General features: G+C 51.7%; 1 protein-coding gene across 1 annotated transcript; it reads right to left on the reverse strand.

Moving 5' to 3' along the window:
• Positions 1-13,935: 13,935 nt before the first annotated feature.
• LOC124789129 (uncharacterized protein DDB_G0285291-like) lies at positions 13,936-51,699 on the reverse strand. Its single transcript, XM_047256419.1, has 2 exons — positions 51,034-51,699; positions 13,936-14,445 (listed from the first exon to the last, which is right to left on the reverse strand). Exons 1-2 carry the CDS (start codon positions 51,697-51,699, stop codon positions 13,936-13,938), a joined length of 1,176 nt encoding a protein of 391 aa, XP_047112375.1.
• Between the last annotated feature and the right edge of the window lie 20,390 nt (positions 51,700-72,089).

The following is a 72,089-nucleotide window of genomic DNA, read 5'->3' on the forward strand; positions in this document are numbered from 1 at the left end:
CGGAGCAGATGACATAAGCAGAATGTCGGTGGCGGCAGATGTAAAGAACAGCCTGGTAGAGGGCAAAGAGCTCAGCTGTGAAGACCGAACAATGGCCATGGAGCCGGTATTTGAAACTTTGTGCCCCGACAATAAAAGAACACCCCACCCCGTCATTGGTCTTTGAGCCATCTGTATAAATGAAGGTCATATTGATGAACTTCGAACGAAGTTCAACAAAACGGGAGTGGTAGACTGAATCGGAGGTAACCTCTTTTGGGAGCGAGCTGAGGTCAAGGTGAACGCGGACCTGAGCCTGGAGCCAAGGTGGCGTGTGGCTCTCGCCCACTCGAAAGATTGCAGGGAGGGAAAAATTAAGGTGTTGAAGGAGGCGACGAAAGCGAACTCCAGGGGGTAGCAGGGCAGAGACATACAACCCGTATTGACGGTCGAGAGAGTCGTCAAAAAAGGAACGATAAGACGGGTTGTCGGGCATTGACAGTAGCCGACAGGCATACCGACAAAGCAGTATATCGCGCCGGTAGGTGAGTGGCAAGTCACCAGCGTTAGCATGAAGACTCTCTACGGGACTAGTATAAAACGCTCCGGTCGCAAGTCGTAAACCCCGATGTTGTATGGAGTCGAGGCGGCGTAAGATGGATGGCCATGCAGAGGAGTATACGAAGCTCCCATAATCCAGCTTGGAGCGGACGATCGACCGATATAGACGAAGCAGGACGGTTCGATCCGCTCCCCAAGACATACCACTGAGAACACGGAGGACATGTAAAGAACGGGTACAACGGGCAGCCAAATATGACACATGTGGAGACCAGCTAAGTTTCCTGTCAAATGTAAGACCTAAAAATTTTGTTGTCTCCACGATTGGGAGAGCAACGGGACCGAGTCGTAAGGACGGTGGGAGAAACTCTTTGTAGCGCCAGAAGTTAATACAGACCGTCTTCTCGGCAGAAAAACGGAAGCCATTGGCGACACTCCAGGAATAAAGACGGTCAAGAGAACGCTGAGGACAGCGCTCCAGGACACGTGTACACTGCGCGCTGCAATAGATGGTAAAATCGTCCACGAAAAGGGAGCCTGATACATCAGCTGGGAGGCAATCCATTATTGGATTGATCGCGATGGCGAAGAGAGCGACGCTCAAAACTGAGCCATGTGGCACCCCATTCTCCTGGCGAAAGGTGTCTGACAGGACAGAACCCACACGTACCCTGAACTGTCGATCCATTAAAAAGGAACGAATAAAAAGAGGGAGGCGACCGCGAAGGTCCCATGTATGCATGGTGCGGAGAATGCCCGCCCTCCAACAGGTGTCGTAAGCCTTCTCCAAATCAAAGAACACAGCTGCGGTCGGGCGCTTCCGCAAGAAGTTATTCATAATGAAGGTCGACAAGGTATCCAGATGGTCAACAGCAGAGCGGCGCCTACGAAATTCACATTGTACATTGGTAAGTAGGCGTCGAGACTCGAGCAGCCAAACCAATCGAGAGTTAACCATTCGCTCCATCACTTTACAGACACAGCTGGTAAGCGAGATGGGTCGATAACTGGAAGGCAAGTGCTTGTCCTACCCCGGTTTAGGAATCGGGACAACAATAGACTCGCGCCAGCATGCGGGAACATGTCCCTCAGTCCAGATGCGATTGTAAGTATGAAGAAGAAAACCTTTACCCGCAGGAGAAAGGTTCTTCAGCATCTGAATATGAATAGAATCAGGCCCTGGAGCGGAGGACCGTGATCGGCCAAGTGCGTTTTCGAGTTCCCGCACGGTGAATGGGGCATTATAACTTTGACGATTCGAGGAGCGGAAGTTAGGTGGCCTAGCCTCCTCTGCCTGTTTGCGGGGGAGGAAGGCAGGGTGGTAATGAGCGGAGCTCGAAACCTCGGCGAAAAAGCGGCCGAAGGCATTGGAGACATCCTCAGGGGCCACAAGGACGTCATTCGCGACCGTCAAGCCAGAAACTGGTGAGTGGACCTTAGTGCCAGATAGCCGGCGCAGGCTACCTCACACAACAGAAGAAGGAGTAAAACTGTTGAAGGTGCTTGTGAAAGCATCCCAGCTGGCTTTCTTGCTTTCTTTAATAATACGACGACACTGTGCATGTAATCGTTTATAATTGATACAATTCGCCACTGTAGGGTGGCGTTTAAAGGTGCGTAAAGCACGTCGACGAGCACGTAAAGCGTCTCTACATGCTGCGGTCCACCAGGGGCCCGGTACGCGACGTGGGTTGGTTGGTTGGTTGGTTTGGGGGATTAAAGGGACCAGACTGCTATGGTCATCGGTCCCTTTTCCAAAGACAAAGAACACCCACAGAGAATAAAAACGAGGAACAGAAGAGATCACAGACGATACAGAACAAGAGATACTGAGACAAAGACAAGACAAAACAAACTAAAACCACACAGAGTGTGACGGTGGTTGGCCGACCATAGACATAAAAAAGGAAAGGCCAACCACTTCGAAACACATTAAAAAATCAGTGTAAAACCATAGGCCAAAGGCCAGAATCAACACAAAACAATAAAATAAAACAGAAACACTCAGAGTAAATGAGAAAATTCCCCTGCCCGAATAAAACATAAAACTAAGTCAGCCATAGTGGAGTCGTCTGTTAAAAGGACAGGGAGCGTAGCAGGCAGCGCAAATGTCTGCCTGACCACAGCTAAAAGGGGGCAGGCCAGCAAAATGTGGGCCACTGTCAAAGCTGCCCCACAGCGACATAGAGGAGGGTCCTCCCGGCGCAGTAAATAACTGTGTGTCGGCCGGGAGTGGCCAATGCGGAGCCGGCAAAGAACCACTGAGTCCCTGCGAGTGGCTCGCAGGGATGACCGCCACACAGCCGTCGTCTCCTTGACAGCACAGAGTTTATTGCGCATTGTCAGTTCGCGCCATTCATCGTCCCATAGCGCCAAGATGTTGCGGCGGAAGACTGCCCGTAAATGAGTCTCTGGGAGGCCAACGTCCAGAGATGGCTTACTGGTGGCCTCTTTCGCCAGGCGGTCAACATGTTCGTTACCCGGGATACCGACATGACCGGGGGTCCACACAAAGACCACAGAGCGGCCGCAACAGGCGAGAGTATGCAGAGACTCGTGGATAGCCATCACCAGACGAGAACGAGGGAAACACTGGTCGAGAGCTCGTAAACCGCTCAGGGAATCGCTACAGATAACGAAGGACTCACCTGAGCAGGAGCGGATATACTCTAGGGCACGAAAGATGGCGACCAGTTCAGCAGTGTAAACGCTGCAGCCATCCGGCAAGGAACGTTGTTCGGAATGGTCCCCTAGAGTGAGCGCATATCCGACACGACCAGCAACCATCGAACCGTCAGTGTAAACAACACCAGAGCCCTGATACGTGGCCAGGATGGAATAAAAGCGGCGGCGGAAGGCCTCTGGAGGGATTGAGTCCTTAGGGCCCTGTGCCAAGTCGAGCCGAAGGCTAGGGCGACGAACACACCATGGGGGTGTATGCAAAGTAGCCCGGAAAGGAGGTGGAACAGTGAAACCCTGGAGCCCAGAGAGAAGTTCTTTGACGCGGACCGCTATTGTACAACCAGACCGGGGCCGACGTTCTGGCATACGGACGACCGACCACGGCAACAGGAGACGATAGTTTGGATGCCCGGGCGAGCTTAGAACATGGGCAGCATAAGCGGCCAGCAAACGTAGGCGTCGGAACCACGGTGGAGGTACACCTGCCTCCACTAGTACGCTGGCTACAGGGCTGGTGCGGAAAGCACCAGTGGCAAGGCGTATCCCGCCGTGGAGAATTGGGTCCAGCACCCGTAACGCAGATGGGGATGCTGAGCCATAAGCCAGGCTCCCATAATCCAGACGGGACTGGATTAACGCCTGGTAGAGCCGCAACAGGGTAGAGCGGTCGGCGCCCCAGCGGGTGTGGCTCAAGCATCTCAGAGCGTTTAGACGCCGCCAACACGTCTGTTTAAGCTGCCGGATATGAGGCAGCCAAGTCAACCGGGCATCGAAAACCACCCCCAAAAACCTGTGGGTCTGCACCACAGCAAGGAGTTCGTCGGCAAGATAAAGCCGCGGCTCAGGATGGACTGTTCGGCGCCGGCAGAAATGCATAACGTGGGTCTTGGCTGCCGAAAACTGAAACCCATGCGCTACAGCCCAAGACTGCGCCTTCCAGATAGCGCCCTGTAGCTGACGTTCAACAGCTGCAATGCCAGTAGAGCTGTAATAAAGGCAGAAGTCGTCAGCATACAGGGAAGCGGAGACAGAATTTCCCACGGCCGCAGCAAGCCCGTTAATGGCTATTAAAAACAGACAGACACTTAAAACAGAGCCCTGTGGCACACCGTTCTCCTGGACGTGGGAGGAACTATACGAGGCCGCGACTTGCACGTGGAAGGTACGACACGACAGAAAATTGCGGATAAAAATCGGCAGAGGACCCCGAAGGCCCCATCCATGAAGCGTAGAAAGAATGTGATGACGCCATGTCGTATCGTATGCCTTCCGCATGTCGAAAAAGACAGCGACCAGGTGCTGACGGCGGGCAAAAGCAGTACGGATGGCCGACTCCAGGCTCACCAGATTGTCGGTGGCGGAGCGGCCTCTACGGAACCCACCCTGAGATGGAGCCAGAAGGCCCCGAGACTCCAGTACCCAATGCAAGCGCCGGCTCACTATCCGTTCAAGCAACTTACAAAAAACGTTGGTGAGGCTAATGGGACGGTAGCTGTCCACCTCCAGAGGGGTCTTCCCAGGTTTCAAAACGGGGATGACAATGCCTTCCCGCCATTGCGACGGAAACTCCCCCTCAACCCAAAGACGGTTGTAAAGATCGAGAAGGCGCCGCTGGCAGGCCACTGAAAGGTGTTTCAGCATCTGACAGTGGATGCCATCTGGCCCAGGAGCGGTATCAGGGCAAGCAGCTAGGGCACTGCGAAATTCCCACTCTCTGAATGGAGCATTGTAAGATTCCGGGTGGTTGGTGCGAAAAGAAAGGCTCCGACGTTCCATCCGCTCTTTAATGGAGCGGAAGGCCTGGGGGTAATTCGCAGAAGCGGAACTCATAGCAAAATGCTCTGCTAAGCGATTTGCAATGACGTCGGAGTCAGTACAAACGGCCCCATTCAGTGAGAGCGCAGGGACGCTGGCAGGGGTCCGATAGCCGTAGACGCGTCGAATCTTGGCCCAGACCTGCGAGGGAGTGACATGGAGGCCAATGGTGGACACATACCGCTCCCAGCACTCCTTCTTGCCTTGGCGGATAAGGAGGCGGGCCCGTGCACGCAGCCGTTTGAAGGCGATAAGGTGGTCGAGGGAGGGGTGTCGCTTGTGACGCTGGAGCGCCCGCCGGCGATCTTTAATCGCTTCAGCGATCTCAGGCGACCACCAAGGCACAGCCTTCCGCCGAGGGGACCCACAGGAATGGGGAATGGCAGATTCGGCGGCAGTAACGATGCCGGTGGTGACCGATTCAACCACCGCATCAATGTCATCGGTAGGGAGAGGCTCAAAAGCGGCAGTGGAGGAGAACAAGTCCCAGTCAGCCTTATTCATAGCCCATCTGCTAGGGCGCCCAGAAGAGTGGCGCTGTGGTAGTGACAAAAAGATCGGAAAATGGTCACTACCACACAGGTCGTCATGCACACTCCATTGGACAGACGGTAAGAGGCTATGGCTACAGATTGAAAGGTCAATAGCGGAGTAGGTGTCATGCGCCACACTGAAGTGTGTGAAGGCACCATCATTTAACAGCGAGAGATCGAGCTGCGACAATAAATGCTCAATGATGGCGCCTCGACCTGTTGCCACTGACCCACCCCACAGAGGGTTATGAGCGTTGAAGTCGCCCAATAGCAAGAAAGGTGGCGGCAATTGGGCGACCAGTGCAGCCAGGACATGCTGCGAGACATCACCATCCGGCGGAATGTAAAGACTGCAGACGGTAACAGCCTGTGGCGTCCACACGCGTACAGCGACAGCCTCTAAAGGCGTCTGGAGAGGGACAGACTCGCTGTGCAGAGTGTGAAGGACATAAATGCAGACGCCACCAGACACCCTTTCATAAGCTGCTCGGTTCTTGTAATAACCCCGATAGCCACGGAGGGCGGGGGTTCGCATCGCCGGAAACCAAGTTTCCTGGAGAGCAATGCAGAAGAAAGGGCGAAGGCTGAGAAGTTGGCGGAGCTCAGCTAAATGGTGGAAAAAACCGCCGCAGTTCCACTGGAGGATGGTATTGTCCATGGCTGAGAAAGGCGCGAAAGGACTGGGAAGGCAATTTACGCCGCTTGTTCACTCACTGCCACCGATTCAGTACCCGGACGAGAGGCATCCATGGCGTCTGAGGGACCAGCGAGATCAAGGTCCTCAGCGGACGCTAGAATCTCGACTTCATCCTCAGACGCAGAGCGCGAAGGGTGCGGTGGGGTTGGTGCCACCGCAAGATCTTTAGCCTTAGAGGTCTTTCTCTTGGACTTCTCTCGCTGAACCTTGGGTTTCACCGGCTGGGAAGGCTTCACCGATTCAGTCTCCGGGACAGAGGAGGATCGTGAAGCCCTACGCCCGGCTGCTGGTGAGGACTTATGCCACTGGTGGCCGTCATCCTTCCCGCTGGGGGAACCCTGGGAAGGGAGCGTCCCAAGGGAACTCTTACGGGCGAGAGTAGCCGAAGAAGTTAGACGCTTCTCCGGCTGAGAAGCGGGGACGGACGTCCCCGACGGGTGGGAGGAGGTTGCTCCTGAGGTAGGTGGTGCAGGAGCAACCGGTTGGGGAGAGCCCCCCCACGGGCAAGGGGGCAGAAGGAGTCGTACTGCTTATCGAGCTGGCTGGAAGTCTCGCAACGGATGGAGCTAGCACAGTTGTTGTAGCAGCTGCATACGAAGATGTCATTCTCACAGGATGGAGTCTGTCAGATTTCCGTTTGGCCTCAGTATAGGTCAGCCGGTCCAGGGTCTTATATTCCATGATTTTGCGCTCTTTCTGAAAGACTGTGCAGTCAGGCGAGCAAGGTGAATGGTGCTCCCCGCAGTTGACGCAGATGGGAGGCGGGGCACATGGAGTATCGGGATGAGACGGGCGTCCGCAATCTCGACATGTGAGGCTGGAAGTGCAGCGGGAAGACATATGGCCGAACTTCCAGCACTTGAAGCACTGCATCGGGGGAGGGATATAGGGCTTGACGTCACATCGGTAGACCATCACCTTGACCTTTTCCGGTAACGTATCACCCTCGAAGGCCAAGATGAAGGCACCGGTAGCAACCTGATTGTCCCTCGGACCCCGATGAACGCGCCGGACGAAATGAACACCTCTACGTTCTAAGTTGGCGCGCAGCTCGTCATCAGACTGCAAAAGGAGATCCCTATGGAAAATAACACCCTCGACCATATTTAAACTCTTATGTGGCGTAATAGAAACGTTAACATCCCCCAACTTGTCACAAGCAAGTAACCTGCGGGACTGGGCGGAGGATGCCGTTTGTATCAGTACTGATCCAGAGCGCATTTTAGACAAGCCCTCCACCTCCCCAAACTTGTCCTCTAAATGCTCTACAAAGAACTGAGGCTTCACGGACATAAAAGATTCCCCGTCAGCTCTGGTACAGACGAGATACCGGGGCGAGTATCTTTCGCTCTCATTCATAGCCCTTCGTTCCTCCCATGGGGTGGCCAGGGAGGGGAACGATTTGGGGTCATACACATTAGCCTTGAATTGAGCCTTGGAACGCTTAGAGACTGCTGACGGCTGGCCGCCAGCAAGAGATGATGTACCACGCTTCATTGCGGGTCATCCGCCCTGATGCCACCTACTCCGACCAAGGGCCCTCCCCACGGGCGCCACCCAGCCACAGCAAAGGCCACCTGGCAGGATGGCCATTGCCGGGAGTCCCGATGCCCCAGGGAGATGGGCATCTACTCCTTGGCATACGTGGGGAGTGAACGGCGCAGGCTTCAGTAGAGCGATCCCTGTGTTGTCAGGGGGCTACAACCAAGAGGGTACATGGCGACCCCACCACAACGGACTGGCTACCGTGCTGGATCTTAGGTGCAAAAATGGCCAAGGTCGTCGTCACAGTTAAAAGAAACACTGCAGAGTGCAGCGTGGTAATCGCCCATGAGATCGAAAACGAGCGGGACACCATCGCAACGACGAGAAAGACGGCAATAGGTCTAATTGCACGAAGGATACAGTGCACCATGTAAGGTGCCCTTCCCCAATTGGCTCGCTCTTCGGAATAATTTGGATAGATGGAGGTCAAACCCGAGAGGGGACCATCACATAAGGCCGAAACGTTTGAGACTCCTTTTAGTCGCCTCTTACGACAGGCAGGAATACCGCGGGCCTATTCTAACCCCCGAACCCGCAGGGGGGTCCCTTACGCCGTGGGCAATTTTGGCGAAAGTGATCGGGTCGATTACAGAAAGAACATGTTTGCGGTTGCCCACTGTATGTGATAGATGCACGATGCCCGGCCAAGTAAACAAAGGACGGCACATGCTTGCGAACAATCATACGAACACTCCGCACACCATTTTCGCACTGTATAGGGTACGCGACAGACCATTTTTCTTTTAAAACAGAGAGCACAGTACCGTAAGGACCAACACATCTAGAAATGGTTTCATTTTTCACTTCGAACGGCAGATTAAACACCCTGACAGTTCGTAATCGATAACCGGCGTTCGTCACTTTAACGTCACTCACGGTTTGATTATTGTGTTTAAACTGCCACACACCGTCATTTACATGAACAACCGCCTCACAAACTTCGGAACTACGTAATTTCAAAAAGACAGAATTCAGAAAAGTGTCCAGTTGGAGTCCTAAAATGTCACAAGCCGGTATTTGCAAATCATTAAGTATCCAATTATGAATTTCGATAGCGGTCGGACGAGGGACAGATTGGTTAAATTCGCACTGAATATTGTTGTTCCTATCTTCACTTTCCATCGTTGTCAGTACGTACCGTTAAGAAAGAAACAAAGCAAGCAAGTCGCCTCGCGAGCACCGCACGCTGCGGCGCGCAGAACGTAAACACCACGGGCCGGCGAAGCGCAGAGCACCGAGGTGTTGGCTGGAGCGCGGCCGGCCGGCCGGCGGATGGCCTGTGCGGGGTGTGGCAGTGTCGTGCTGTAGGGCGCCACTGCTGGCGGTGTGAGCTTCCTCGTCTCGCCTCACACGAGATGTTTGCGTAATTTGCAGTGCATTCGCACCATTCCTATCCCTGTCCCCGTCCCGACTTTGCTCGACTGCCGCTCGGGTCGTGGCCCATATAACAGCGCAAGCACGAGAAACGTCTGCAGGAGGAGACGAGACGAGACGAGTAAAGAATAAATTTATGATTACATATCGAATTAGGAATTGTACACCGCTACAGAGCAACAGGCACTGTTGTATTTCAGAACATATCTGCCGATTCGTACTGTTTTGTCGTTTTCAAAAGACTTCCTGGCGAACTTGGTTAGCACATTCTCCCTCAAACTGAGATAATTACTGCAATTTCGTACCTTATGGTCATTACAGTAGTTTAGAACGCTTAAGGAAGTATCTCTGTCACAATATAAAGGTGGTATGGAAACAGGGCTGGCAGGGGTGGCGACAAAAAAGGAAAAAAAATGTGAAGGGGAGCCAACAGCAGCCTTTTTTCCATCTCCCCTTATAGCCCGGCCTTTTCGCTCTCCACAAAACGCCTTCTCTTGGCGAGCTTCTCGTGCTATAAAGGTGCTGTTGACTTCTTCAAGTGTCTCTGGGTAACGCCCTCCCAATATTGCTTTCATCGGCGAGGTGTGCCGCCGTGAATATGGGCCGTGGGCTTCCACTACAAGAATCAGAAAAGAATGTGCATCCTCCAATACAAGAAAAGAAACGCAAGGGAATCCGCTTCCAGACGTTGTTCCAAATAATAGAAACAGAATTGGCTACTGCACGCCATTGCAGCTTGCTGGGACAGTGATCCACAGCAACGACAACCCGCCAGTGCAACAGTCACGTGGCATCCGCCAAAAGAAGTGAATCCACCGGAAATAAAGTCCGATAAAAAAATGTCTCCGCTAATGGTCGACGGATAGTACATGGAGAATAAAACAAAACGTCGACGCACAGTAATAAGAAGGAGTCCCACATGCAGACACACGCCAACTGTAATTAAATTATCACCTCGACACTGTCCTCCCAGTCTTCGCGAGAAAAGAACAAATAACAAGGAAGAAAAAACAAGAAAAACAGAAAGTAAAGCAAACATTAAAGAACTTTTGACGGCCAAAACACCATTCACATAACTGTAGGTCATTTGTACGTTCCATATAAGCACAACTTCACCATGCCACAAAATCATTATCCAAGATAGTAAGTCCGATGGTAAGCAAGGTTTCGTCATATCACTTTAACAGGAATATTAGCAGTAGTGTCAGATAGGAAAAGTAAAAATGTCAAGATTGGGTATGTAGTCTTATGAGGTAAGTGACAATTTGGTGAATGCATGGGCCAGGGCAACATGCAAAAAATTGGCGAAAGTCAAGGAATAAGCCGTTCGACCGAGGGTCAGACGATGTTCCGCCCACAGGTAAGACAGAAAGTCGACGGCATCAGCCAATTTCAGGGTGAAAATACAAAAAACCGTGTGTCCCAAAATCCAAAGAGTTGCATTCCGTTTGGTGGCCGGATAAGCCGCACACTGAGGCACGATGGCGTCCAGGTATGTCACCTGCAGCCTGTCCATTCTGTTGATTAAACGCACCATGTCACACGCAATATCCCAGACAACACGGAATTTCCGACATTCGAATCGGTGTTCGATAGTATCCTCCTCAGGACACGAATCACATACACCCGAAGAAATCAGATCGATAGAGTGCAACTTAGCATTAGTCGGAAATGTGCGGTTGACCACTTTATATCATGTTGCGTGAACGTTGGCCGGAAAAACGGTGTCGGCGAGGTTCCTCCACACCATCTTCTAGTCATGCTGAGGTAGCCGATACTCCCATTTATTCCTGCTTGGCGATCCCCGAAGAGCGCGAATAATGTCACCGACATTACACGCACGGACATCACCGAGCACCAGATAGCTCTTATAAACATAATACCAGTGTACGAAGTGCAAAGTGTACGGAATATGACCGACCGATACCGGAGCAATCACTGATGGTGGGCGATATGCATGGAACAAGGCAGCCGTCGGACTGCACGGCCCCTTGTCAAGCACCACGGAATTCCGCTTCACGAAGAGCACCGCACACTTGTTGCGAAAGTCAACGAAACCCAGTCCCCCCTCCGTCACACTCAAGGTACAGGTTGCCAGGGAGACCTTAAAAATGTCGCCCTTCCATAGCAACCAATAGACCGCCTGTTGAATGGCCCGTTCCAGTTGTTTCGGCACAGGTAGGACTTGTGCCAGATACCACGCTTTGGCCAAAATCTGCATGTTGATAAGAGCCACCCGCTGACGGAGCGCCAAATTCCGAGAGGCATACACTTTTGCAACGGCCCGAACCTTATACAGCGTGGACCGCCAATTAAGAGCTTCCATGCGCTGCGTATTGTCAGTAAGAATGACACCAAGTAATGTCTGCCGTTGCTTGACACAGAACCAATCGCCGCGAACAGTACGCAGTCGAGGTGTAAGTGGGAGCAAAACAGTTTTCCGAGGATTGACTATAGCCCCCGTTGCCCTCTCATATCGCTGCAAAACACCATGCAGCCTGTCAATGTCCTCTGGCTGATCAACGAACACACCGAGGTCGTCGGCATACGCTCTGCAGATCAGCTGATCGTCACCAATGCGAATGCCCCGGCATTCTTGGGCGATACAACGGAGGAGTGGATCCAATGCCAAAGCGAAGAGCGACATAGACAAGGGGCAGTCTGACGAACTGAACGGCTAATAGGTATAACACGACTGGGAATTCCGTTGATTACAACCCGTGACGTGGCATTCCTCAAAATATTGTGCACCATCGTCGTCATTTTAGTGCCAAATCCAAAACCGACCAAGACCTGCCGCAGAGAGGTGTGACTAATCCGATCGAAGGCGTTTGTGAAGTCGACCAGCATTATCGCAGCCGTCCGGAGCCCGTGACTTTTAACATATCCGATACAATCCCGGTACGACAGAACAGCATCGAAAATGTTACGGTCCCTGACAGCGCAAGTCTGATGTTCACTCACCACCATCGGCATAACGTTCGTCAACCTGTGCGTGATACACCGCGCTACAATTTTATAGTCGGCGTTCGGTAAGGTTATGGGACGAACACTGTCGAGATGTGGTGTTGCGGTCGATGTCGGAACGAGTGCAATGCGCCCTTCGGAAAATTCCGCAGGAATAGCAACGCCATTATAGACCTCATTCATGATGGCAATTAAAACATCACTTAAAAGACTGAAAAATTTTAAATAAAATTCTGCGGGAATCCCGTCCAGTCCAGGGGACCTGCCCCTAGGACTCCGTTTCACAGCTGCATCTAAGTCATCAAAAGTAAAAGTTTCATTTAAACTGGCTCTATCCTGTCGTGTTAACACACGTGGGACCCTCTGCAAAAAATCGCGCAGCGCCGTGACGTCCACGTCCACCTGTCGGAAGAGCGTCGCAAAATGCGCATGAACTTCTCGCTCAATGGCCGCACCATCGGAAGTGGACGTGCCATCCTGCTGGATCCATTTACGGATAGCCAACCGCTCGCGCCGCCGGCGCTCCCTGTTCAGGTGGTAAAGATAGAGTGGTTCCCCTTCCACGTCACCCATCGGTTGGCTCCGCGGGATAGTCCTAACACCCTTCCGACGAAGATCATCGAGGAGCTTGGCTTTGAATTGATTAAAAACAGGAAGCAACGCAGGTGACGTCGTGACTCGCTGAGCGAGATCCTTTAAACAGTCCTGGTAAAAACGTGCCGTCGACCAACGCCAATGCGCCGCATCGCGGCTAAAATCGATTAAAAAACGCCGAATAGCCGGCTTGGCGACCGCCACCCACCACCCGATAGTACTGCCGTCATCGCCTTTATCACGCAAGAGCTTGCGCCACAACGCAGTAAACTGAGACATAAGACTGGCATCGTCCAAAAGGCTACACTTAAATTTCCAAATATTGTTGCGCCGAGTAGGGCGCGCACGCGGCAGGAGGAGTTGACACATGTAACCGCAATGGTCTGGAAAAATAACCGGCAACACGTCCGCCTTCCGGACGTGGGCGGCGAGCGGCGAAGACACACAAATCCTGTCTAATCTACTGTGACCGGTGGCGTAAAAGTGGGTGAAATGCGTCTTGTCCGGATTCAGCACACGCCACGTGTCCCGGAGCCGAAAGCTGTCAACCAATGTACGCAATTCCTGGCACCAGTTAGGACGCGGCGCCTGATCACGACCATCAATCACTGCATTAAAATCACCACTGATCACTAAGTTAGTATGATTATGATGGAGAATTTGACAAAGATCCTGACCATAAAATTTATTCCGCGCTGGTTTGTCACCGGCATGAGCGTACACATTAACAAAGGCAAGACTATTAACGGTACATGCTATAGCGCGGCCATTTGGCAATATTTCAATATTGCTAACATCAAATTCTGGACGGATTAAGATAGCAGTACCAGTCTGGTCGTCGGACATTATATTATCAACGACAGTAAAATCAGAAGCGTCAAGTAAAAACAACAGAGCCTGACGCGTAACTTCCTGTAAAAATGCCACATGACAGTGGGAGTCATGTAAAAAAGTGAGCAAAGCCGACAACTTGTGCGGATTACTCAACTTGTTGACATTGATACTTAAAATATTCCACGAACAACGCTCAGGCTCCATACACAATTAAAATTACAAAGCACAAAAAGCTCCCCATTTAAAAACAGACAGCAAACATGGACGGATTTTCAGCCACCAAAAAGGATAAAATGTCCTCTAAAAAGACGGGATTAATTCCGTCAACTGGATTAGGGGGCAACAAAGAAATCACTAAGTCTCCTCACCACCTTCCACATCCGCCGCCCACTCAGTGGGGTACACGAGAGTGGGGGTGGACGCGGTCCCAGAATCTGTGCCACCGGAGGCTACCGACAAAGGATCAACGACGGGCATCTCCACGTCGGAAGAAGAAACCGGCACTCGCTCGGGGGCAGAAGGACAAACACGACGCTGGTGGGTGTCTTCAGCCTTCCGTTTCGTCGGCAATTGCGGCGCCGCCACAGCGAAAGCCGGGTCGGCCGTCACAACGGAATCGCCACCAGCGGGCTGCTGACTTAAAACGGTTCGTAAATGTCGAACAGCGACATCACGCTTCTGATCGGCAACGTTGAGATCGGCAGGCAGCGGATGGCGAGAAGCGGCACGTTGTTGTTGTTTTTGTTGTTGTTGTTGTGATTGCTGTGTGTGACGCCCGGAGCCGGAACCCTGAGACGGCCGCCGCTCGGGGTCTAGGTCCCGACGCGCGACACGCTGTTGGGAATCTTGCCGACCAACCCGCGACTGCCGAGAAGCGGCGGGCAAACGGTCAACTGTAGACGGACTGCGGTCCTGTCGCGTAAACCCCCTGTCAGAGGAAGTCAACCGACCGACACTACGTGCACATTGCCTGCTAGAACTTCGAGACGGAAATTCATCACGCCGCGGTTTCGGAGCCGCAAAAAATTCCTGCATTTCCACGGCAGCAGTGGGAACAGGAGCACTGGCAGCCACGTCAACGGGTTCAGACAACGTACTAGAGAATTCCGGTACCGTCCCAGTCTGCGACACAGGTGCCGACACTAAATCAGTCGCCGACGTAGGCGCGGGTGCGGGCACAGTCGCAAGTGAAACATGTGGTAAAGACAAGTTTCCGTCAGCCTGTACAGTAGCCGCAGCCTGTGCAGAAACGTCAGACTCAGAAACAAGGTCACTATCGGGTGTGGACACATTCATGGCAACCGCAGCGACAGCAAGGTTAGCATCGGCCACGCGGCGCGCGGGTGCGGGTGCGGGTGCGGGGGGGGGGGGGGGGGGGGTGGGCGAGGGCGGGTGCGGGGGGGGGGGGGCGGGGGCGGGCGCGGGCGGGGGCGGGCGGGCGGGCGGGCTGTACCTAAGACCGTAGCGGCGACAGAGGCAAAGCTAGCCCCACGCAAACCGTCGTCAATCGGTAACTGAGCAGGCCGTTTACGTTTCGGACAGTCTTGGCGGTAATGGCCAACGCCACTGCAAAATGAATAAGTTTCAGGCTGTCCACTCTAAGTCACAAATGCACGGTGGCCGTTGACCAAAATAAAGGACGAAATATGTTGTCTGACAACCATTTTCACACTCAGCACACCGTTTTCGACTTGAAATAAATATGCGGAGGACCACTTTTCCTTAATCACTGACAAAACGGTACCGTACGGCCGCAAATAACGTGAAATGGTATCATTCCATATTTCAAAGGGCAAGTTAAAGATGCGAATTTGCATAACGCCAAAGCCGGCGTGCGACACAGTCACATTACTTATGTTACCGTCAAGATGTCGAAATTTACGCACACCTTCATTGACAGACACAACAGTATCACACATGTCAGGAGATCTCAATTTTAAAAACACTCAATTAAGGAACGTATCAAACTGTATGCCAAGAAGGTCATCATACTTTAACATCGAGTCCTTTAGTATCCAACGGTGAATTTCAAAGGCCGAAGGTTTATCAACGGAACGATCAAATTCACATTGCACATTATTCTGTCTTTCCTCACTAACATCGTAGATCATTTCCATTACTTCCAGTCAGGTAGAAATACAAGCCACGAGGCAGAGGAAGCAGACGAACGCCGTGGCGCCGCCCGCCCAGTCGCACGAGGTAAACACTGCACGCGAGGCACCGAGGTGTTGCCAGGCTGGCAGCCAGCCAAGTACTAACCGGGCCCGATGTTGCTTAACTTCGGTGATCGGACGAGAACCGGTGTATTCAACATGGTATGGCCGTTGGCGCCCATATAATGTAGGCGCACGGCAGAATTCGCGTTCGGTTCTTATCCCAACACACAAAATCATAGTTTTCGGTCGAAATCGGCCGCATTTTTTAAAAATTTTTTATTGATAATTCGTCAGGTTAGCGCGAACGCAATCCTGACTTCCAAAATTATGCGCCGGAAGAACGCACTTCATTTTTTAGTGAAATTTATACATTTATTTACTAACATTACATTGTTACAACATAACATCCTTACAACAAAACATGAACAGAATTGTAATTGTAAGCACCTCCTTCCGCAATCCGACGTGCCCGCTTGGCGCGTGTAACCTTCGACACTCGTGGAAGACGCATCTTGTCCCTGGTGTCCAGCGGACGATTGGCGCGCGGCCGACCGGCGGGGTGTGGCAGTGTCGTGCTGTAGGGCGCCGCTGCTGGCGATGTGAGCTTCCTCGCCTCGCCTCGCCTCGCCTCACACCAGATGTTAGCGTAATTTGCTCTTGGCTGACGCATGGTCATCTGCTGCGTCGAGAGGACCCCCCCCCCTCATTGTCGCTGTGGTGCAACCATGACGGTGGCCCATATGTTTTTGGAATGTCCTCTTTCAACCGCTCTCAGGCGTGCTTTTAATCTCCAGGGTGATTTATCCTCTCTTTTAGGTGACAATGTCTCTATGGCAGATCGGGTTTTAGGTTGTATTCGCGCAAGCGGCTTTTATAGGTCCATTTAATTTTTTTTAACATCACCCTCTTTTGAGCTGTATCTTTTGTTTAGTTTTGTGTTGTAATTCGACTCCATCCTAATTTTTTTATCCTGGAGGTTTTAACGTGTTGCAGAGTGGCTGGCTCATCCTATTATTTTCGTGATCAGCCAGCCACGATCCTCTGCTGTACAGTTTTAATTCTTTCTGCCTTTCTTCTCTTTGTCGTTTTTGTTGCTGTGCTCCGTTTTCCATGTTTCTTTATTATTGACCTTGGGGATTTTCTTCCCTGTAATTTTTATCTTGTGTTTCGACTGACTAATGGATGGTTTCACTGTGCTTTGTGTGTTTCTGAAACAAAGAACCGATGACCTATGCAGTTTGATCCTTTTAATCCTCAAACCAACCAACCAACCAGCCTGCCTTTGCGTAATTTGCAGTGCATTCGCTCCATTTCTATCCCTGTCCCCGTCCCGACTTCCCGACTTGTCTCAACTTTGCTCAACTTTGCTCGACTGCCGCTCGGGTCGTGGCCCATATAACAGTGCAAGCACAAGAAACGTCTGCAGGAGGAGACGAGACGAGACGAGTAAAGAATAAATTTATGATTACATATCGAACTAGGAATTGTACACCACAACAGAGCAACAGGCGCTGACATATTTCAGAACATATCCGCCGATACGTACTGTTTTGTCTCCCCCTGCGGGTTCGGAGGTTAGAATAGACCCGCGGTATTCCTGCCTGTCGCAAGAGGCAACTAAAAGGAGTCTCAAACGTTTCGGCCTTAATGTGATGGTCCCCATTACGGTTTGACCTCCATTTTTCCAAATTCCACAGAAGTACGAGCCTTTTGGGGAAGGACACCTTACGTAGTGCACCATCAGTCCTCTGTGCCCTAAGGCCTTGGCACTCTTGATCGTCTTGGGGTCGTCACTGCACCCTCCATCCGTCATTTTGGGCATACACACCTGATGGATTGTGTACCTAACGCCCTTTGTGCGTCACCATCTGCACCCACGATCACTATGGACTACCCATGGCACCTCAAATCCAGCACGGTAGCCAGCCTGTTTTGGTGGGGTCGTCATGTACCCTCTAGGTGGTTGCCCCCTGACAACACAGGGATCGTACTGCCGATGCCAGAGCTAACACCTCCCCAAGTAAGCCAAAGAGTCGATGCTCGTCTCTCTGGGGCATCAGGACTCCCGGCAACGGCCATCCTGCCAGGTGGCCTTTGCTGTGGCTGGGTGGCGCCCGTGGGGAGAGCCCCTGGTCAGAGTGGGTGGCATTGGGGCAGATGCCCCGCAATGAAGCGGGTGAAGTCTCAATCCGGTGATCGCACGACCGCCAACGTCTCTAAGCGCGGTAAGACAGAATTTAACGCTGTGACATATAACCCCAAATTGTTCCCTTCCCTAGCCACGCCATGGGAGGAACGTAGGGCTGCGGACAGACAGGAGCCATATTCACTGCGATACCTTGTGTGCAGCAGAACCGATGGGGATTCGTTTTTGGGTATAAGGCTCTCTTCTTTGTTCACCATCTTGAAGATAAGTTTGGGGAAGTGGCATCTGTTTCCAAAATGAGGAGCGGGGCTATTTTGATACAAGCAGTTTCAACTGCACAGTCACGAGCGTTACTCGCCTGTGAGAAGCTCGGTGACATCCCCGTTCATGTTACTCCCCATAAGTTCTTAAATTTGGTCCAGGGGATTATTTTTCATAAAGATGACAAGCTACGGGAGAACCTGGCACGACGTGGTGTGCACTTTGTCCGTCGTGTCTTTAGGGGGCCAAAGGATAATAGGGTCGCTACCGGTGCCTTCATCCTGGCCTTTGAGGGTGACTGCTTGCCTGAGAAGGTCAAGGTCATGATCTACCGGTGCGATGTCAAGCCCTATGTCCCACCCCCTATGCGATGCTTCCAGTGCTGGAAGTTCGGACATATGTCCCCCAAATGCACTGCCAGCCCCACGTGACATGATTGTGGACGACCTCCGCATCCTAATGCTCCATGTGCTCCGCCTCCCACCTGCGTTAACTGGGGGGAACATCATTCGCCCTGCTCACCAGACTGTGCAGTCTACCAAAGAGAGCGGAAGATACAAGAAATTAAGAACCTGGACCATTTAACTTACCAAGAGGCAAGGAAGAAGCTAGACCAGCTCAACCCCGTATCTATGTTGAGGAGTTATGCTGCTGCAACTCTGCCGCCACCAGTTCCTGCAAAGACTCCCTTCTCAGTTGGCCCACAGAACAGTAAAGTTACGTCTGCCCCACAGCTGGTAGGGGCCACGCTCTCTTCCACTGCTCCCAAAACACCCGGTTTGGGGGCAGTGGACCCCGAACAACTGGGGACATCCATCCCCACCTCTCAGCCGGAGAGGCACCAGCCTCCTCTCGCTGCTCAACCGGAGAGGCAACAGCCTCTTCCGGCTCCTCAGCCAGAGAGGCAACAGCCTCCTCCGGCCTCACTCATTCGGAAGGGGTCCCTTGGGGGAGTCCCTTCCAAGGATTTTACCAATGTCTCGCTAGAGGCTAGCCAGTGGCTGAGGAAACGACCAGCTGCTGGTCGAAGGGCTGCACGCTCTTCCTCTGTTCCTGACAATGCATCCGGAAAGCCCTCCCAGCATGCGAATCCTCCTCCCAAAGACAAGAGAGAAGAGGAAGCTCTCTAAGAAGCCTAAGGACCCAGTGGTTCCCGCGCCAACTCTTCCTGTCAGCTCAGCCTCTGAAGATGAGGTCGAACTCTTTGCGTCCCCAGATGACCTCGATCTCGCCGCCTCAGGAACGATGCCAGTTGCGACGTCAGTCACTCAGTCGGTGGCAGCATGTGACTCTGTGAAGTAATTTGCTTTTTCAGTACGTTCATGCCCTTACAGGACACGCTTTGTACGATCCTCCAGTGGAATTGTGGCGGTTGTTTTAGCCATCTCCCTGAGCTACGACAGCTTCTAAGCCTGACACCTGCTTTCTGCGTTGCCCTCCAAGAAACCTGGTTCTCGGCAATGCGGACCCCTGTCCTTCGTGGATACAGGGGTTATTACTGCAACCGTAGCACTTACAATTGTGTGTCAGGTGGAGCCTGCGTGTATTTCCTTACCTCTGTATATAGTGCTCCTGTGCCCCTTCAAACATCATTGGAAGCTGTGGCCGTACGCGTAAGGACTACCCAGGACATAACAGTCTGCAGTGTCTATCTCCCTCCAGGTGGTACAGTCTCCCTGACCGAATTGGCTGCACATGTCGCCCAACTCCCCACGCCTTTTCTTCTCCTGAGGGATTTTAACACCCACAATCCCCTGTGGGGTGGAACGAAGGTTACTGGCCGAGGCAGAGAGGTCGAGAATCTCATCTCCCAACTCGACCTCTGCCTCTTAAACACTGGCGCCGCCACACATTTCAGTGTGGCGCATGGCACGTTCTCGGCCATAGATCTGTCATTGTGCAGCCCAGGGCTTGTACCATCGGTCCACTGGAGAGTCCATGACGACTTGTGTGGTAGTGACCATTTTCCCATCATCCTTTCACTACCCCAGCGTCGCTCCCATGAACGCTTGCCTAGAAGGGCATTTAGCAAGGCAAACTGGGACACGTTCTCCTCTGCTGCCACTGTTGACTCTGTCCCCCACGGTACCATCGATGTGGTGGTTGAGACACTGACCGCAGCGATTGCTTCCGCTGCGGAACATACCATTCCTCGTTCATTAGGGTGCCCCCGGCGAAAGTCGGTGCCTTGGTGGTCTCCAGAGGTCGCTGAAGCCATTAAAGAACGCCGGCGGGCTATTCAGTGACATAGGCGGCACCCGTCTTTGGAGAACCTCATTTTTTTCAAACGTCTCCGTGCTCAGGCACGGCGGCTCATCAAAAGGCGGAAACAGGAGTGCTGGGAGAGGTACGTTTCCACCATTGGTTCCCGTACTTCACCCTCCCAGGTGTGGATGAAGATTCGGCGCATCTTTGGATTGCAGCACTCTCCAGGTGTCGCAGGGCTTACCATCAACGGGGCGGTATCCATCGATGCCGATGCAATCGCCGAGCATTTCGCCCAGCACTATGTTCGGGCCTCTGCATCGGGGAATTACCCGCCTGCGTTCCGTGCGCTAAAACGCCAGGAGGAATGAAAACGGCTTTCTTTTGCTTCTCGACACCCTGAGGCGTATAACACCCCGTTTAGTTTGTGGGAACTCCAAAGCTCCCTGCCAAAGTGCCACGATACAGCCTCTGGGTCAGATGGCATCCACAATCGGATGATCAAACACCTGTCCCCGGATTGTCAGCAGTGTGTTCTTGCCATCTTCAACCGCATATGGGGCGATGGTGTCTTTCCGTCGCAGTAGCGGGAGAGCACCGTCATTCCGGTGCTGAAGCCTGGTAAGGACCCGCTTAATGTGGATAGCTATCGGCCCATCAGCTTGACAAATACTCTGTGCAAGCTATTGAAACGCATGGTGAGTCGACGGCTGTGTTGGCTGCTCGAGTCTCGGGGTCTTCTGGCTCCGTGCCAGAGCGGCTTCCGTCAGGGCCGTTCCACCGCCGAAACTTTGGTCTTCCTTGAGTCTGCAATCCGCACTGCTTTTTCCAGGCGCCAACACCCCGTCTCCGTCTTTTTCGACCTCTCCAGAGTATATGACACGACGTGGCGGCACCATATTCTCGCCACATTGCACGGGTGGGGTCTCCAGGGCTCTCCCCCCTTTTTTATTCAGAATTTTTTATCTGTTTGGACATTCCGCGTTTTAATTGGCACATCCCATAGTTCGCTTCACATCCAGGAGAACGGCGTTCTACAGGACTATGTATTGAGCGTGCCCCTTTTCCTTGTGGCCATTAATGGCCTTGCAGCAACAGTAGGGTCGTCTGTCTCACCCACTTTATATGCTGACGATTTCTGCATCTTTTTCAGCTCTTCCACCATTAGTGTTGCAGAACGTAGGTTGCAGGGAGCCATACGCAAGGCGCAGGCGTGGGCCCTAGCCCATGGGTTTCAGTTTTCTCCTGCGAAGACTTGTGTTATGCACTTTTGTCGGCGTCGCACTGTCCATCCCCACCCTGAGCTCTATCTTCAGGATGCTATGCTCAGGGTTGTTGACACTTACCGTTTTCTGGGATTGCTGTTCGATGCCCGGCTTACTTGGCTTCCACATATTCGTGAGCTCAAGCGTCAGTGCTGGCAGCATCTGAATGCCCTCCGCTGCCTCAGCAACACAACTTGGGGTGCAGACCGTAACACGCTGCTGCAGCTCTACAAAGCCCTTGTGCTGTCCCGACTGGATTATGGGAGTGTGGCGTATGGCTCAGCGTCGCCCTCAGCGTTGCAACTGCTGGGCCCCGTTCACCACTGTGGGGTTCGGCAGGCGACAGGAGCATTCCGCACCAGTCCTGTTAATAGCCTACTTTCTGAGGCTGGGGTTCCTCTGCTCCACATTCGGCGTCAACAACTCTTAGCCAACTATGCTGCCCACGTCCGTTGTTCTCCCCGTCACCCTAACTACCGTCTCCTTTTCGCCGATGCGGCAGTCCATCTTCCACGCCGGCGGCCGCGATCAGGCCACGCAATTGGGATCCGTGTTCGGTCACTCCTTAGTGAACTCGAGTCTTTGCCTCTTCCATCTGCTTTTCAGGTCCGCCCACATACACCACCTTGGTGTATCCGTCGGCCGCAGCTTCAGCTGGACCTCTACCAATGGCAAAAGGATTCAGTTCCTCCTGCAGTCTTATGCCGCTAATTTCTTGCTCTCCTCGACGCATTCCGTGACTCGGAGGTTATCTATACTGATGGCTCGATGGTTGATGGCCGTGTGGGGTACGCTTACGCTCATGCGGACTATGTCGACCAGCGCTCCTTGCCGGACGGCTGCAGTGCTTACTCCGCAGAGCTAACAGCTATTTTTCGTGCCCTTGAACGTGTTCGTACCAGCACTGGCGAGTCTTTTGTCATTTACAGTGACTCTCTCAGTAGTCTACAGGCTCTTGACCAGTGCTACCCACGCCATCCCATTGTTGTTGCCATCCAGGAGTCCGTTCATGCTCTTGAACAACGTGGACGTTCAGTGGTGTTCATACGGACCCCGGGACACGTTGGGATAGCGGGCAACGAACACGCCGACAAGTTAGCTAAAGAAGCCACCCGCAACCTGCCATTGGAGATCGGCCTCCCGGCAACTGATCTCCGATCGGTGTTACGCCGTCGGGTCTTTGGGATGTGGGCAGACGAATGGCGCACCCTGTCTGTACCCAACAAGCTGCAGCGTGTAAAGGAGGCCACGACCGTGTGGGGTTCCTCCATGTGGGCCTCTCGCAGGGATTCTGTGGTTCTCTGTAGGCTCCGCATTGGTCACTCTTGGCTGATGCATGGTCATCTGCTGCGTCGAGAGGACCCCCCCCCATTGTCTCTGTGGTGCAAACGTGTTGGTGGCCCATATATTGTTGGAATGTCCTCTTTTAACCGCCCTCATGCGATCTCTTAACCTCCTGGGTGATTTATCGTGTCTTTTAGCTGACGATGTCACTATGGCAGATCGTGTTTTAGGTTTTCTTCGAGCAAGTGGCTTTTATGGGTCCCTCTAATTTTATTGCGTCACCCTCTTTTGTGCTGTATCTTTTACTTTGTTTTGTGTTGTAATTCGACTCCACCCTATTCTTTTAGGCTGGAGGTTTTAACGTGTTGCAGAGTGGCTGGCTCATCCGATTATTTTCGTGATCAGCCAGCCACAGTCCTCTGCTGTGCAGTTTTAATTCCTTCTGCCTTTCTTCTCTGTGTTGTTTTTGTTGCTGTGCTCCGTTTTCCATGTTTCTTTATTATTGACCTTGGGGATTTTCTTCCCCTGGAATTTTTATCTTGTGCTTCGAATGACTAATGGATGGTTTTCCTGTGCTCTGTGTGTTTATAAAACAATGGACCTATGACCTCTGCAGTTTGGTCCCTTTAATCCTCAAACCAATCAACCAACCTACTGTTTTGTCGTTTTCAAAGACTTCCTGGCGAACTTGGTTACCACATTCTCCCTCAAACAAAGATAATTACTGCAATTTCGTACCTTATGGTCATTAAAGTAGTTTAAAACGCTTAAGGAAGTATCTTTGTCACATCAGAAAGGTGGTATAGAAACAGGGCTGGCCGGGGTGGCGGCAAAAAAAGAAAAAATGTGAAGGGAGCCAGCAGCACTTTCTTTTTTTTTATGGAAAGAGGGCGAAATAAAAAAAAAAGTAAAGGGGAGCCAACAGCACGTTTTTTGTTTTTTTTTTTTTTTTACGTCGATCCTTGAGGAAAAAGAAGTCCATGTGGCCAGCGGAAATATGTCTTAAACCAAGGGGAGGGGGGGGGGAGGGAGGGAAAGTCCTTGGAAGGTGTGGTAGTAACGTGAGGAAGGAAGAAGGATAACGCGAAATACAAATAAAAAGCCTTCTAGGAGGATAATGACCACAATTCGGCAGCGGACGTCCACCGCCGCCAGAGAAAAGCAGAGAAAGTGACTCTCAAATAAAACACAAACAACGACCACACTAAACATGCCAAAGATGTCTGGCGGGCGGGAATGGTGAAGTCCACGCAATTCCGGCAGCAGCAAACATATTTCGTCTTCTCGATAAGTTTGATTTCCGTGCCCCAGAGGCAACCATTTCAACACAATATATCTTTAAGCACCGTCTCACATTTCAGGGACAATCAATGACAATCCTGCAATAGTCGCAAAAAAAGTAAAAGTCAACAAACAGGGAACAAGCGTCGATTCCAGGAGAGAAAGACCAAAAGGGACAATCCTAGGGACAACCGTCAAAATGGCGGAAGAAAAGTCGATCCGGTGAGACAATGAACTGTCAGACATCAAGAAAATAGAACAAATGTGCCAGTCCGCACATCCCACCAAAAGGAACAGTGGAATGGGAAGTACATAATCATGGCAGAAGAGAAATATGTAAATTGGTAAAGGTGGTCCATAGAGGGACATCTAAAAATCGGGCATAATTGGAAACACAATGCGGGTTCTGTTTCCCCCATCCATAATAGTCCCAAAGATACGTCAAAAACTGCAAGCGATCCATGAGTCTGAGAGAGAAAATTGCATGTGCGGCATGCGCGGCAATCCACACGGTAGCGTTTCTCTTGGTGGCAGGACACGGCCGCCAGTCGGGAACCAGGATATACAAAGGTTGTATGGCACGCGGGGTATTCCTATTGATCAACGCCAACATCTCACGGGTGGCATCCCACACATCTTTAAACTGGGGGCACACAAAACGGTGTTCGATTGTGTCCTCAGCCGCGCACCGCCCACACAGGCCACTCGGGATGAGATTGATTGCATGGAGTTTCGCATTTGTGGCAACGGTGCGATTCACAACTTTATACCAGATGTCCCGAACAGCTGATGTCAACAATTTACCGGAAATGTTGGACCACACCGTCCGCCAATCGTATTGCGACAGCCTCAACTCCCATTTGTTAGTCGGTGGAGTTCCACGGAGGGTCTCTGCGATCGCGCTGACGCTACCCCTGCGCCGGTCGTCACCTATCAGGTAGCTAGTGTGGAGGAAATACTGGCAAACGAAATTCAATTTGTACGGGATAGCCTGGGCAGAGACAGGCGCGTGGGGAGAAGCAGGGTGGTAAAGGTCGAAGAGTGCCGACGTTGGGCACAGCCCGGCATTTGCTGTTACACAGTTGGTTCGGTGGAGCAAAAGAGCAGCGCACTTGGAAGGAAAATCAACCATACCGAGGCTCCCCCTGCTGGTTCTGGGGTTAGAATAGGCCTGCGGTATTCCTGCCTGTCGTAAGAAGCGACTAAAAGGAGTCTCAAATGTTTCGGCCTTATGTGATGGTCCCCTCTCGGGTTTGACCTCCATCTTTCTAAATTATTCCGAAGAGCGAGCCAATTGGGGAAGGGCGCCTTACATGGTGCACTGTACCCGTCGTGCATTGAGAACTTTAGCCTGTTTTTTCGTCGTGGGTGTCCCGCTCGTTTTTCATGTCTTGGGCGAGGATACGTCCCTGGGTGCGATTCCCACGCTGCACTCTGCAGTGTTGCTCTTAACTGCGACGATGACCTTGGACATTTTTGCACATAAGATCCAGCATGGTAGCCAGTCCGTTGTGGTGGGGCCGCCATGTACCCTGTTCGTTGTAGCCCCCTGACAACACAGGGATCGCTCTACTGATGCCTGCGCCGTTAACTCCCCACATATGCCAAGGAGTAGATGCCCATCTCCCTGGGACATCAGGACTCCCAGCAATGGCCATCCTGCCAGGTGGCTATTGCTGCGGCTGGGTGGCGCCCGTAGGGAGGGCCCTTGGTCGGAGTAGGTGGCATCAGGGCGGATGACCCGCAATGAAGCGTGGTACATAATCTCTTGATGGCGGCCAGCCACCAGCAGTCTCTAAGCGTTCGAGGGCTCATTTTAAAGCTAACGTTTATGACCCCAAATCGTTCCTCTACCTGGCCACATTATGGGAGGAACGAAGGGCAATGAATGACAGTGACGTGTATTCGCCCAGGTATCTCGTCTGTACCAGAGCTGATGGTGACTCGTTTCTATCCGTGAAGCCTCAGTTCTTTGTAGAGCATTTAGAGGACAAGTTTGGGGAGGTGGAGGGCTTGTCCAAAATGCGCTCTGGGTCAGTTTTGATAAAAACGGCATCCTCTGCCCAGTCACGCAGGTTACTTGCTTGTGAGAAGTTGGGGGATGTTAACGTTACCATCACCCCACATAAGAGTTTAGATATGGCCCAGGGTATTATTTTCCATAGGGATCGACATTTTCAGTCTGATGACGAGCTGCGCGCCAACTTAGAGCGTCGAGGTGTTCATATCGTCTGGCGCCTTCATCGGGGTCCGAGGGACAATCAGGTAGCTACCGGTGCCTTCATCTTGGCTTTCGAAGGTGATACATCACCAGAGAAGGTCAAGGTGATGGTCTACCGATGTGACGTCGAACCCTATATCCCTCCCCCGATGCGGTGCTTTATGTGCTGGAAGTTTGGTCACATGTCCTCTCGCTGTACTTCTAGCCTCACATGTCGAGATTGTGGACGCCCATCTCATCCCGATACTCCATGTGCCCCACCTCCCATCTGTGTCAACTGCGGGGAGCACCATTCACCTTGCTCGCCAGACTGCAGAATCTTCCAGAAAGAACGCAAAATCATGGAATATAAGACCCTGGACCGACTGACTTACACTGAGGCTAAGTGGAAATTTGAACGGCTACATCCCGTGCGCATGATGTAATCTTATGCCTCCACTGTCACTCCTGCTCCAGCTCCTTCAGCTGCAAGTCATACCGTCGGCTCTCAGAGTCAGAGGACCTCACCTGCCCCCTTGACGATGGGGGCCCCTTCTCTCGCTGTTGCTCCCACACCATCTACCTCGGGAGCAGCACCCACTAAACCACTGGGGACACCAGTCCCCACTTCTAAGCTGGAGAAGCGTAAGTCTTCTTCGGCTTCTCTCGGTCGGAAGGGATCCCTTGGGTCACTCCCTGTTCCTACCAGCGGCACAGCAGACACCAACCAGTGGTTGAAGACACCACACGTCGCTGGTCGACAGGCTTCGCGATCCTCTTCGGTCCCAGAGACTGACTCCAAAAGGCCCTCTCAACAATTGCAACCAAAGGAACAGCGAGAGAAAACGACTTTGAAGACCCGTAAGACCAAGACCCTTGTGGTGGCACCTACTCCACCGCTACCTAAAAGCTCTGCGTCTGACGATGAGGTGGAGATCCTTGCGTCCGCTGAAGACCTCTATCTCGCTGGTCCCTCAGACACAATCGATAGCACTTGCACAGGTGCTCCATCGGAGGCAGCAGGTGACCCAGTGGCGTAATCTGCCTTCCCAGTCCCGTCACGCCTTTCTCCGCCATGGACAATATCATCCTCCAGTGGAACTGCAGCGGTTTCTTCCACCATCTAGCTGAGCTCCGCCAACTTATCAACCTTCACCCTTTCTTCTGCATTGCTCTTCAGGAAACTTGGTTTCCAGCAATGCGAACCCCTGCCCTCCTTGGCTATCGGGGTTATTATAAGAACCGGGCAGCATATGAAAGGGTGTCTGGTTGCGTCTGCCTCTATGTCCTTCACTCTCTGCACAGCGAGTCTGTCCCTCTCCACACACCTTTAGAGGCTGTCGCTGTTCGGGTGTGAACGCCACAGGCTGTTACCGTCTGCAGTCTTTACCTTCCAACGGATGGTGATGTCTCGCAGCATGTCCTGGCTGCGCTGATAGCCCAATTGCCGCCACCTTTCTTGCTATTGGGCGACTTCAACGCCCATAACCCTCTGTAGGGTGGGTCAGTGGAAACAGGTCGAGGCGCCACCATTGAGCATTTATTGTCACAGCTCGATCTCTCGATTTTAAATGATGGTGCCTTCACACACTTCAGTGTGGTGCATGGCACATACTCCGCCATTGACCTTTGAATCTGTAGCCCAAGCCTCTTACTGTCTGTCCACTGGAGTGTGCATGACGACCTGTGTGGTAGTGACTACTTTCCGATCTTTCTGTCACTACCACAGCGTCACTCTTCCGGGCGCCCTAGCAGATGGGCTATGAATAAGGCTGACTCGGACTTGTTCTCCTCCACTGCCGCTATTGAGCCTCTCTCTAACGAAGACATTGATGCAGTGGTTCAATCAGTCACCACCGGCATCGTTACTGTCGCCGAATCTGCCATTCCCCGTTCCTCTGGGTCCCCTCGGCGGCGGACTGTGCCTTGGTGGTCGCTACAGCGTCACAAGCGACATCCCTGCATTGAACACCTCATCACCTTCAAACGGCTGCGAGCGCGGGCCCGCCGCCTTATCCGCCAAAGCAAGCAGGAGTGCTGGGAGCGGTATGTGTCCACCATTGGCCTCCATGTCTCTCCCTCGCAGATCTGGGCCAAGATCCGACGCCTCTATGACTATCGGACCCCTGTCAGCGTCCCTGCACTCTCACTGAATGGAGCAGTTTGTACTGACTCCGACGTCATTTCAAACCGCTTAGCGGAACATTTTGCTATGAGTTCCGCTTCTGCAAATTACCCCCAGGCCTTCTGCTCCATTAAAGAGCGGATGGAACGTCGGAGCCATTTGTTTCGCACCCAGAATCTTGCTCCATTCAGAGAGTGGGAATTTCGCAGTGCCCTAGCCGCTTGCTCTGATACCGCACCTGGGCCAGATGGCATCCACTGTCAGATGCTGAAACACCTTTCAGTGGACTGTCAGCGGCGCCTCATCGACCTGTACAACCGTCTCTGGGTCGAGGGTGAGTTTCCGTCGCAATGGCGGGAGAGCATTGTCATCCCCGTTTTGAAACCGGGCAAGAGCCCTTTGGAGGTGGACAGCTACCGTCCCATTAGCCTCACCAACGTTGTTTGTAAGCTTCTCGAATGGATGGTGAGCCAGCGCTTGAATTGGGTACTGGAGTCTCGGGGCCTTCTGGCTCCGTCTCAAGGTGGGTTCCGTAAAGGCCGCTCTGCCGCCGACAATCTGGTGAGCCTGGAGTCGGCCATCCGTACTGGCCCCCTGCGGCTTTGGGGGTTAGAATTGGCCCGCGGTATTCCTGCCTGTCGGAAGAGGTGACTGAAAGGAGTCTCAAACGTTTTGGCCTTCTGTGATGGTGCCCTCTTGGGTTTGACCTATTTTTTTTTCGAAATTTCCGTTGTTAGTGCGTGCCATTTGGGGAAGGACACCTTACGTGGTGTTTTTCGATTGGTCCATCATGCTCCACCATCTTGCATGTTACCTATTGTCGTGTGTGGGGGGGACTACACCCAACATCTTCTGGGTTGTCTCCTTCTCGCCTTGTGCGCACTCTTCTTCTTAGCGCCCACGACAACTGTGGAACCTTTCAACACCTAAAATCCAGCACGGTAGGCAGTCCGTTGTGGTGGGGTCGTCATGTACCCTCTTGGTGGTAGCCCCCTGACCACGCAGGAATCGCACTACAGATGGCAGAGCTGTTTCCTCCCCATGCATGCCAAGGAGTATGTGCCAATCTTGTCTGGGGCACGGGGACTCCGGGCAATGGGATATCGGCCAGGTACCCGTTGCTTTGGCTGGGTGGCGCCCTTGGGGAGAGCCCTCGTTCGGAGTAGGTGGCATCTGGGCGGATGTGGCGCAATGAAGCGCAATAAATCTCACCAAGCTGGTAGTCACACAGCCACCAGCGTCTCTAAGCGAGGTAGAGTAGACTTTGATGCTGCGCAATATGACCCTCAGGCCTTCCGCTCGTTGGCTGCGCCATGGGAGGGACGCCGATCTAGTGCCAAGCGGGAGCCTTACGTACCGCAATACCTTGTCTGCAGCAGGACTGGTGGTGACTCCTTTCTTACGACGAAGCCTCTGTTTTTTTGTGGAACACCTGGAGGATAAGTTTGGGGAAGTGGCGGGGTTGTCTAAAATGAGGAATGAGTCCATCCTCCTCAAGACGTCCTCCCCAGCCCAGTCACGAGCGTTGCTCTTGTGTGATAAGCTGGGTGATGTCCCTGTTACCGTCATTCCCCACAGTAGCTTAAATATGGTCCAGGGGATTATTTACCATCGTGACCTCTTGTTACAATCCGATGACGAGCTGAGAGCCGACTTGGAACGACGTGGTGTACATTTTGTCCGTCGTGTACATAGAGGACCAAAGGCTAACAGGGTGGCCACCGGTGCCTTTATCTTGGCCTTCGAGGGTGATGTCTTGCCCGAGAAGGTCAAGGTGATTGTTTACCATTGCGACGTCAAGCCATACGTCCCTCCCCCGATGCGGTGCTTCCAGTGCTGGAAGTTTGGGCATATGTCCTCCCGTTGCCCATCCAGCGCTACATGTCGAGATTGTGGACGCTCCTCTCATCCCGATTCTCCATGTGCACCTCCGCAAGTATGTGTCAACTGTGGGGAGCACCACTCTCCATGCTCGCCGGATTGCCCCGTTCCTCATAAGGAGCGGAAGATCATGGAATTTAAGACCCTGGACCGGCTTACTTATCGAGAGGCAAAACTGAAATATGAAAGGTTGTAGCCTGCTTCCCTTCGACCATCTTAAGCTGCAGCCACGTTATCGTCGCCCACGCGAGCGACGGTTGTCGCCTCATCTGTGCCGCCTTCAGTGGGCCCTCGGGGCCGTGTATCTCTGTCTGCCCCCCTCGTGCCTGGGGGCAAACCTTCCTCTGTTGCCCCCTTAGCAGTTGGGGGCAAACCCTCTTCTGTCGCTCCCCCCACGCTTACTTCATGAGTGACATCTCCTCCAAAACCGGGGGGGCTCGATCCCCCCCTCCTCCTCCTCCTCCTCCACCTCCTCCTCCTCCGCCGGCGTTGCCTCTGCCGGTTCCTCTCTCGCGGAATGGGTCCCTCGGGGCTCTCCCTTCCTCCGTTTCTTCTCCTTCCCAGTCAGATGTCAGCCAGTGGCTGAAGGTTCCGCCACCTGCTGGTCGTAGGGCTTCTGCGTCGTCGTCAGCCTCTGACGCTCCTTCAGAGAAGCTCTCCCAGCCCTCTCACTGTAACGGCCGACGTGAGAAGAAGGAACGGAATGTGTCCAAGAAGAAGGACGTTCTGGCGGTTTCAGTACCGCCTGCTGTACATAGTCCTGGCTCCGAGGATGAGGTGGAGATCCTCACCTCTGCCGCGGATCTCGCCCTCACGGAACACTTGGGGGCCTCTCCTATGGACTCAGCTGACTCTCCCCCGCTGGCGGCAGTTGGCTCTGAGGCGCTGTCTGCCTCTTAGTCGCATTCACGCCCTCCCAGTCCCTTCCTGCTTCCATTCTCCAGTGGAACTCCGGCGGTTATTTCCGCCACCTGCCTGAGCTCCGGATGCTTCTGAGTGTTTCCCCTGTTCTCAGCATTGCTCTGCATGAAACTTGGTTTCTGGCAATGTGGACCCCCGCCCTTCGCAGTTATCGGGGATACTATAAGAACCGCGCTGCCTGTCAACGAGCGTCAGGTGGGGTTTGCCTCTTTGTTCACCATTCTGTCTGTAGCTCGCCAGTACCCCTTCTGACGCCTATAGAGGCAGTCGCTGCCAGTGTTGAGCTCTCGCCGGCTATTACTGTTTGCTCTGTTTACATTCCTCTGGATGGGGACCTCCCCGGACATGTCTTGGCTGCGCTGCTGGCTCAACTCCCGCCACCTTTGCTGCTTCTGGGCAATTTCAATGCCCACAATCCTCTCTGGGGTGGGACTGTCTCCGATGACCGCGGTCGGGCCGTGGAGCATGTGTTGGCCCAGCTCGACCTTAGCCTCTTGAACACAGGTGCTCCCACGCATTTCAGTGTGGCCCATGGCTCACTCTCGGCCATCGATCTCTCTATTTGCGGCCCTGGACTTGTCCCATCCCTCCACTGGAGAGAGCATCGTGACCTGTGTGGTAGTGACCATTTTCCCATCTATTTGTCACTCCCCAGTGTCATTCTTCTGGGCGCCTGCCCCGCTGGGCTCTCCACAGGGCGGCCTGGCCGGCTTTTACTTCCACTGCAACCATCGAATTTCCCCCACAGGGTGACATTGACGAGGTGGTCCGTGTTTTAACCACGTCCATCATTTCAGCGGCCGAGGCTGCCATCTCCCGTTTTTCTGTCCTCCCTCGGAGGAAGGCTGTACCCTGGTGGTCGCCGGAGATTGCTGAGGATATTCGCGACCGTCGGCAGGCTCTCCAGCGTCATAGGCGGCACCCATCTCTAGAGACCCTCATCGCCTTTAAGGGGCTCCGTGCCTTGGCCCGTCGTCTTATTGCACGGCGTAAGCAGGAGTGCTGGGAGAGGTATGTCTCATCCTTGGGCTCCCATGTCTCCCCCTCGCTCGTGTGGTCCCGGATCCAGCGGATTTATGGATACCAGACCCCTATAGGTGTCCCTGGGCTCTCCTTGGACGGCGCTGTCTGCACGGACGCTGCCGCCATTGCTGAACGGCTTGCCGCACACTTCGCTAAGAGCTCTGCGACTGCATCTTATCCCACCGCCTTTTGCTCTCTAAATGAGCGAGCCGAGCGGACGCCGTTCTCATTCCACACGCGTCGTTCTGAAAAATACAATGCTCCTTTCAGCGAGAGGGAATTCCTCGCTGCCCTCGCCGATTGCCCTGATACAGCACCAGGACCGGACTGCATCCACGCGCAGATGCTGAATCATCTCTCCAGGGACTGCCAGAGACACATTCTCGCGATATTTAATCGCATTTGGAGCGAAGGCGTGTTCCCGTCGCAATGGCGAGAGGGTGTTATTGTCCCCATCTCGAAGCCCGGTGCGGACCCACTGGTGGTGGACAGCTATCATCCCATTACCCTCACCAACGTTTTGTGCAAATTGCTCGAACGTATGGTGGGGCGGCGTTTGTGTTGGGTCCTGCAGTCGCGCGGTCTCCTCGCTCCATCCCAGGGTGGCTTCCGTCGGGGCCGGTCTGCAGTGGACAATTTGGTGCGGCTGGAATCTGCTATCCATATGGCCTTTGCCCGATGTCAGCATCTCATTGCTGTATCTTTTGATCTCCGGAAGGCGTATGACACCACATGGAGGCATCACATCCTTGCTACACTGCATGAGTGGGGTCTTCGTGGTCAGCTCCCGGCTTTTCTTCAAAACTTTTTATTGCGCCGCTCTTTCCGGGTGCAAGTGGGTACCGCCTCTAGTTCATCTTATATACACGAAAATGGGGTCCCACAGGGCTCGGTGTTGAGGGTCTCCTTATTTCTAGTGGCCATTAATGATCTGGCTGCGTCTATGGGGTCGTCAGTGTTTCCTTCTTTGTATGCCGACGACTTCTGCATCTCCTTTAGCTCCACGACTACAGGAGTCGCCGAACGCAGGCTGCAAGTAGCCGTTCGCACGGCAGCATCATGGGCTCTGACTCACGGTTTTCAGTTCTCTGCAGCCAAGACTCGAGTTACGCACTTCTGCAGGCGTCGGACGGTCCACCCTCATCCTGAACTTTACCTGAACGGCCACCTGCTTGAAGTGGTGGACACTTGCCGCTTCTTAGGACTCGTGTTTGATGCCCGGCTCACGTGGGTTCCTCATCTTACTCAGCTGAAACAAAAGTGCTGGCGGCACCTCAACGCCCTCCGCTGCCTTAGCCACACGTCTTGGGGTGCAGATCGCTGCACGCTGCTGCTATTGTACGGAGCCCTTGTGCAGTCCCGGCTTGATTATGGGAGCCTGGCCTATGGGTCTGCATCACCCTCAGTGTTGAAGTTGTTAGACCCCATCCACCACTGTGGGGTTCGGCTTGCAACTGGCGCTTTCCGTACGAGCCCCGTGGATAGTCTACTGGTGGAGGCCGGGGTTCCCCCGCTGCGGATTCGCCGCCATCGACTGCTCGCCGACTATGCTGTCCACGTGCAATGCTCACCCGGCCATCCCAATCATCGCCTGCTTTTCCCTGCCGTGGTCCTCCATCTGCCTGAACGGCGACCTAGGTCTGGGCTTTCCATAGCTGTCCGCGTCGAGTCCCTGCTGTCGGAACTAGGGTCATTCCCTCTTCTGCCTCCCTTCCGGGTCCGTGCACCTACGCCTCCCTGGTGTTTGCCCCGGCCGTTCATCCATCTGGACTTGGCACAAGGACCCAAGGACTCAGTTCCACCTGTGGCCCCCTGTCGCCGTTTTCTTGCGCTCCACGCCTCATTTCCGGGCTGTGAGCCTGTCTACACTGATGGTTCCCTGGTTGATGGTCACACTGCCTACGCTTTTGCTCACGCTGCCCATGTTGAACAGCGCTCCTTGCCCGCTGGCTGCAGTATTTTTACTGCAGAGCTGGTGGCCATATTGGGCGCTCTTGAGCATATGCGTTTCTGCTCAGGTACGTCCATCGTCATCTGCAGTGACTCCCTGAGCAGCCTTCAGGCCATCGACCGCTGCTATCCCTCTTCTCCCCTGCTGCCCTCTATTCGGGAGTCTGTTTCCACCATTACCTGCTCTGGTCGTTCGGTGGTCTTTGTTTGGACGCCAGGTCACTTTGGCATCCTGGTGAACGAACGTGTAGACAGGCTGGCCAAAGGGGCGATCGACGCCCCAGCTTTGGAGATCGGCCTTACGGCTCGCGATCAGCAGATGGTGTTGCGCTGTAAGGTGCTTGGGATGTGGTCTGTTGAGTGGCGTGGCATGACAGCCCCGAATAAACTGCGGGCTGTCAAGGAGACGACCGATGTGTGGCGCTCATCCCTGCGGCCTTCTCGCAGGGACTCTGTAATCCTGTGTCGACTGCGCATCGGCCATACCTACCTGACACAGGATCCCCCCCGTGTCGGTGTGGGTCCCAGCTGACGGTCGCCCACATTTTATTGGAGTGTCCCCGACTGTGCGCCCTCCAGCAGTCTTTTCACCTCCCGGGCACTTTGCCTTTGATTTTATGCGATGATGCCTCCATGGCTGACAATGTTTTACGTTTTATCCGTGGTAGTCCTTTTTATGGTTCCATTTATGGGGTCCTGCACCTTTCCCTTTCTGTGTCTTTTGTCCTCGCGTCTCTCAATATTTTTTGCTGTTTTGGTGTGTCGTCGGATGGTTGACTCTTTCCCTTTTTTGTTCTTGTGGTCAGTCAGCCAGTCTCCGGCCATCTTCTTTTCTTCTGTTTCTTTCTGTCTGGTGTTCGTCTGTACTCTTCTTTTCTGTAGTTTTCGTTGCCTAACTTGTGTTCTTTAGTGCCTGGGGGGGGGGGCGTCTCCTCCCCCTTGGGATTTTATCTGCTCCACGACTTTGTCTCGCCTGTTTTTGGAATGGGGGACTGATGACCTTAGCTGTTTAGTCCCCCTTAAACATCCCAACAACCACCACCACCACCACCACCACCACCACCACCACCACCACCACCACCATTACAGAAGTTTAAAACGCTTAAGGAAGTATCTTTGTCACAACAGAAAGGTGGTATAGAAACAGGGCTGGCAGGGATGGCGGCAAAAAACGAAAACAATGTGAAGAGGAACCAACAGCACCTGGTGTTCCCAGGTGGTCACCCATCCAAGTACTAAGTGGGCCCGATGTTCCTTAACTTCGGTGATCGGACGAGCACCGGTGTATTTTTTATTTTTTTTTTTTTTTTGACGAGAACCGGTGCATTTTTCTTTTTTTAATGCAGGATCACCGCCACAAAAAATAAATGTGAAATATTAGGCTGTAAGTTCGCCACGCTTCAAAAAAAAAAAGTAATGGAATATGAAAGTACCCGGCTTTATTATGCCGCAGAAAAATAGCTAAACATATATGCAGGGTCATCACACAAAAAATAAAATTAAAATATTGGGCAATTTAGCTCGCCACGCTGCAAGAAAAAAATGAAAACTAAAGTACCTGGCAATAACATACCACAAAAAAAAAACTGAACACATAAACAGGCGACACTGCACTCGTAAAAACAAAGTGGCTGAGAAAAACAGGCACATAAGCTAAACATAATAGTCGTGGCAGTAATAAGCATTTACACATTGAGGTAACACACGACCCGAACTGCGTCACCTTAAATGGAGAAAGAAAATGTGTATGTCAGTACCACAAACAAGACGCCAAAGCGTCCAAAGTGGGGAAAAAAATTGAAAGAGAATCATACTAATGAATAAATGAATGAAAGAAAATTCAAAGTCGCAGAACTTTTGTATTAGTGTGAGAGATCGATACATTCAAATAGTTCGCGAAATCTGCGCGGTATGTCTTTTTACGTTTCGCCGTCACAAAACAATCCCAGATATATGCCAAATAAGAAAATGCATCAGACAGTTCCAGATCAATCAGGGCGTAAACGATATGTCCAAATAACCATAAAGTAGTTGTATGCCTTGCACGTGGAAAATACTTAAAATCAGGGGTAATAACGGAATCGACGGTGACATTTGCCGGTACAGTTCTGTGAATAAGTGCGAGCGTGATCTGACAAAGCGACCACACGTCTGCGACAGCCCGACACTGCAGTCGGTGCTCCCTGGTGTTAGGCGCGCCACACCTGCCACAGTTGGGCGAGGCGATGAGGTGGATGTCGGCGAGGCGTTGGTTGGTCGGTAAGGTGTTGTTCACCAACTTGAACCACAACGCCGAAGCGTCGGTTGGCAACACGCTATCATTGATGTTCGCCCACACCTGTTTCCGGTTCACGGTAGGGAAGCTAACCTCCAACTTGTCAACCAGCGGCCGTCCCATCAGGTCGAGGTACGGTGTGGATCGTTAGCCGTTCTTAAAACGAAACTGCGAGTGAGATAGTATTCTCGCACGAACGACAAACGATACGGGATGTCGGCGACGGGAACAGGGGCGCGCTCAGACGCCGGCCGACCGATCTCCAATAAAGCAGCTGTGGTGCCACCCGGACAGCTGGTCTGCAACGCAGCTGTGCGGTTGACATGCAACGCCGCCCAAGTCTTAGGCCTCCCAAGGATCTGTCAAGGACACAAACCGACACCCACGCTTTAAAAATTTCATGACGCCACAGTAACCAATATACAACACGTGAAATGGAACGTGCAATCAATTTCGGGGCGCTGAGCAGCTGCGCAAAGTACCATGCCCGCGATAGAATAAACGTGTTAATGAGGTCGACTTTTTGTAGCAAACTGAGCCGTCGGGAAGCATGTGTGCGACAAAGAATGCGAATACCAGTAAGGAGTGACCGCCAGTTCCGAGCCTGCATGTTCTGCGGTGACGCAGTAACATCGAGACCCAAAATGGTTTCGTGTGAAACAACGCGGAACCAGGGCCTTCGGTCGTCAACACCGTGCAATCCCAGTGGAAGGAGCACAGTTTTCCGTGCATTTATCCGGGCACCAGAAGCTCGGTCGTAACGTTCCAATAAAGCTCGAGTTGCATCAATATCCGCCGTATGCGCCACAAAACGCCCACATCATCAGCATAAGCTGAACACCGCAACGACACATTGCCAATTCGTACCCCATGGAGTGTACGGTCGAGAGCTCGCAGCAGTGGATCGATGGCAATCACAAAGTAAAACATCGACAACGGACAGCCTTGCCGAACAGAACGACGTATCGGAAGCGGCACGGTCGGCCAGCCATTTACTATGACAACCGACCGAGCTCCCGTAAGTAAGTTGCGTACCACTACCAGAAATTGGAGACCAAAACCCATGCGCGACATGACCTGAAGGAGGTAGTCGTGTCTGACACGATCAAAGGCGTTGGCGAAGTCAATGGATAAGATTCCTGCGGAGGTACCAGGAGCCGCTGCTGAACAGACAACGTCCCTGTATGCAGAAGCCGCAGTAAAGATGTTACGACGCCGTACTCCACACGACTGAGGAGCAGCAATAACCTTATCCATTACAGATTTCAACTTGTCAGCCACGCACCTCGCAACGATCTTATATTCGGCATTTAATAAGGTGATAGGCCGCAGGTCTTGGACGCGACAATCTCCTTCCTTCTTAGGAATAAGCACCACCCTACCGTCCATAAAACGGCTGGGCACTGCCACACCACGAAGGACTTCGTTAATCAATGAAGTGAACATGCCCCCAATAATATCCCAGACGGTGAGATAAAATTCCGTCGGTAAACCGTCGGGCCCTGGAGACCTCCCTTTTGGACACGCCTTCAATGTCAAAAAAACATCGTGTGGCAACAACGCTGCAGTTAAGTCGACGCGATCGTCGTCCGTTAAAAAACAACGTAGCTCGTCTAAACAGGCGGCAGTGGCGATGCCATCACCATCATAGTTGGAAAACAATGCGGAATAATAAGCAGTGACGTGAGCAACCATATCCCGCCTGCAACTGAGGCGATCACAATCATCCGTTAACAAACTCCGAACACGTTTCGTAGACGCCAAGCGTCTCTCCTTCGCCAAATAAAAGGTCGGATGCTCCTCATCAACGGCGCCCGAAAAACGACTACGGACTACGTGACCTTTCGCCCTTGCGCGAGGAATACCCAGAATCTTGCTCTTAATGCGATTGAGCCGCAGACGGAGGTTACCACATTGGTCAATAGGGGCGTCGAAGGCATCCCTAAGACACAGCTGGTAAAAATCGAGCGTACGGTTCCTCCAGTACGACTCCGCGACTGAACGCTTGCGCGGCACGACGTAGCTGAGGCTTAGCTAACGCCAACCACCAATCAAGCGACGACGGGTAATTGCCAACTTTTTGAACGCAAGATTCCCACACAGCCGTAATAGCCCGTCGGAAACCGTCCTTCGGCAAGTGAGTGACATTTAGCTTCCAAACGCGCGGGACAGGAGCCGCAGCTCCACCCTGCAGCCGCACATCGCAAACGTAGCCACAGTGATCACCGAACGCCACGGGGAGCACGTCAACACGACGGAGAGCATCCTAGAGGGCGCGAGAAACATAAATACGGTCAGGGCGACTGCCCCCCGGTGTTGTAGATGTGCGTGAATACAGTGCGACGTGGGTGGAAATGTCGCCAAGTATCACACAAATCAGCAGCAGTAATCAGCGCGGCAAGTTCTTGACACAGTGTGGGAGCGGTACTCATATCTGCAGCATCAACAACGCGTATGGCCTGTGCGGGGTGTGGCAGTGTCGCGCTGGAGGGCGCCACTGCTGGCGATGTGAGCTTCCTCGCCTCGCCTCACACGAGATGTTTGAGTAATTTGCAGTGCATTTGCGCCATTCTTATCCCTGTCCCCGACTTTGCTCGACTGCCGCTCGCTGCCGCTCGGGTCGTGGCCCATATAACAGCGCAAGCATGATAAACGTCTGCAGGAGGAGATGAGACGAGTAAAGAATAAATTTATGATTACATATCGAACTAGGAATTGTACACCACTACAGAGCAACAGGCGCTGACGTATTTCAGAACATATCTGCCGATTCGTACTGTTTTGTCGTTTTCAAAGACTTCCTGGCGAATTTGGTTAGCACATTCTCCCCCAAACTGAGATAATTACTAGAATTTCGTACCTTATGGTCATTACAGTAGTTCAAAACGCTTAACGAAGTATCTTTGTCACAACAGAAAGGTGGTATGGAAACAGGGCTGGCAGGGGTGGCGCCAAAAAAAGAAACAAATGTGAAGGGGAGCCAACAGCACCTTTTTTTTCTTTTTGTTTTTAATGGCCTCCCATCTCCCCTTATAACCCGGCCTTGCCGCTCTCCACAAAACGCCTTCTATTGGCGAGCTTCATGAGCTATAAAGGTGCTGTTGACTCCATGTCCCACGACGAACGAACGAAAAAGAAACAGTATCCCCCGTTGGTATCCATGAGATTGTCGACGTCCGTCGGGAAAATGCGGCAGGGGCAAAGAAAAAAACCATAATCCATGAAATCCTCTAATTGGAGATAATTATTCGATCAGAAGAAAACAAGGATCCAGTATAGGAAATTATATGAAGAGAAAAAAATCCACTTCCTCAGTTGCACTATTACCGGGAAAGTTCCACACCAGGGAAGCTGAGGAGTAAACTCCATCAAGTGGAGAAGTAAAACTAAAAGGAGAAAGGAAACTCACTGCATGGCAATACGAGAAAAACACTAAAAATATCACTGCCGCCACATGGGAGACGTACATGAGAAAGGCAGTACTGCTGAAAGGAAATTGCTGACGCCCACAGCAGAAATATAATCAGAAACAAGGAGAAGGTAAACTATACGGGAAAAGAAAAAGAACACAAAAATAAAAAGGAGAGTTCCTCTGACTACACGTAGTTCTATAATTGTTCGTTCCTTGAAAACACAGCTTGAGCAGTCAGCGTAGAAAAGTATACCAGAACATCAAAACATGTTAAGTAGCCACCGACATCCGCGTAAAAGCATGAGCAAGAGCAACATTCAAAAAATTCGCGAAATTAGCACAATAGCCAGGCATAGCTTCAGTTTGTTCATGCTGAGTCCATAAGTAGGTAAGATAGTCCAAATCGGTTGTCAATTTCAGGGTAAATAATGCAAAAACGGTATGACCCAGGAGCCACACTGTGGCATTCTTCTTAGTATTCGGGTAGGCGGCGCACTCAGGGATTAAGGCGTCGGTCGGCAAGACAAACGCGTATCCACCAGATTGATAAGGCGAACCATATCTCTGGCGATATTCCAAACACTGCAATAATGGCCACACACAAAACGGTGTTCAAACGTATCTTCCACAGCACACAATTCACAAGCTCCAGACGAGATGAGGTTAATGGAGTGGAGCTTCGTATTCGTAGGGAAGGTACGATGCACAACCTTGTACCACACGGCGTGTACAGACGGAGGAAGAACATTGCTGGCAAGATTTTTCCATACCGCGACCCAGTTATACCACGGTAGTCGATACTCCCACTTACAACGCACAGTAGAGCCACGGAAAGCAGAAACGATGTCGCAGACGCGAAGGCTGGGAACGTCACTGAGCTCCAGGTAGCTGTTTTCCATATAGTAGCGACGCACATAATTAAGAAAAAAGGTAATGTGCGAGACATTCACCGGCGCCGCCGCAGATGGAGGACGATACATATTGAAGATCGCCGCAGTGGTACCGTTCGGGGCCCTCTCCATAACAACGGTGGTCCGTTTCCAAAGGAGAGCAGAGCACTTCGCGCGAAGATCTACTAGACCCCAAACCACCATCTCTTGGGCTAAGATTACAGATGTCATACGAGACCTTAAAAATGTCACCTCGCCATAAAAACCAATACACCGCCTGCTTGAAGGCACGTTCCAATTGCCGAGGCAGTGGAAGGACCTGCGCGAGATACCACGCCCTGGCCAGAATGTTAGTATTGATCAAGGCCACCTCATCACGAAGCGCCAACGTGCGAGCCGCATAGATCTTGGCAACGGCACGCACCTTATGCAGCGTGGACCGCCAATTAAGCGCTTCCATCCGTTGCGAGTGAGAAGAAAAAAGCACGCCCAGGACTTTTTGCTGTTCGCGGACACAGAGCCAGTTCCGCTGTAAGGACCGTGCGCGGGGCAAACAAACAGTCTTAGCAGGGTTGACAATGGCACCTGTGGCTTTTTCAAAGCGTTGCAGTGCGCCATATAAATTGTCAACGTCATCAGAATGGCCAAGAAAAATACCAAGGTCGTCGGCGTATCGCTTGCAAATGAGGCGGTCCGTTCCTATCTGAATGCTCGGCATTCGCGGCCGATAATTCGCAGCAATGGATCTAAGGCTACAGAAAAAAAGGCTATCGAAAGGGGACACCCCTGCCGCACCGAGCGCCCAACACGGAAAGCCGGCGTCAAGCGGCCATTGACACTAACTGGTGACGTCGCATTCTGTAAAAGATGCTTTACCACAGTCGTAAACTTAAGACCGAATCCCATCCGCACAACAACATGACGGAGGTATACATGGCTAATGCGATCGAAAGCATTTTTGAAATCAATTAATAATATTGCAGCCATCGGTATTCGCGCACTTTTAACAAAGCCGATACAATCGCGATAGGCGAGAACGGCGTCAAAAATGTTTCTACCCTGCACCGCACATGATTGACTGTCACTGAGGACCGACGGTAAAACAACTTTAAGGCGTTGAGCCACACAGCGCGTCACAATCTTAAAGTCAGCGTAAGTAATGTGATCGGCCGAACAGCTTCAATACAGGGCGACGCAGTCGATTTAGGTACTAAGGTCACTACCCCCTCCTCAAACGCAGCAGGGATAACAGCACCATCCCGTATTTCATTTAAAAGAGCCACAAAAACATCACGATAAAGAGCATAAAATTTCAAATAAAAGTCAGCAGGAATGCCGTCGGCACCAGGCGATTTACACTGAGGGCTTCGTCGGATAGCGTCGTACAGTTCTTCAGGTACATAAGCGGCATTTAAATGCGTCCTATCCGTACGAGTTAAAACACGAGGTATGACTTGTAAAAAAATCCCGCAACGCATCACAATCAACATCCAGCGCACGGAAAAGGCAACTAAAATGACTAAAAATATCCCGCTCAATGTCGGACTGGACAGTAGTCCGTCCACCGGCGCACTTTTTCCAGGTACTGATGTGCAGACGGGCGCGCCGCCGTCGTTCGCTATGCAAATGATAAAGCGACAAAGGTTCGCCAATCACAACCCCCGCAGGCTGGCTGCATACGACGACACCGTCACTAACAGCACGCAAATCGGCGAGAAACTTAAGCTGGAATTGCTTAAAAGCGGGCAGCAAGGCAGGCTGTGACGTCACGCGCAGCGCGAGGTCTTGTAAATACGCCTGATGGAAGCGGGCCGTAGCGCGACGCCACCGAGCCGCCTCGCGGCTAAAATCCATTAAAAACCGCCTGATCACCGGCTTGGCCTCCCCGACCCACCACTCCAGCACACCACAGTCATCTAGCTTAGTCCGGATTAATTTGTGCCACAGATTGGTAAAACACGTCACAAAATGGGCGTCGTTTAATAAAGCACAATTAAATTTCCACAGAGTCTGTCGTCTGGGAACACAAAATCTAGGCAAAAAAAGCTGACAAAGCTAACCGGAATGATCAGAAAACAGCACGGGAAACATATCCGTGCGGCAAATACGGGCAGAAAGCGGGGCAGAAACGTAAATTCTGTCCAGGCGGCTGTGCCCCGTGGGATAAAAATAAGTAAAGTGCGTAACGTCAGGGTTTAAAACACGCCACGTATCAACGAGCTGAAAACCGCGAATCAAGTCGCCGAACTTGCGACAAATGTTAGGACGAGGCACCTGATCGACAACATCTAAAACGCAATTAAAATCGCCGCCTACAACTAAAGCGTCCACATTCCAGCGTAACAGCGCACACAATTCCTGACCATAAAAAGCAGCCCTCGCCGGCTTATCGTTCCCAGACGGAGCATAAACGTTAACAAATACAACGCCCAGTATAGTGCAACTAATAGCACGACCATTAGGTAAAATAGCAACATTTGAAATAGCAAGGTCAGAACGTACTAAAATGGCAGTTCCTGTACTGTGATCTGGTAAAATATTGTCAATAACAGTAAAGTCACAAAAATCGTGTAGAAAGACAAGTGCATCGCGCGTCACCTCTTGTAAAAAGGCAACATGGCAGTGGTGATCTCGTAAAAAGTCCTTAAAAGCCAGTTTCTTACAAGGGTGACTCGACCCCAGGGGCTCAGCATTCATTTGCTGAGTACGAGCTTGGCGACCCCGGGGTCCTGAGCTGGGGACTGGTCGGCGCCGCCAGTCTCCTGTTCACCGTAACCCCCGGACATGCTTCAGCGACCACCGTATGGTGCGGCGGTGGAATGTTGTGTGCTGCGGGGAATGGTAATCTTGGCTTGACCGCCTGGATTGCGAGGAAGGCCAACCTCTATAAAAACCCCTCAATCTTCCGGTGTGCTCCGCGCCTATGCGATGCATGGCAGTTGAGGTGGAACAGTCGCAAGCGGGCAACCTCTGGGGCACCTGCCGCACACCAGTTGTACAAGGCTTACTCAGGCACGCGGGGCTCTGTCTGAGCGGACCTTTAGTTCCCTAGCTGCTCGTGGGACCGCAATGGACCCTTCGACCTCTACATTTCCCCCTACCAGTGGCTTGGGTGGTCCACTGGTAGGAAAACACACCCCATCAAAGAAGCGACTTCCTGCTGCGAGTCCTCCAGCGCCTAGTGTTGATCGACATTTATCAGACTGTCGTAACAGAGCACATGCTGATAATCAGAATGTGTTTTTGATTATTAAACGGAAGGAGGGTAACTTTGAGTGGGTTTCTCCCTTTTACATCCACAAGAGTCTTGAGGGAATTGCAGGAACACTTAAATCTGTGAAGCGACTGCGCAATTCGACTCTGTTAGTTGAGACATCTAGTTCCCGTCAAGTCGCTTCACTTCGGAAAGCAACCTGTCTCGGTGAGTACGCTATCGAGATCGAGCTCCACTCCACTCTGAACTACAGTAAGGGTGTTGTGACATGTAGGGACTTGGTGGATATCCCCACAGACGAGTTAAAATCTGAATGGGCTGATGAAGGTATTGTTGACGTGCAGCATATTATGAAACGAGTCGACGGGGACCTAGTCAAATCCGTTCAGTTGCGCACGACTCCCAGAGCATGTTTAAGCGGGGTTCTTACGTTTGCCAGTAAGGCCATATTTCCCCAACCCAATGCGCTGTTTTAAATGTCAGTGCTTTGGGCATACTACGTTGGGGTGCAATCGTATAGCCACTTGTGGTAAATGTGGTCAGCCTGCCCATGAAGGAGCTGATTGTTCATCGCCTGTGAAGTGCGTGAATTGCTCTGGGAGTCACCCTGTCTGGAGCCGGGTCTGCTCCATCTGTCTCGACGAACGGAAGATACAGGAGATTAAAACATCTAAGCGCATCCCCTATGGTGAGGCCAAGAAGCTCTTTAAGGCCATGCAACCTCCTGTGTTTACTACAACTTTCGCTTCCGCTATGAATAAACCTGTACAACTGGCCACTTCCCCCTGCGGGTTCGGGGGTAAGAATAGGCCCGCGGTATTCCTGCCTGTCGTAAGAGGCGACTAAAAGGAGTCTGAAACGTTTCGGCCTTCTGTGATGGTCCCCTCTTGGGTTTGACCTCCTTTCTTCTTCCAAATTTCCGTTGTTAGTGCGTGCCATTTGGGGAAGGACACCTAACGTGGTGTTTTTCTATTGGTCCCTCATGCTCCACCATCTTGCATGTTACCTATTGTCGTGTGGGGGGGGACTACGCCCACCATCTTCTGGGTTGTCTCCTTCTCGCCTTGTGCGCACTCTCCTTCTTAGCGCCTACGACAACTGTGGACCCTTTCAACACCTAAAATCCAGCACGGTAGCCAGTCTGTTGTGGTGGGGTCGTCATGTACCCTCTTGGTGGTAGCCCCCTGACCACGCAGGGATCGCACTACAGATGCCAGAGCTGTTTCCTCCCCATGCATGCCAAGGAGTATGTGCCCATCTTGTCTGGGACACAGGGACTCCAGGCAACGGGATATCGGCCAGGTACCCGTTGCTTTGGCTGGGTGGCGCCCTTGGGGAGAGCCCTCGTTCGGAGTAGGTGGCATCTGGGCGGATGTGGCGCAATGAAGCGCAACAAATCACACCAAGCTGGTGGTCGCACGACCACCAGCGTTCCTAAGCGTGGTAGAGTCGACTTTGATGCTGCACAATATGACCCTCAGTCGTTCCCCCCGTTGGCTGCGCCATGGGAGGGGCGCCGATCTAGTGCCAAGGGGGAGCCTTACATACCACAATACCTTGTCTGCAGCAGGACTGATGGTGACTCCTTTCTTATGACGAAGCCTCTGTTTTTTGTGGAACACCTGGAGGATAAGTTTGGGGAAGTGGCGGGGTTGTCTAAAATAAGGAATGGGTCCATCCTCCTCAAGACGTCCTCCCCAGCCCAGTCACGAGCGTTGCTCTTGTGCGATAAGCTGGGTGACGTCCCTGTTACCGTCACTCCCCACAGTAGCTTAAATATGGTCCAGGGGATTATTTACCATCGTGACCTCTTGTTACAATCCGATGACGAGCTGAGAGCCGACTTGGAACGACGTGGCGTCCATTTTGTCCGTCGTGTGCATAGAGGGCCCAAGGCTAACAGGGTGGCCACCAGTGCCTTTATCTTGGCCTACGAGGGTGATGTATTGCCCGAGAAGGTCAAGGTAATGGTTTACCGTTGCGACGTGAAGCCATACGTCCCTCCCCCGGTGCGGTGCTTCCAGTGCTGGAAGTTTGGGCATATGTCCTCTCGTTGCCCATCCAGCGCTACATGTCGAGATTGCGGACGCCCCTCTCATCCCGATTCTCCATGTGCGCCTCCGCCTGTATGTGTCAACTGTGGGAAGCACCACTCTCCATGCTCGCCGGATTGCCCCGTTCTTCATAAGGAGCGGAAGATCATGGAATTTAAGACCCTGGACCGGCTTACTTATCGAGAGGCAAAACTGAAATATGAAAGGTTTTATCCTGCTTCCCTTCGACCATCTTATGCTGCAGCCACGTTATCGTTGCCCACACGAGCGACGGTTGTCGCCTCATCTGTGCCGCCTTCAGTGGGCCCTCGGGGCCGTGTATCTCTGTCTGCCCCCTTCGTGCCTGGGGGCAAGCCTTCCTCTGTTGCCCCCTTAGCAGTTGGGGGCAAACCCTCTTCTGTCGCTCCCCCCAAGCTTACTTCGGGAGTGACATCTGCTCGACAACCGGGAGGGTCGATTCCTCCCCGTCCTTCTCCGGCGGCGTTGCCTCCGCCGGTTCCTCTCTCGCGGAAGGGGCCCCCGGGGCTCTCCCTTCCTCCGTTTCTCCTCCTTCCCAGCCAGATGTCAACCAGTGGCTGAAGGTTCCGCCACCTGCTGGTCGTAGGGCTTCTGCGTCTGCCTCCGACGCTCCTTCAGAGAAGCTCTCCCAGCCCTCTCACCCTAAGGGCAGACGCGAGAAGAAGGAACGGAATGTGTCCAAGAAGAAGGATGTTCCGGCGGTTTCAGCACCGCCTGCTGTACATAGTCCTGGCTCCGGGGATGAGGTGGAGATCCTCGCCTCTGCCGCGGATCTCGCCCTCACGGAACCCTTGGGGGCCTCTCCTATGGACTCAGTTGACTCTCCCCCAGTGGCGGCAGTTGGCTCTGAAGCGCTGTCTGCCTCTTAGTCGCATTCACGCCCTCCCAGTCCCTTCCTGCTTCCATTCTCCAATGGAACTGCGGCGGTTAATTCCGCCACCTGCCTGAGCTCCGGATGCTTCTAAGTGATTCCCCTGTTCTCTGCATTGCTCTGCAGGAAACTTGGTTTCCGGCACTGCGGAACCCCGCCCTTCACGGTTATCGGGGATACTATAAGAACCGTGCTGCCTGTCATCGAGCGTCAGGTGGGGTTTGCCTCTTTGTTCACCACTCTGTCTGTAGTTCGCCAGTACTCCTTCAGACGCCTTTAGAGGCAGTTGCTGCCAAGGTTGAGCTCTCGCCGGCTATTACTGTTTGCTCTGTTTACATTCCTCCGGATGGGGAGCTCCCCCGACATGTCTTGGCTGCGCTGCTGGCTCAACTCCCGCCATCACTGCTGCTTCTTCTGGGCGATTTCAATGCCCAAAACCCTCTATGGGGTGGGACTGTCTCTGATGACCAAGGTCGGGCCGTGGAGCATTTGTTGGCTCAGCTCGACCTTAGCCTCTTCAACACCGGTGCTCCCACGCATTTCAGTGTTGCCCATGGCTCGTTCTCGGCCATCGATCTCTCTCTTTGCAGCCCCAGACTTGTCCCATCCCTCCAATGGAGGGTGCACCCTGACCTGTGCGGTAGTGACCATTTTCCCATCTATTTGTCACTACCCCAGAGTCGTTCTTCTGGGCGCCTGCCCCGCTGGGCTCTCCACAGGGCAGACTGGCCGGCTTTTACTTCTGCTGCTGCCATTGAGTCTCCCCCACAGGGTGACATTGACGAGGTGGTCCGTGTTTTAACCACATCCATCATTTCAGCGGCCGAGGCTGCCATCCCCCGATCTTCTGGCCTCCCTCGGAGGAAGGCTGTACCCTGGTGGTCGCCGGAGATTGCTGAGGCTATTCGCGACCGTCGGCGGGCTCTCCAGCGTCATAGGTGGCACCCGTCTCTCGAGACCCTCATCGCCTTTAAGAGGCTCCGTGCCTTGGCACGTCGTCTTATTGCACAGCGTAAGCAGGAGTGCTGGGAGAGGTATGTCTCATCCTTGGGCTCCCATGTCTCCCCCTCACTCGTGTGGTCCCGGATCCGGCGGATTTATGGATACCAGACCCCTATGGATGTCCCTGGGCTCTCCTTGGTCGGCGCTGTCTACACGGACGCTGCCGCCATTGCTGAACGGCTTGCCGCGCACTTTGCTCAGAGCTCTGCGACTGCATCTTATCCCCCCGCCTTTCGCTCTCTCAAGGAGCGAGCCGAGCGGACACCGTTCTCATTCCACATGCGTCGTTCTGAAACGTACAATGCTCCTTTCAGCGTGAGGGAATTCCTCACTGCCCTCGCCGATTGCCCTGATACAGCACCAGTTCCAGACTGCATCCACGCGCAGATGCTGAAGCATCTCTCCAGGGACAGCCAGCGACACATTCTCGCGATCTTTAATCGCATTTGGAGCGAAGGCGTGTCCCGTCGCAATGGCGAGAGGGTGTTATTGTCCCCATCTTGAAGCCCGGTGCAGACCCGCTGGCGGTGGACAGCTATCGTCCCATTACCCTCACCAACGTTTTGTGCAAATTGCTCGAACGTATGGTCGGGCGGCGTTTGTGTTGGGTCCTTGAGTCGCGCGGTCTCCTCGCTCCATTCCAGGGTGGCTTCCGTCGGGGCCGGTCTGCAGTGGACAATTTGGTGCGGCTGGAATCTGCTGTCCGTACGGCCTTTGCCCGACGTCAGCATCTCGTTGCTGTATTTTTCGATCTGCGGAAGGCGTATGACACCCCATGGAGGCATCACATCCTTGCTACATTGCATGAGTGGGGTCTTCGTGGTCGGCTCCCGGCTTTTCTTCAAACCTTTCTATTGCACCGCTCTTTCCGGGTGCAAGTCGGTGCCGCCTCTAGTTCTTCTTATACACAGGAAAATGGGCTCCCGCAGGGCTCGGTGTTGAGTGTGTCCTTATTTCTAGTGGCCATTAATGGTCTGGCTGCAGCCGTGGGGTCGTCAGTGTCTCCTTCTTTGTATGCCGACGACTTCTGCATCTCATTTAGCTCCACGACTACGGGAGTCGCTGAACGCAGGCTACAGGTAGCCGTTCGGAAGGCAGCATCATGGGCTCTGACTCACGGTTTTCAGTTCTCTGCAGCCAAGACACGAGTTATGCACTTCTGCAGGCGTCGGACGGTCCACCCTCATCCTGAACTTTACCTCGACGGCCACCTGCTTGACGTGGTGGACACTTGCCGCTTCTTGGGACTCGTGTTTGATGCCCGGCTCACATGGGTTCCTCATGTTACTCAGCTGAAGCAAAAATGCTGGAGGCACCTCAACGCCCTCCGCTGCCTTAGCCACACGTCTTGGGGTGCGGATCGCTGCACGCTGCTGCGATTGTACAGAGCCCTTGTCCAGTCTCGGCTTGATTATGGGAGCCTGGCATATGGGTCTGCATCACCCTCAGTGTTGAAGTTCTTAGACCCCATACACCACTGTGGGGTCTGGCTTGCAACTGGCGCTTTTCGTACGAGCCCCGTGGATAGTCTCCTGGTAGAGGCCGGGGTTCCCCCGCTGCGGATTCGCCGCCATCGACTGCTCGTCGACTATGCTGTCCACGTTCATTGCTCGCCAGATCATCCCAATCGTCGCCTGCTTTTCCCTGCTATGGTCCTCCATCTGCCCGAACGGCGACCTAGGTCTGGGCTTTCCATAGCTGTCCGTGTCCAGTCCCTGCTGTCAGAACTGGGGTCATTCCCTCTTCTGCCTCCCTTCTGGGTCCGTACACCTACGCCTCCCTGGTGTTTGTCCCGGCCGTCCGTCCGTCTGGATTTGGCACAGGGACCTAAGGACTCGGTTCCGCCTGTGGCCCTCCGTCGCCGTTTTCTTGCGCTCCTCGAGTCATTTCCGGGCTGTGAGCCTGTCTACACGGATGGTTCCCTGGTTGATGGTCGCACTGCCTACGCTTTTGCTCACGCTGCCCATGTTGAGCAACGCTCCTTGCCGGCTGGCTGCAGTATTTTTACTGCAGAGCTGGTGGCAATCATGCGCGCTCTTGAGCATCTGCGTTTCTGCTCAGGTGGGTCCATCGTCATCTGCAGTGACTCCCTGAGCAGCCTTCAGGCCATCGACCGCTGCTATCCCTCCTCTCCTCTGGTGTCCTCCATTCAGGAGTCTGTTTCCGCCATTGCCCGTTCTGGTCGTTCAGTCATGTTGGCATCCCAGGGAACGAACGTGTAGACAGGCTGGCCAAAGGGGCGATTGACGCCCCGGCTTTGGAGGTCGGCCTTACGGCTCGCGACCAGCAGATGGTGTTGCGCCGTAAGCTGATTGGGATGTGGGCTGCTGAGTGGCGTGGCATGACAGCCCCGAATAAACTGCGGGCTGTCGAGGAGACGACCGCCGTGTGGCGTTCCTCCCTGCGGGCTTCTCGCAGGGACTCGGTGGTCCTGTGTCGGCTGCGCATCGGCCATACGTACCTGACGCACGGCCATCTGTTGCATCAGGAGGATCCCCCCTTGTGTCGGTGTGGGTCCCGGCTGACGGTCGGCCACATTTTGCTGGAGTGTTCTCGACTGCGCACACTCCGGCAATCTTTTAATCTCCCGGGCACTTTGGCTTTGGTTTTATCCGACGATGCCTCCATGGCTGACAATGTTTTACATTTTATCCGTAGTAGTCGTTTTTATGGTTCGATTTAGGGAGGTCCTGCGCCTTTCCCTTTCTGTGTCTTTTGTTCTTGTGTCTGTTGCTGTTCTGGTGTGCCGTCAGATGGTTGATTCTTTCCCCTTTTTTTCTCATGGTCAGTCAACCAGTCTCTGGCCATCGTCCTTTCGTCTGTTTCTTTCTGTCTGATGTTCCTCTGTCGTGTTCTTGTCTGTAGTGTTTCTTGCTGCATGTGTGTTCTTTTAGCGCCTGGGGGGACGTCTCCTCCCCCTTTGGTTTTTATCTGCTCCGTAGATTTTCGGCTCGCCTGATTTTGGAATGGGGGACTGATGACCTTCGCTGTTTAGTCCCCCTTAAACATCCCAACAACCACCACCACAGCAACGTCACGTTGCTGCGCTGCAACACTCAGATCAGCTGACAATGCGTGGCGTGAGGAGGCACGCTGCGGGTGTTGTTGTTGTTGCGGGTGTTGTTGTTGTTGTTGTTGTTGTCGTGTACGCGGCAGCTGACGCCCGGAGCCGGAAGCCTGAGGCGGCCGTAGCTCCACGTCGAGGACGCGCCGCGCGGCACGGCGTTGCGACGCCCAAGAAGAGGCGGGGGAGCGCCCTACCGGGGACGGACTACGGTCACCTCGCGTTAAATCCCCGTCGTAAGAAGGGGAGCTACTGGCAATGAGGAAGCGTTGCCTACTGGAACTCCGAGAACGAGCTTCATCCCGTTGCGGTTTTGGTTCCACAAAAACATCGCGTGATTCCGCAACAGGAATAGGCTCAGAAACGTCAGAGGTTACAACGACGGGCGCAGGCACAGAAGGAGAGGGTGCCGACGGCGACACGGTAGGTGCAACAGAGTCCGAAATAGGGCGCGAAACAACATCAGTTACCGACTGCGGCACGGAGTCAGAGACTGTCTCCGACACAACAGCACCCACAACCGGTTGAATAACAGCAGGCACGTTTTCCGAAACGGCGGACAATGATTCCTGGCCGGTAGTCGCAAGAGCAGAGACAAGGTCATAAGCAGACACATCCATCGCTTCCGCGGCGGCAGCAAGATGAACATGACCGTAGCGGCGACGGAAGCAAAACTAGCTCCTTGCAAATTGGCCTCAAGTGGTAGCTGAACAGGCCGTTTTCGCTTCGGACAATCCTGCCGATAATGTCCTACATCATTACAACAGGAGCAAGTCTGTGGCTGGCCACTGTACGTGACAAACGCACGGTGACCGTTTACCAAAACGAAAGACGGAATATGCTGCCTAACCACCATCTTGACACTTCGCACACCGTTCTCTACTTGAAAAATGTACGCAGACGACCATTTCTCTTTCACAACAGATAACACAGTGCCATATGGCCGCAAGTGGCGAGAAATAGTGTCGTTGCGAATTTCAAACGGAAGGTTAAATATCCGTATTTGTCGAACACCAAAACCAGCATGAGACACAGTGACATTACTAATATTTCCGTTAAGGTGTCGAAATTTGCGAACACAGTCATTAACAGAAACAACAGCATCACACAGATCGCAAGATTTGAGATTTAAGAACACAGAATTTAAAAACGTATCGAACTGAATACCGAGTACATCATTAGTAGACAACAACAAATCCTCAATTAACCAACGATGAATCTCAAAAGCCGGGGTGTGGCAGTGTCGTGCTGTAGGGCGCCTCTGCTGGCGATGTGAGCTTCCTCGCCTCGCCTCACACGAGATGTCAGGTAGAAATACAAGCCACGAGGCAGAGGAAGCAGACGAACGCCGTGGCGCCGCCGGCCCAGTCGCACAAGGTAAACACTGCACGCGAGGCACCGAGGTGTTGCCAGCCGGGCAGCCAGCCAAGTACTAACCGGGCCCGATGTTGCTTAACTTCGGTGATCGGACGAGAACCGGTGTTTTTTTTATATATATTAGGCAATAAGTTCGCCACGCTTCAAAAAAAAAAAAATGAGTACGTAAGTACCCGGCGTTATCATGCCGCAGAAAAATTAGGTAAACACATATGCAGGATCACCGCCACAAAAAATAAAAGTGAAATATTAGGCAATAAGCTCGCCACGCTTAAAAAAAATAAAAAAATAAAAATAAACGAAATTACCTGGCATTATCATGCCACAGAATAATAGTTGAAATGCATATGCAGCATCACCGCCACAAAAAATAAATGTGAAATAATAGGCTGTAAGTTCGCCACGCTTCAAAAAAAAAAAAAAGGAAATGAATACGAAAGTACCTGGCATTATTATGCCGCAGAAAAATAGCTAAACACATATGCAGGATCATCAAACAAAAAGTAAAATTAAAATATTGGGCAATAAGCTCGCCACGCTGCAAGAAAAAATGAAAACTAAAGTACCTGGCAATAACATGCAGCAGAAAAACAGCTAAACACATAAGCAGGCGACAATGCACGCCTAAAACAAAGCGACTGAGAAAAACAGACACGTAAGCTAAACATAATAGTCGTGACAGTAATAAGCATTTACACATTGAGGTAACACACGGCCCGAATTGCGTCACTATAAATGGAGAAAGAAAATGTGTATGGCAGTACCACAAACAAGACGCCAACGCGTCCAAAGTTGGAAAAAAATTGATAAAGAATCAAATTAATGAATAAATGAAAGAAAGAAAATTCAAAGTCGCTGAACTTTTGTATAAGCGTGAGAGATCGCTACATTCAAATAGTTCGCGAAATCTGCACGGTATGTCTTTTTAAGTTTCGCCCCCCCCCCCCCCCCTGCGGGTTCGGGGGTTAGAATAGGCCCGCGGTATTCCTGCCTGTCGTAAGAGGCGACTAAAAGGAGTCTCAAACGTTTCGGCCTTATGTGATGGTCCCCTCTCGGGTTTGACCTCCATCTATCTAAATTATTCCGAAGAGCGAGCCAATTGGGGAAGGGCACCTTACATGGTGCACTGTATCCTTCGTGCAATTACACCTATAGCCGTCTTTCTCGTCGTTGCAATGGTGTCCCGCTCGTTTTCGATCTCTTGGGCGATTACCACGCTGCACTCTGCAGTGTTTCTTTTAACTGTGACGACGACCTTGGCCGTTTTTGCACCTAAGATCCAGCACGGTAGCCAGTCCGTTGTGGTGGGGTCGCCATGTACCCTCTTGGTTGTAGCCCCCTGACAACACAGGGATCGCTCTACTGATGCCTGCGCCGTTCACTCCCCACGTATGCCAAGGAGTAGATGCCCATCTCCCTGGGGCATCAGGACTCCCGGCAATGGCCATCCTGCCAGGTGGCCTTTGCTGTGGCTGGGTGGCGCCCGTGGGGAGGGCCCTTGGTCGGAGTAGGTGGCATCAGGGCGGATGACCCGCAATGAAGCGTGGTACATCATCTGTCGCTGGCGGCCAGCCGTCAGCAGTCTCTAAGCGTTCGAGAGCCCATTTTAAAGGTAACGTTCATGACCCCAAATCGTTCCCCTCCCTCGCCACACCATGGGAGGAACGACAGGCATTGCGTGACACTGAGACGTATTCGCCCAGATATCTTGTCTGTACCAGAGCTGATGGGGAATCTTTTCTATCCGTGAAGCCTCAGTTCTTTGTAGAGCATTTAGAGGACAAGTTCGGTGAGGTGGAGGGCTTGTCCAAGATGCGGTCTGGATCGGTGTTGATAAAAACGGCATCCTCTGCCCAGTCACGGAGGTTGCTCAATTGTGACAAGTTGGGGGATGTTTCCGTTAGCATCACGCCGCATAAGAGTCTGAACATGGTCCAGGGTATTATACTCCACCGGGATCTTCTTCTGCAATCCGACGATGAATTACGCGCCAACCTCGAACGACGAGGTGTTCACTTCGTCCGGCGCGTCCATCGGGGTCCGAGGGATAATCAGGTCGCCACTGGTGCCTTCATCTTGGCCTTTGAGGGTGATGTCTTACCCGAAAAGGTTAAGGTGATGGTTTACCGTTGTGATGTGAAACCATATATCCCTCCTCCGATGCGGTGTTTTAAATGCTGGAAGTTCGGGCACATGTCATCTCGCTGTACTTCCAGCATGACGTGTCGGGATTGCGGACGTCCTTCGCATCCCGATACTCCATGTGCCCCGCCTCCTATCTGTGTTAACTGCGGAGAACACCATTCCCCCTGCTCGCCGGACTGTAGGATATTGCAGAAAGAACGGAAGATAATGGAACATAAGACCTTGGACCGGCTGACCTACCCCGAGGCTAGACGGAAATATGAGAGGCTCCATCCTGTGGCAATGCCGTCAACCTACGCCGCTGCTGCAACGACGGTTCTCCCGTCATCACAAATCGGCTCTAAGATCGGTCAGCATCCACCGGCCCCCTTGCTTGTGGGGGGCGCTTCACACCCTGTTGCTCCTGCTCCATCTTCTTCAGGAGCAACACCCTCCCAACCTTCGGGGACATCAGCTCCCCCTTCCCAGCCGGAGAAGCGTAAGACTTCTTCGGCTGCTCTCGCCAGGAAGGGATCCCTTGGGGACCTCCCTTCGCAAGTTCCGACCATTGGAAAAGTGGACGCCCGCAAGTGGTTGAAACAACCGGCAGTCCCTGGTCGTCGGGCCTCGCGGTCGTCGTCTGTCCCTGAGACTGACCCAGTGAAGCCCATGCAGCCTGAAGCGCCGAAGGCACAGCGTGACAAGCAGAAAAAGAAGAAAGTCCCCAAGACCAACGGTAATGCGGTGGCACCGATCCCGCCGCTTCCTACAAGCTCTGCCTCTGAGGACGAGGTGGAGATTCTGGCGTCCGCTGAGGACCTCGCTCTTGCCGGTCCCGCGGACGCAATGGATGGCATTTGCACGGATGCTCCATCGGAGGCAGCAGGTGACCCAGTGGCGTAATCTGCCTTCCCAGTCCCGTCACGCCTCTCCCAGCCATGGACAACACCATCCTCCAGTGGAACTGCAGCGGTTTCTTCCACCATCTAGCTGAGCTCCGCCACCTTATCAGCCTTCACCCTTTCTTCTGCATTGCTCTCCAGGAAACTTGGTTTCCAGCAATGCGAACCCCCGCCCTCCGTGGCTATCGGGGTTATTATAAGAACCGAGCAGCTTATGAAAGGGTGTCTGGTGGCGTCTGCATATATGTCCTTCACACTCTGCACAGCGAGTCTGTCCCTCTCCAGACGCCTTTAGAGGCTGTCGCTGTACGCGTGTGGACACCACAAGCTGTTACCGTCTGCAGTCCTTACATTCCACCGGATGGTGATGTCTCGCAGCATGTCCTGGCTGCGCTGGTCGCCCAATTGCCGCCACCTTTCTTGCTATTGGGCGACTTCAACGCTCATAACCCTCTGTGGGGTGGGTCAGTGGCAACAGGTCGAGGCGCCATCGTTGAGCATTTATTGTCGCAGCTCGATCTCTCGCTGTTAAATGATGGTGCCTTCACACACTTCAGTGTGGCGCATGGCACCTACTCCGCCATTGACCTTTCAATCTGTAGCCATAGCCTCTTACCGTCTGTCCAATGGAGTGTGCATGACGACCTGTGTGGTAGTGACCATTTTCCGATCATTTTGTCACTACCACAGCGCCACTCTTCTGGGCGCCCTAGCAGATGGGCTATGAATAAGGCTGACTGGGACTTGTTCTCCTCCACTGCCGCTTTTGAGCCTCTCTCTACTGATGACATCGATGCGGTGGTTCAATCGGTCACCACCGGCATCGTTACTGCCGCCGAATCTGCCATTCCCCATTCCTGTGGGTCCCCTCGGCGGAAGGCTGTGCCTTGGTGGTCGCCTGAGATCGCTGAAGCGATTAAAGATCGCCGGCGGGCGCTCCAGCGTCACAAGCGACATCCCTCCCTCGACCACCTTATCGCCTTCAAACGGCTGCATGCGCGGGCCCGCCTCCTTATCCGCCAAGGCAAGAAGGAGTGCTGGGAGCGGTATGTGTCCACAATTGGCCTCCATGTCACTCCATCGCAGCTCTGGGCCAAGATTCGACGCGTCTACGGCTATCGGCCACCTGTCAGCGTCCCTGCGCTCTCACTGAATGGAGCAGTTTGTACTGACTCCGACGTCATTGCAAATCGCTTAGCAGAGCATTTTGCTATGAGTTCCGCTTCTGCGAATTACCCCCAGGCCTTCCGCTCCATTAAAGAGCGGATGGAACGTCGGAGCCTTTCGTTTCGCACCAACCACCCAGAATCTTACAATGCTCCATTTAGTGAGTGGGAATTACGCAGTGCCCTCGCTGCTTGCCCTGATACCGCTCCTGGGCCAGATGGCATCCACTGTCAGATGCTGAAACACCTTTCAGTGGACTGCCAGCGGCGCCTTCTCGATCTTTACAACCGTCTTTGGGTCGAGGGGGAGTTTCCGTCGCAATGGCGGGAAGGCATTGTCATCCCCGTTTTGAAACCTGGAAAGAACCCTCTGGAGGTGGACAGCTACCGTCCCATTAGCCTCACCAACGTTCTTTGCAAGTTGCTTGAACGGATGGTGAGCCGGCGCTTGCATTGGGTACTGGAGTCTCGGGGCCTTCTGGCTCCATCTCAGGGTGGGTTCCGTAAAGGGCGCTCCGCCGCCGACAATCTGGTGAGCCTGGAGTCGGCCATCCGTACTGCCTTCTCCCGCCGTCAGCACCTGGTCGCTGTCTTTTTCGACATGCGGAAGGCGTACGATACGACGTGGCGTCATCACATTCTTTCTACGCTTCATGGGTGGGGTCTTCGGGGTCCTCTGCCGATTTTTATCCGCAATTTTCTGTCGTGTCGTACCTTCCGCGTGCAAGTCGCGGCCTCGTATAGTTTCTCCCACGTCCAGGAGAACGGTGTGCCACAGGGTTCCGTTTTAAGTGTCTGTCTGTTTTTAATAGCTATTAACGGTCTTGCTGCGGCCGTGGGAAACTCTGTCTCCGCTTCCCTGTATGCTGACGACTTCTGCCTTTATTACAGCTCTCCCGGCATTGCAGCTGTTGAACGTCAGCTACAGGGCGCTATCCGTAGGGCGCAGTCTTGGGCTGTAGCGCATGGGTTTCAGTTTTCGGCAGCCAAGACCTGCGTTATGCATTTCTGCCGGCGACGTACTGTCCACCCGGAGCCGCAGCTTTCTCTTAACGGCGAACTTCTTTCGGTGGTGGAATCACACAGGTTTTTGGGGGTGGTTTTCGATGCCCGGTTGACTTGGCTGCCTCATATCCGGCAGCTCAAACAGACGTGTTGGCGGCATCTCAATGCACTGCAATGTTTGAGCCACACCCGCTGGGGAGCCGACCGCTCTACCCTGTTACGGCTCTACCAGGCATTAATCCAGTCCCGTCTGGATTATGGGTGCCTGGCATATGGCTCAGCATCCCCGTCTGCGTTGCGGGTGCTGGACCCAATTCTCCACAGCGGGATACGCCTTGGCACTGGTGCTTTCCGCACCAGCCCTGTGGACAGCTTACTCGTGGAGGCAGGTGTCCCTCCACTGCGGTTCCGACGCCAACGTTTGCCAGCCGCTTATGCTGCCCATGTTCTAAGCTCGCCCGGGCATCCTAACTATCGTCTCCTGTTCCCGCCGTCAGTCGTCCATCTGTCGGAACGTCGGCCCCGGTCGGGTTGTCCGATCGCCATTCGCGTCAAGGAGCTTCTCTGTGGGCTTGGGTTTTTCCCTATTCCGCCTCCATTCCAGACGCCTCTGCGTACACCCCCGTGGTGTGTTCCTCGCCCTTGCCTTCGGCTCGACTTGGCACAGGGCTCGAAGGACTCGGTCCCTCCAGAGGCCTTCCGCCGCCGCTTTTATTCCATCCTGGCCACGTATCAGGGCTCTGGCATTGTTTACACCGACGGCTCGATGGTTGCTGGTCGAGTCGGTTATGCGCTCACTCTAGGGGACCATTCCGAACAACGTTCCCTGCCGGCTGGCTGCAGCGTTTACACTGCTGAGCTGGTCGCCATCTTTCGAGCCCTAGAGTATATCCGCTCCTGCTCAGGTGAGTCCTTCGTTATCTGTAGCGATTCCCTGAGCAGTTTACGAGCACTCGACCAGTGTTTTCCTCGTTCCCGTCTGGTGATGGCTATCCATGAGTCCCTGCATACTCTTGCGCGTTGCGGCCGCTCTGCGGTCTTCGTGTGGACCCCAGGCCATGTTGGGATCCCCGGCAACGAGAATGTTGACCGGCTGGCGAAAGCGGCGACTAGTGCACCATCTCTGGACGTTGGCCTCCCGGAGACAGATTTGCGAGCGTTCCAACGCCGCAAAATTCTGGACCTTTGGGACACTGAATGGCGCGCCCTGCCTTCACGCAACAAACTTCGGGCCATCAAGGGGGCTACCGGTGTGTGGCGCTCCTCCTTGCGGGTCTCTCGCAAGGAGTCTGTTGTCCTCTGCCGGCTGCGCATTGAGCACACTCGGCTTACGCACGGCCACTTATTGCGCCGTGAGGACGCGCCTCTATGTCGCTGCGGCTCCGTTTTATCCGTGGTTCATGTTTTATTGGAGTGTCCGTTTTTAGCTGCGCTCAGGCAGTCGTTCGCACTGCCTGACTCGCTCCCTGCCCTTTTAACTGATGACTCGGCTATAGCTGACTTAGTTTTACGTTTTATTCGGGCAGGGGGTTTTTATTCTTTAATCTGAGTGTTTCTGTTTTTATCTTCTTGTTTTGTGTTGATTCTGGCCTTTGGCCTCCGGTTTTAAACTGATTTTTTAATGTGTTTCAAGTGGTTGGCTTTTCCTTTTTTATTTCCATGGTCGGCCAACCACCGTCACACTCTGTGTGCTTTTAGTTCGTATTGTCTGGTCTTTGTCTCAGTTTCTCTTGTTCAGTGTCGTCTGTGCTCTATTCTGTTACTCGTATTTTATTCTCTGTGGGTGTTTTTTTTAGTACTTGGACAAAGGGACCGATGACCGTAGCAGTCTGGTCCCTTTAATCCCCCCAAACCAACCTTTACGTTTCGCAGTCACAAAACAATCCCAGATATACGCCAAATATGAAAATCCATCAGACAGTTGCAGATAAATCAGGGCGTAAACCGTATGTCCAAATAACCATAAAGTAGTTGTATGCCTTGTACGTGGAAAATACTTAAAATCAGGGGTAATAACGGAATCGACGGTCACATTTGCCGGTACATTTCTGTGAGTAAGTGCGAGCATGATCTGACAAAGCGACCACACGTCTGCGACAGCCCGACACTGCAGTCGGTGCTCCCTGGTGTCAGGCGCGCCACACCTGCCACAGTTGGGCGAGGCGAGGAGGTGGATGTCGGCGAGGCGTTGGTTGGTCGGTAAGGTGCTGTTCACCAACTTGAACCACAACGCCGAAGCGTCGGTTGGCAACACGCTGTCATTGATGTTCGCCCACATCTGATTCCAGTTCACAGTAGGGAAGCTAACCTCCAACTTGTGAACCAGCGGCCGTCCCATCAGGTCGGCGTAGAGACGCCGAGCCGTACGGTGTGGATCGGTAGCCGTTCGTAAAACGTAACTGCAAGTGAGATAATATTCTCGCACGAACGACAAACGATACGGGATGTCGGCGACGGAAACGGGGGAGCACTCAGACGCCGGCCGACAGATCTCCAACAAAGCAGCTGTGGTGCCACCCGGACAGCTGGTTTGCAACGCAGCCGTGCGGTTTACAAGCAAAGCCGCACATTTACGTCCAAAATCAACAAGTCCTAGGCCTCCCAAGGATCTGTCAAGGACACAAACCGACGTCCGCACTTTAAACATTTCATGACGCCACAGTAACCAATATACAACACGTGAGATGGAACGTGCAATCAATTTCGGGACGCTGAGCAGCTGCGCAACGTACCATGCCCGCGACAGAATAAACGTGTTAATGAGGTCGACTTTTTGTAGCAAACCGAGCCGTCGGGAAGCATGTGTGCGACAAAGAATGCGAATACCAGTAAGGAGTAACCGCCGCTTCCGAGCCTGCATGTTCTGCGGCGACGCAGTAACATCGAGACCCAAAATGGTTTGGTGTGAAACAACGCGGAACCATGGCCTTCGGTCGTCAACACCATGCAATCCCAGTGGAAGGAGCACAGTTCTCCGTGCATTTATCCGGGCTCCAGAAGCCCGTTCGTAACGGTCCAATAAAGCTCGAGTTGCATCAATATCCGCCGTATGCGCCACAAAAACGCCCACATCATCAGCATAAGCTGAACATCGCAACGACACATTGCCAATTCGTACCCCATGGAGTGTACGGTCGAGAGCTCGCAGCAGTGGATCGATGGCAATCACAAAGTAAAACATCGACAACGGGCAACCTTGCCGAACAGAACGACGTATCGGAAGAGGCACGGTCGGCCAGCCATTTACTATGACAACTGACCGAGCACTTCCAGAAATTGGAGACCAAAACCCATGCGCGACATGACCTGAAGGAGGTAGTCGTGTCTGACACGATCAAAGGCGTTGGCGAAGTCAATGGATAAGATTCCCGCGGAGGTACCAGGAGCCGCTGCTGAACAGACGACGTCCCTGTATGCAGAAGCCGCAGTAAAGATGTTACGACGCCGTACTCCACACGACTGAGGAGCAGCAATAACCTTATCCATGACAGATTTCAACTTGTCAGCCACGCACCTCGCAACGATCTTATAGTCGGCATTTAATAAGGTGATAGGCCGCAAGCCTTGGACGCGACAATCTCCTTCCTTCTTAGGAATAAGCACCACCCTACCGTCCATAAAACGGCTGGGTACTGCCACACCACGAAGGACTTCGTTAATCAATGAAGTGAACATGCCCCCAATAATGTCCCAGACGGCGAGATAAAATTCCGTCGGTAAACCGTCGGGCCCTGGAAACTTCCCTTTGGGACACGCCTTCAACATAGAAAAAACATCGTGTGGCAACAACGCTGCAGTTAAGTCGGCGCGATCGTCGTCCGTTAAAAAACAACGTAGCTCGTCTAAACAGGCGGCAGTGGCGATGCCATCACCATCATAGTTGGAAAACAATGCGGAATAATAAGCAGTGACGTGAGCAACCATATCCCGTCTGCCACTGAGGCGATCACCATCATCCGTTAACAAACTCCGAACACGTTTCGTAGACGCCAAGCGTCTCTCCTTCGCCAAATAAAAGGTCGGATGCTCCTCATCAGCGGCGACCGAAAAACGACTACGGACTACGTGACCTTTCGCCCTTGCGCGATGAATACCCAGAATCTTGCTCTCAATGCGATTGAGCCGCAGACGGAGGTTACCACATTGGTCAATAGGGGCGTCGAAGGCATCCCTAAGACACAGCTGGTAAAAATCGAGCGTGCGGTTCCTCCAGTACGACTCCGCGACTGAACGCTTGCGCGGCACGACGTAGCTGAGGCTTAGCTAACGCCAACCACCAATCAAGCGACGACGGGTAATTGCCAACTTTTTGAACGCAAGATTCCCACACAGCCGTAATAGCCCGTCGGAAACCGTCCTTCGGCAAGTGAGTGACATTTAGCTTCCAAACGCGCGGGACAGGAGCCGCAGCTCCACCCTGCAGCCGCACATCACAAACGTAGCCACGGTGATCACTGAACGCCACGGGGAGCACGTCAACACGACGGAGAGCATCTTTGAGGGCATAAATACGGTCTAGGCGACTGCCCCCGGTGTTGTAGATGTGCGTGAATACAGTGCGACGTGGGTGGAAATGTTGCCAAGTATCACACAAATCAGCAGCAGTAATCAGCGCGGCAAGTTCTTGACACAGTGTGGGAGCGGTACTCATATCTGCAGCATCAACAACGCGTATGGCCTGTGCGGGGTGTGGCAGTGTCGCGCTGGAGGGCGCCACTGCTGGCGATGTGAGCTTCCTCGCCTCGCCTCACACGAGATGTTTGAGTAATTTGCAGTGCATTTGCGCCATTCCTATCCCTGTCCCCGACTTTGCTCGACTGCCGCTCGCTGCCGCTCGGGTCGTGGCCCATATAACAGCGCAAGCACGATAAACGTCTGCAGGAGGAGATGAGACGAGTAAAGAATAAACTTATGATTACATATCGAACTAGGAATTGTACACCACTACAGAGCAACAGGCGCTGACGTATTTCAGAACATATCTGCCGATTCGTACTGTTTTGTCGTTTTCAAAGACTTCCTGGCGAATTTGGTTAGCACATTCTCCCCCAAACTGAGATAATTACTAGAATTTCGTACCTTATGGTCATTACAGTAGTTCAAAACGCTTAACAAAGTATCTTCGTCACAACAGAAAGGTGGTATGGAAACAAGGCTGGCAGGGGTGGCGCCAAAAAAAGAAACAAATGTGAAGGGGAGCCAACAGCACCTTTCTTTCTTTTTGTTTTTAATGGCCTCCCATCTCCCCTTATAGCCCGGCCTTGCCGCTCTCCACAAAACGCCTTCTATTGGCGAGCTTCATGAGCTATAAAGGTGCTGTTGACTCCATGTCCCACGACGAACGAACGAAAAAGAAACAGTATCCCCCGTTGGTATCCATGAGATTGTCGACGTCCGTCGGGAAAATGCGGCAGAGGCAAAGAAAAAAACCATAATCCATGAAATCCTCTAATTGGAGATAATTATTCGATCAGAAAAAAACAAGGAAACCAGTATAGGAAATTATATGAAGAGAAAAAAATCCACTTCCTCAGTTGCACTATTACCGGGAAAGTTCCACACCAGGGAAGCTGAGGAGTAAACTCCATCAAGTGGAGAAGTAAAACTAAAAGGAGAAAGGAAAGTCACTGCATGGCAATACGAGAAAAACACTAAAAATATCACTGCCGCCACATGGGAGACGTACATGAGAAAGGCAGTACTGCTGAAAGGATATTGCTGACGCCCACAGCAGAAATATAATCAGAAACAAGGAGAAGGTAAACTATACCGGAAATGAAAAAGAACACAAAAAATAAAAAGGAGAGTTCCTCTGACTACACGTACTTCTATAATTGTTCGTTCCTTGAAAATACAGCTTGAGTAGTCAGCGTAGAAAAGTATACCAGAACATCAAAACATGTTAAGTAGCCACCGACATCCGCGTAAAAGCATGAGCAAGGGCATCCTTCAAAAAATTCGCGAAATTAGCACGATAGCCAGGCATAGCTTCAGTTTGTTCATGCTGAGTCCATAAGTAGGTAAGATAGTCCAAATCGGTTGACAATTTCAGGGTAAATAATGCAAAAACGGTATGACCCAGGAGCCACACCGTGGCATTCTTCTTAGTATTCGGGTAGGCGGCGCACTGAGGGATTAAGGCGTCGGTGGGCAAGACAGAACGCGTATCCACCAGATTGATAAGGCGAACCATATCTCTGGCGGTATTCCAAACACTGCAATAATGGCCACACACAAAACGGTGTTCAAGCGTATCTTCCACAGCACACAATTCACAAGCTCCAGACGAGATGAGGTTAATGGAGTGGAGCTTCGTATTCGTAGGGAAGGTACGATGCACAACCTTGTACCACACGGCGTGTACAGACGGAGGAAGAACATTGCTGGCAAGATTTTTCCATACCGCGACCCAGTTATACCACGGTAGTCGATACTCCCACTTACAACGCACAGTAGAGGCACGGAAAGCAGAAACGATGTCGCAGACGCGAAGGCTGGGAACGTCACAGAGCTCCAGGTAGCTGTTTTCCATATAGTAGCGACGCACATAATTAAGAAAAAAGGTAATGTGCGAGACATTCACCGGCGCCGCCGCAGATGGAGGACGATACATATTGAAGATCGCCGCAGTGGTACCGTTCGGGGCCCTCTCCATAACAACGGTGGTCCGTTTCCAAAGGAGAGCAGAGCACTTCGCGCGAAGATCTACTAGACCCCAAACCACCATCTCTTGGGCTTAGATTACAGGTGTCATACGAGACCTTAAAAATGTCACCTCGCCATAAAAACCAATACACCGCCTGCTTTAGGGCACGTTCCAATTGCCGAGCAGTGGAAGGACCTGCGCGAGATACCACGCCCTGGCCAGAATGTTAGTATTGATCAAGGCCACCTCATCACGAAGCGCCAACGTGCGAGCCGCATAGATCTTGGCAACGGCACGCACCTTATGCAGCGTGGACCGCCAATTAAGCGCTTCCATCCGTTGCGAGTGAGAAGAAAAAAGCACGCCCAGGACTTTTTGCTGTTCGCGGACACAGAGCCAGTTCCGCTGTAAGGACCGTGCGCGGGGCAAACAAACAGTCTTAGCAGAGTTGACATTGGCACCTGTGGCTTTTTCAAAGCGTTGCAGTGCGCCATATAAATTGTCAACGTCATCAGAATGGCCAAGAAAAATACCAAGGTCGTCGGCGTATCGCTTGCAAATGAGGCGGTCCGTTCCTATCTGAATGCCGCGGCATTCGCGGCCGATAATTCGCAGCAATGGATCTAAGGCTACAGAAAAAAGGGCCATCGAAAGGGGACACCCCTGCCGCCCCGAGCGCCCAACACGGAAAGCCGGCGTCAAGCGGCCATTGACACTAACTGGTGACGTCGCATTCTGTAAAAGATGCTTTACCACAGTCGTAAACATAAGACCGAATCCCATCCGCACAACAACATGACGAAGGTATACATGGCTAATGCGATCGAAAGCATTTTTGAAATCAATTAATAATATTGCTGCCATCGGTATTCGCGCACTTTTAACAAAGCCGATGCAATCGCGATAGGCGAGAACGGCGTCAAAAATGTTTCTACCCTGCACCGCACATGATTGACTGTCACTGAGGACCGACGGTAAAACAACTTTAAGGCGTTGAGCTACACAGCGCGTCACAATCTTAGTCAGCGTAAGTAATGTGATCGGCCGAACAGCTTCAATACACGGCGACGCAGTCGATTTAGGTACTAAGGTCACTACCCCCTCCTCAAACGCAGCAGGGGTAACAGCACCATCCCGTATTTCAATTAAAAGAGCCACAAAAACATCACGAAAAAGAGCATAAAATTTCAAATAAAAGTCAGCAGGAATGCCGTCGGCACCAGGCGATTTACACTTAGGGCTTCGTCGGATAGCGTCGTACAGTTCTTCAGGTACACTCTTTGACATAAAACTTGACCGGCGGCCGGCCGCTTCAGAGGCTAAGTCCGCGCCGATCGCGACATGGGACAAAAAAACTGGCGAACTCGCTAATTCTCTAAGTCCGGTTATCTGCACAATCTGGCAACACTGTAGACAGCGGCACTTCCTGGAGGAAAACTTGTCCCATGATAGAGAAACTCTAGTCTGATTACGCCTGTGGTCTAGCGGTAGCGTGCGTTGTTTCTGTTCATAATGTCAGTGGATCGAGAGCAGCTGGTATAAAATTTTTTTATAGCCTCTTCTGTCTGAATGCTGAAGACGTGAATGTAATGGTAGCGCAGATTCAATCTATTTCGCTTTGTGACACACCGATATCAAAATTTTATCCAGTAACGATTTTGCGGCAGATTTCCTGCAGACTGTCCTCCTCTGGACGCCGTATGCGGCAAAGCTCCGGGATCCATTTGCTGGCTACTGGCAGCGGCCGTGGCGACAGCAGCGGCGCTGCACTCCCCCGTTCTTTATCGAAAGCGCCTGCTACCGCTCATCGCTTTTGATGATTTAAAACGCTTTATTATTAAATGTTGCTCCACAGAAAATTTGTACAATTTCCATTCACGCTCAAAAGCAACGGAGACAGACGTCCTGATTAGTAGGCGGGTATTATATTACATTAATCGGCAAGAGCTGAGTATGGCCCGAAATTAATTTAATAGACTGGGACGAAATTAAACCACCTCACTACATTCGATGAATTTATAAATGCTTCATACATCGTTTCTTTTCCTTTCAAACTCAATTATTTGTGCAACTGTTGGTCAATGTTTGGATGTTTTCGTCAAGCCAGAGTGAGCGTCTGTGGTGTAAAGTGTATTACAGTTCTTGTTTCATTCCTTATGGTAAGTCTATGCGATAAACTGTGTGAATACCTTGCAATGCATGCTCTGTAGCAGTGCAGGAACACTGCACATTTGGAGTTCCATGTATGGGTTCATGAAGTATTTATTGTTGATCGAAAGTGATAGTTAAGGTCATCAGATTTAAACCAGAAAAATTTGTCGTTTTGAAGGTTTCAGAGAACGGAAAGGAATTGCTAACGCCGGTGTTAGAAAACATCTACAGTTAAATGCTATTGCAAAAATTTAGAAGAAGGGAACTACATTTATGAACATGTGCACTTCATAAACAACCTTCTGACATGTTAGACCTATATGACGAACAAAGCTCAAATTTATATCGTTGACAGTCGGTTTGAATCTTTTCAGGGTCTATTTTACAGTGAAGCACCTTGGAATTCGCAAAGCAGAAATCCATGATATTAACTTAATTTACTAAGTCGAAATCGGACGAAGATTGATGTTTAAAGGCATTCTTCAGATTTCGCATAAGAAATTTTTACTAGCAGTTTGCAACTCCATTAATTAAAATGGAAAATAAAAGGTTGTACTCAGCGGCTTCTACCGTGATTCGAACTGCTATGTCTTATAGTACAAGCACTGCAACGCACAAGGGAACCTCTGAGCTAACGACACACTGGCGGCCAGAGGCGGAATATAGTCACTACGATGTTGCCTGAGCCTCAAAACGCAACCTTAAACACACGAACAGAGGAGGTGGAGATTACTGTTTTAACGTCCCGTCGACAACGATGTCATTAGAGACGGAGCACAAGCTCGGATTAGGGAAGGATGTGGAAGGAAATCGGCCGTGCCCTTCCTAAGGAACCATCCCGGCATTTGCCTGAAGCGATTTAGGGAAATCATTGAAAACCTATATCAGGATGGCCGGGCGCGGGATTGCACCGTCGTCCTCCCGAATGCACACACAAACAGGTGTTACTTATGTGAAGAACGCCATTCTTGGAGTCCAGAAATTAAATATACTTTCTAATTGTGTCATCTTGCAGTGGATTATATCGTACGAGTCTTCGATGTGGAAAACGAATGTCAAGTGAATTTAGCGAGGTAACGCCGTCCTACACCCGGGAGTAAATGCACTATCAGAGTGTTGACAAATACTTGCTACGACGCTGCCATTTCTAGGCTCTCTGACGAGGCAGCTCTTCAGCGAAATGCTTGCCGTGATTCTCCGATACGGTTCTTCAGAGTGGAGACGCGCGCGCACGTTTGGTTTTTATGCGGCGTTCTCCCCTGATGGTTTCTGACGTCGCCTTCTGGGCTATGTATACATATGAGACATTCAATTATCATTAATCCAGAATGATACAAGTTTCAGCTTCCGGTGTGGAAGAAGGCTGTTGACGCCGACATTATATCATTTCAACGTAGGGAAAGCAAAACGGATCATTCAATGTTTCTCATTCAACAAAGCATGTGAGATAATTTTCCGTAACGTTCATAATCATCTAAAAATACAAACGAAGTAAAAATACACCGGAAGCTTATTCGAATTGAATATAACGCTTTGCACCTCGATGTCGAATTTGTCCACTTGCAATCTTTTGCAGCATACACATAGAATGTCATGATTACCACGAGAATGAAGAAATATGTTGGTAAGGATGGAAGCAAGAAGAGACGCAGTCAACAAATATTCTATTCCTCATGGCATTCATTTCATTTGACACGTAAGAAGAGGTAAAGCGGGAATTTACTTTCGTTAACACGAAAGATATGCCGCACATATTGATAACGAGGAAGTCTGCGTCTTCATACGTTTCCTCCTTGAAATCTGTATGCTCTATTATATACTAAGTAGCCCGATCATTGTTTCAGTAATGTTACCCTCTTGTTTGACCCCGTAACGATGAACAGATTCCAAATGCATGTCTCCCTTCCTGGGTTGTTTTTTGTGTTTTATTGCTTGGAATTCCTGAAGCAGACCACTGTGCCTTCCCCCCTCGTGGGTTAGGTCTCAAAACTAAACCGCTTTGTATCCAATGGCATAATTTATTCAGACAGCATCAGCATAAGACTATCAAACAAAGCCTTCCATTTACAGTTGCAGCACTCTAACCAGCACTGACCAAAGTGTAATCCACGGTCATGGTCCTAAATTACCAGCTGTCTGCTACTGTGGCAAAGTCCGTACTACACTGTCGATTCCGCAGCACCATTTTATCTGGTAACACTGTGTAGTTGCACAGTTGTGCTACCAGGTCTGTCCTCACACTGTCACTTTATGTATCTCACTTCTCCTGTAGCGTAGATCACGAGGAGCCGAAGTAAATGAGTGTATTCTGCATGACGTAACATTCCGTATTCCCTTCTTTCATAGCCACTCTTCATGTGCATCGATACCAAATAGGAATGCGAAAACTCTTGCGAGTGAGAGAATGACAATAACAATCGTAACAAGAACAAGCAAATAATGAATGATGTTTATTCCAACGCAGAACGAGAATGGCTTTAAATATAAAAATCTGTATCTATATCTATATCCATATCTATTGATCTTTGAGTTGGCACAATGCAAATATATTCTTAGCATTTAGTTACTGAATTTAGTTCTGGATGTTTGCAGAGAAAAGGAAAAGTCGGTACTTCTCGCTAGTGTAATATAATGTGAACCAGCAACTACCCTTTCCTTAGAACACGACTCAAGCAGGTAGCAAGGCACTGCTGCATTCTGTTCCCTGACATTGCTCTGATGACGGTTAATGCAGATAGTTCCGATTATGAAATACAAAACGTATTGCAGGTTAGTTCCTAGGATAGTAACATTAAATTTGCGTTGTAGACGGCACATGAACGTGACGACTATCCATATTACTCATCAATATAAAAAGACAATATTTAGGGAATTTAGCAGGATTACTCAAAATGAATTCTGAAATTGGGTGACTGACTGCACAGGTGCTAAACGTCGTCAAGAGTATACGATGTCCTAATCGCATTAGGAATATGAAGATCGTCTTCGACAGCTCGCAACTTTCACATTGCTATCTCCACCCTACTCCAGACAGCCCTCGGTGGAGTTGCACGACGTTGCCGATGTTATGGAAGGCCTTCAAACGACAACAGACCACATATTGAAAAATACAAGCGAATTCTCTTGCAGCGTAAGCTTATTGTAACTAATCTAAAAATTATTGGAGAGGAACATTGTCCTATTCAAAAAAAGTAAAATGTTACACACTGTTGACGTCAAACGGACATTATCTATGTCCTGTCTTGTGTCCTACTCATCTATAACATCAAGTGTACTATGAAAATGATTATATATAATGGATGATAGGGTAATGCATTGATACCAGATGGTGGGGGCCGGCCGGTGTGGCCGTGCGGTTCTAGGCGCTTCAGTCTGGAACCGCGTGACCGCTACGGTCACAGGTTCGAATCCTGCCTCGGGCATGGATGTGAGTGATGTCCTTAGGTTAGTTAGGTTTAAGTAGTTCTGAGTTCTAGGGGACTAATGACCTTAGAAGTTAAGTCCCATAGTGCTCAGAGCCATTTGAACCATTTGAACTATTTAACACAAAATGACATTAAAAATTAAAGTTATTCACGAGCAGCTAGTTGAGAATATGTATGAACATTAAATGACACGACGAACTGAAATAATATGACGAAGAGTTCAGCGCTCACTGGGATTAGAGCCCCACACATATCGTGTTGACTACACACAAAGAGACGTCAGCTACCGAATTTTTCTCCACCAGCTGCTCAGAATAGCATCTTGAACTTACAGTCATCTCGCAAATAGTTCTGTGTCTCACTGGGAGTTAAAAACGTCAGATATCGTTAGTGTTGACAACGAATGAAAATACATTAAAAATCAAAATTATTATCCACCAGCAGATAGGTGTTGTCATGATAGAGCTTGATAATACATAATTAAATCTTTAGTGCCGGGCCAGGATTCGATCCCATTCACGCGTAATATGTGAAGGTGTTGAGGAATCTGCAGTTTTGAACAAACAACAAATTGTAGCAGAGCTGTATTGCCACGAAGGGATCAAATTCCGCGTTAAGGGCGGTCTGAGTTGCATTCCCAGTTTAGAACCAATTTTATCGACATACAGAAGCTCAAATAAAAAATGGAATAAGTGTCCTGTGACCATACATAGCGTTTGTGTCGTCACTTGAAATAAATAACTAGTATAAGAAAGGTTACTGGTGATAGAGTTTCTACATGTCGCCACTCCAGACTTTATTGTGGTTCAACCTACCGCCTACTTGGTAAAGAAGGAATATCATCTTTAATGTGAATTTTCAGACCACGCAGCCATTATATCTCCTCACTTGGTGTAGCCAGGAGAGAATGGAATCTGTCTCTCCCTATCTAAAATCATTGACGGAAGTGGGAATCGAACCCAGACCATAGGTATAACAACCTACCATCCGTCCAACAGACCACGAAATCCTCTTCTCTGCGAGTCATTTTTTTATCGTAACGCAGTTGCGCCACACTGGATGAGAATTCTGACACACAGGCTCCCTGTAGTAATTTGCAGCATGTTCAGTTAATTCATTTACTTGGTTGTTCGAATCACCATGAACTAGCTGCCTCGGCTACCCAGTGCATACATTCGACTATTTTGTAATCACAGAAATAAAATCACGTAACTGCCACCTACACACAACTGCCAACAGTGTAGGATGCAGAAGTTTAAATAGGAAGTGTTCCTTTCTACTTGAGCTATTCTATTGCGCTATCTGTTACTAGAAAACGTCGTTCAGTCCAAAAGAAAAGCTGTAACTGTTTGTCTCTCAGAAGTCAAGACCTGGCCATATGCATAATCTCACAGTGCTGTGGAATCCAAAAGTTCTGGAGGAATAGTTACCGAGCTCTGGAGCTGCTGTAGCTACGTGTCAGCTTGTAGCATAGATAAGATGTCGCGAGTTCGAATACATTCAGTGCTACATTTTTTAAAACGCAATTCTGCTCTCTGCTGAAGGTATCAATCTAATGGAACTTTGAACATAATTCCCTTCACTTCTCAACCCAAAGTAGTCGCATGTGGAAAAAGGGCTAACTATTGTGACATTTTGTTCTATTCAGGTTTAATAGACGGCAGGCAGCAGATGCATCTCGAAGATGTGCAGGGAGAGCGCATCGTGCCATAATATGTCAGAAAAGTATTTTCTATATTAGCCGTCGTGTGGTAGTGATATTTTATTCTTCTTCAAACTTTGTTTGACAGCTTTAACTCAGAACAAGTTTTCAACATGCATGTAATCAATAAACTGCATGTGCATTGTCAGACTGTCATAGGTAACATCTGAGAATTCGCATATATCGTTGATGATTAATTTCTCTCTCATGTTTACTATTGTTTTAACAACACTAAAGGAAACCTTACGAAAATTGTGCACTGTATTATAAGAAATGAAATAAAACTAACCATGGTAACCTTACGACGAAAGTATCTGTAAACAAGCATGCCTCTATCGACACGAATTAGTAAAATACTACTCACTTGGAGCCCCCTGCGGGTTCGGGGGTAAGAATAGGCCCGCGGTACTCCTGCCTGTCGTAAGAGGCGACTAAAAGGAGTCTCACATGTTTCGGCCTTATGTGATGGTCCCCTCTCGGGTTTGACCTCCATCTTTCTAAATTATTCCGAA

Source organism: Schistocerca piceifrons, chromosome 3 (assembly GCF_021461385.2).
Source record: "Schistocerca piceifrons isolate TAMUIC-IGC-003096 chromosome 3, iqSchPice1.1, whole genome shotgun sequence".
In the NCBI taxonomy this organism is placed as follows: domain Eukaryota; kingdom Metazoa; phylum Arthropoda; class Insecta; order Orthoptera; family Acrididae; genus Schistocerca; species Schistocerca piceifrons.

Bases quoted from the DNA above. Each gene is read 5' to 3' on its own strand.
- LOC124789129 (XM_047256419.1), bottom strand. From the start codon at position 51,699: ATGGATGTGTCTGCTTATGACCTTGTCTCTGCTCTTGCGACTACCGGC. The intron at 14,446-51,033 runs GTTGTTGGGATG...GCTTCTCGGCAG, and splicing joins GTGACGTTGCTGTGGTGGTG to TCGCGGGTTGGTCGGCAAGA.